At 45.9% G+C, this 72,089-nt stretch overlaps 1 protein-coding gene across 1 annotated transcript; it reads left to right on the top strand.

Moving 5' to 3' along the window:
* The first annotated feature begins 23,823 nt into the window (after positions 1-23,823).
* Positions 23,824-68,924, top strand: LOC146796945 (olfactory receptor 1L4-like). The gene is made up of 5 exons (XM_085631458.1): positions 23,824-24,004; positions 31,181-31,266; positions 31,357-32,274; positions 40,140-40,205; positions 68,802-68,924. Exons 1-5 carry the CDS (start codon positions 23,824-23,826, stop codon positions 68,922-68,924), a joined length of 1,374 nt encoding a protein of 457 aa, XP_085487584.1.
* The last annotated feature ends 3,165 nt before the right edge of the window (positions 68,925-72,089 follow it).

Raw genomic sequence — 72,089 nt, 5'->3', positions numbered from 1 at the left:
AAATAGAGAGGGTAGTTTGATGCCTTTACTTTGACAGCCCCTATTCCATCTGTCTGTTGGAGTATGCTTTCGGTTGACATGGCCATCTGGGGCTCCGACAACAGATGTCTCATGGTCCACCCATGTCTAAATGCGGCAAACATGGCAATCCGCTAAGGCCACAATGGAGTTTCCTGTCTGTCACCCTCTAAAACAGCTGTTGCATTTACAATAAAGTTCCCTGTCTGTCAAACTCTAAACCAGCCCCTAACTGTCTAATTAACAGGTAATTACCTCATTATCATAATAAAGTTTGAAAATAAAAGCTAACCTTCTACGGCAATGATTTAACCTTACCAAAGGCAGCCTTATCGAAGGCATACACAAGTGAAAAGTTAAGGGCTACTTAAATATCTGTTTACATTTGTAAAAAGTCAAAGGCATTAATGGCATGTAACATTTGTATTGGTTCTGACTGATCTTCAGTATTGAAAGATATTTACTCAGTTAAACAGTTCTACATTAAACAGACTGAATGTTTTACACTAAACCAATGACTGCATTATATTTCCTTAGCAACTAATATTGTTAGGTTGCGTACTTGTATGGGATGTCTCTGTCCATCCTACAGAGTATAAATGACAAAGTGGAGGAAGTTTAAAGTTAACATTTTGTAGATTTATATAGCACCATTTATCACCTGTGAGGGTATCCAGGCGCAGTCCATGAGCATGGGGAGACAAAGTGATTTGCCCAGAATCACAGGATGATGGACCAGCACCGAGATTTGAAGCCTGATTCACAGCTCCCGAGTTTGCAACTCTGGCTGCTGTGCCACATCCTCTCCCAAGGAACCATAATATATTGTAGTTGGACCTACCTCCACACAATCCAGGCCAAATTGCAGGACCTTGGAGTACACAAACACTGTTTAGTGTGTGAAATATTTACATTTCAATGTGCAGCTCACTCACCTCATGCATTAGCCATGAAAATGACACCCCTTGCTGCACAAACCCCGGATCACCACTCTGAGAGATTCATATTTTCCATCCAGATCTCTGAAAGCTGTTAGATAAGCTAAGTACCTGAGATAAAAGATTGATACAGAGTTGTAGTGGGGCATGGATAGAGAAAGGTCCACTGCATAGGGTTTTTGTGGCTCTCATGGGAACTTGTTATAACCAATTTCTGGGATTCTACTATAATTGCACAGGAGAAGTTTGATGCAAATTAAGGTGAATGTGTGTGGGCCCAAGTTCTGAAATATCCTAGAGCAGCAAAAGACAGGATTGAGCTATGCTCACAGAACTTTGTGTGGATAGCGGCTTTGGAATGGCATTGGCCGGTTAGGGATAAGGTACATTTAAAGAGCTGTGTGTTCCTAGGGCTTGAAAATGAGAAGCAGTGAAGAAAGAGGACTCCTGGCAGAGCTGCACAGTACCAGAATATGATATTGTAGGTGAATATGTGAGTGCATTATCAGACCTCTCCTTTGTTCTAAGTTCTGTGATGGCAAGTCGTAGAATGGAAAATAATATTCCACTCAAGAAACACTGGGTCCCAAGTTCATTGCTTTTGCCTGCCCCACAAGAAATTGAAAGATCAACGGTGCATGTGACAGGGTATTATTGATACGCTTTTCAAGATCTCCGTGCCAGTCTTTGGATTTAGAAACTAAGCTGTGTATATGGCCAAGTATGCAATAGCTTGAAGGGTGGCTTGAGATCAGCGGTGAGGTGGACTACCACAGATGTATGGATCTAACTCTGAAATAGTCAGGACGAATTCTGTCTATAAAAGTGGGGCAGCTGGGGGATAGTGCAGTGGGGCTGTGGGTTTCAGAAAAGAAACCAGCATCCATTATTTCTATAAAAAGAGTTGAGTGAGAGATTTAAACCATCTGCATAAAAGGATTACTTACTCTGTAAAAACATTATCAAAACTGGAGAAGTGATTTAAAAATCAAACAATGTTAGTGGAAAATAAGAATAGTCCATTGAAATCTGGTAGAAAATTAACATTCTCCTGTTTAATGTTGAATATGCCTCCCTACAACAGATGCCTTTCCCCCACAGGTTATTACAACGACTGTGTTGTAACAACACATACATTACCCCTCAAGTCACAACAACGACTTGCTCTGGGGTGGGGGGGTGCTGGATGTTGGAATAGTATAATTTACAATTCAAACTCCAGTCTGTGCAACAGTAAGGAAGGTGTTGGATTTTAAATCCAACACCTTCTGACCCCTACACAAGTTGTTGTTCTGGCTTGTAATGGCATGCGTTGTTACAACGCAGTCATTGTAACGACTGCGTTGTAATAGCCAGCAGGGAAAAGGATTTACCTTTTAATATGTGTGAGTATCCCTCTGGAAAGATTATACTGTGAATAACGTTTGTGTAAAAATAACTATTTTTGCAAAGCCATCCCCACTTTAAGTGTGCTGCTGCTGTGTTCTAAGCCTACACACTGGGGCATTGCTGTCCAGTCCCAAGTGTTTGTGTTCTGACCCAGAGAACATGACAGAATTGACTGACTCCTCTTTGGCAGATTTAACTTTCCCTCAACGCCATAGTATGTGGTTCAGGAAATACACTAGTGGAAGGGTTGTTAATGTCACCTATGTGCATTATTCTAGCCACCACAATCATAACTAAATTCTGGCTTCAGGCCTACATGACATGGTTTGACTAATACAGATTTTAAGCCTGTAGACATGTCTGCCAAAATGCCCCATTTCTAACAGAAGAGAAAGCTACTTTTAAATATTGAGTGAATCACCAGTAAAGTTAGAATGTCTGGTATTTAAAACTGTAACATGTAAGAATATATGATTCACATGTTCTCATACAAAAACAACAATTGATAGACAGAATGCAGAACAATGTCATACATTCACCCCAGTACAGAGATCTGGGCCTAAATCCATCGTGTTTTTGCTCACCATGCCATTCCAGTTTGAACCCAGCCATATGCAAATCAGTCCTGACCCTGTGCCCCATGGGAACAGTCCAGCCCGAACTGCCAAGCCAGGTCCTCCCTGGACTGGAAACAAGCATCCTAGGACCGGTTTCGGGCTTTCAGCCCTCGTCAGCCAGGATAGCTTGATTCCAGTGGCATGGAGAGCACGGGACTCACGTCTGAGCATACCCTTCCCACTCGGGGTGACAAATACAAAAACAACAATTGATGGACAGAATGCAGAACAATGTCATACATTCACCCCAGTACAGAGATCTGGGCCTAAATCCATCGTTTTTTTGCTCACCATGCCATTCCAGTTTGAACCCAGCCATATGCAAATCAGTCTTGACCCTGTGCCCCATGGGAACAGTCCAGCCCGAACTGCCAAGCCAGGTCCTCCCTGGACTGGAAACAAGCATCCTAGGACCGGTTTCGGGCTTTCAGCCCTCGTCAGCCAGGATAGCTTGATTCCAGTGGCATGGAGAGCACGGGACTCACGTCTGAGCATACCCTTCCTACTCGGGGTGACAAATACAAAAACAACAATTGATGGACAGAATGCAGAACAATGTCATACATTCACCCCAGTACAGATATCTGGGCCTAAATCCATCGTTTTTTTGCACACCATGCCATTCCAGTTTGAACCCAGCCATATGCAAATCAGTCTTGACCCTGTGCTCCATGGGAACAGTCCAGCCCGAACTGCCAAGCCAGGTCCTCCCTGGACTGGAACCAAGCATCCTAGGACCGGTTTCAGGCTTTCAGCCCTCGTCAGCCAGGATAGCTTGATTCCAGTGGCATGGAGAGCAAGGGACTCACGTCTGAGCATACCCTTCCCACTCGGGGTGACAAATACAAAAACAACAATTGATGGACAGAATGCAGAACAATGTCATACATTCACCCCAGTACAGAGATCTGGGCCTAAATCCATCGTTTTTTTGCTCACCATGCCATTCCAGTTTGAACCCAGCCATATGCAAATCAGTCTTGACCCTGTGCCCCATGGGAACAGTCCAGCCCGAACTGCCAAGCCAGGTCCTCCCTGGACTGGAAACAAGCATCCTAGGACCGGTTTCGGGCTTTTAGCCCTCGTCAGCCAGGATAGCTTGATTCCAGTGGCATGGAGAGCACGGGACTCACGTCTGAGCATACCCTTCCCACTCGGGGTGACAAATACAAAAACAACAATTGATGGACAGAATGCAGAACAATGTCATACATTCACCCCAGTACAGAGATCTGGGCCTAAATCCATTGTTTTTTTGCTCACCAGCCATTCCAGTTTGAACCCAGCCATGTGCAAATCAGTCTTGACCCTGTGCCCCATGGGAACAGTCCAGCCCGAACTGCCAAGAAAGGTCCTCCCTGGACTGGAAACAAGCAGCCTAGGACCGGTTTCGGGCTTTCAGCCCTCGTCAGCCAGGATAGCTTGATTCCAGTGGCATGGAGAGCACGGGACTCACGTCTGAGCATACCCTTCCCACTCGGGGTGACAAATACAAAAACAACAATTGATGGACAGAATGCAGAACAATGTCATACATTCACCCCATGCCAGAAACCGGTCCTAAGAAGCTTGTTTCCGGTCCAGAGAAGGCATGGCTTGGCAGTTCGGGCTGGACTTTTCCCATGAGGCACAGGGTCAGACTGATTTGCATATGGCCATGTCTGAACTGGGGTGGCAGAGTGGGCTAAAGAACGGTGATGGATCAAACCCAGATCTGTTGACTGGGTGTGAGTGTTTGATTGGTTCTGATGCTCCGTCCATCACCACCCCCTTTTGTCACATGTTCTCATAAGCACCCAAAAAAATAATATGTTGAATAGAAGCTGTGGCTTTCTCAATGAGAAAGCTGCATTGCATTTTTAAAGAGCTATTCTTATACCTTAGTTTTTCATATGCATTAAAAATCCACACCAATGGTGAGGTTGGATTTGTAATAAATATACAGGTAAAGGGACATTTAGAAAGGTAGACTGTTCCTGCCTGGAGCTTCAGTGGCTCTCCCTACCAGTGCTTTATCACCTGAGGAGGTGTGAACCATCTTCCACATCAAATACAATGACGTACCAGGATGGCCTGGGTGTGAGATATGATTCCCGGCTTATCTAAGGAAGGACCATTTTAGGGGATGCAGAAACTTCATTATCTTGAAATTGAACATTGTGAGGCCTGCCCATTCATAGCTAAGCTATACGTGGAACCTGTGGAAGAGAAAAGCATTTTATCCTAAGGTACTCTACATTACAGTCACCCTGACTCCATTCCCAGGATGTCAAATACCCAGACTGGTGTGGCGTTGTAAGGAGGTACTAATCATTAAAATGAACACAGACTCCTCCAAGGAAAGAAAAGTTTTATCTTGTTAATTTGTTCTGTGGATTGTGCGCTGCAGGGTAGTTGGTATTAAGGCAAACAGGATGTAGTGTAAAAAGTGAAGGGTTTACTATTGGGATATTTTTACCTATTGATCAGGATGTGTCCAGGAGCCTTCCCCACCAACTAGCCAGTGTACTATGCAAATGTAGCATTTGCATAGCAAATCATAACAAATGTAGTTTAGTCCGGAGAAGAAGCTCGAAGGCACTTTATAGATCAAGTCCGAATATTTTATGATTCATGAAATAAGACTTTAATAAATGTAGAACAGTTTGGAGAAAAAGCATAGTGGCACTTTATAAACTAACTGCAGTGAAGTGAAGTAATGATCTGTTTGCACGTAAAGTTTTTATCTGTGCATAGAGAAGCTGTGTTTAATAATGAAATAGAATCTTGAGAATACTCTATGTAATCCGCACAACTAAATGTTATTTTATTTATGGTTTCATTTGATATCAATGATCCAGTATGGCATGTTATCCCTAAATCACCTCAACATTTGTGATATGACTCTGATGATCATTTAATTAACCCTGCTAGTAAGATTAGTTTTATTCGTATTCTTTAAGAACCTATGCATTCTATATATTCCTTGATTTTAATGATTTTTATTAATCAGACACTAAAGACTTCATTAATTCATTCATTCATAACACATTTGGATATGTTGAGGAACTGACTAGGCAATGGGCATAAATGAGGCATCACCATTATCCTCCTCAGATTACCTCTGCACATGTGGAAGAACAGAAGAGGACTGGATCTGCTCTCTGTAATTGTTGAGCCTGCTCAGATTCTTGTACCTGGGACAGAGAAGTGGACTCCAAGTGTCATAATGCTGACCACCTGTTTGGGCTACAGGAACACAACAACCTTTAAGTGGCTTTATGTATGCATTTCCAGCTAACCCCTTTGAACTGGACCAGCTCTGGTCCCTCCTGCTGGCCTATGATGGAGTGCGTCTTGACCCCAAGTGCTGTCTCCAAGATCCTGGATATTTGGCTAGTGAAGTACTTCTCCAAAAGTTTCCTGAAACTTCGGGCATAAAACATTTTTGCTTACTTTTTGTCCTGAGAACCAGTGTGGTACAAGGACCTACCTGCCAAACCAATCTGCAGAGTACCTGCTACATTCTTCCTGCGGTACTGTTGTCAACCAGCATCCTCCAACGTTAAGAAATCCTTGGTCACAATCTGCAGCTTTTCCCTGCCAAGGAAATCCAAGTTCCATAAACGTTTCCAAGTCCAAATGTAGAAAGCTTCACCAGAACAGGCTGCTGCCTGTATCTGATCAACATTAAGGGCTGTTTGGGCACAAAACATAGATTTTTATCGCTTCCTGCTTTTCCAATTTTGTTGACAGCTTCACTGAGACCTCAGACTTTAGCTCCCCTTTGTCAACAAGCCCAACTTCAGCCACAGCCTGCTGTCTTGCCCCATTGAAAACATTTTGCTTCATACATTTTTCTAAATGTGAAGGGAATATTTTGACCTGGATGAATCTGGTCCCAGTGTCCGATCTGGACCCAATAGTGGTCATTCTTAAAACTTACTCTTGTCCTGATCAAGCATAGCCTGATAACCTGTGTAATGCTTTTTGACGCTATTTTTCAATTCAACGAATTCGAATTTCATAACTTTGGTACCACATATTGAATTTTTGTTGTGTTGGTGGCATTTTATTTATAAAAATGAACTTTATTTTGCTAATTTGGTTTGGTATTTTTCTTGGTTGTGTTTTAAATTTCTTATTATACATTACACATTACTTCAAAGTTAAGCCTGTCTACTCTGTGCCACAGTTTCCATGGGACTGAGCTCAAGCTAATTTAGTGACTTTAGTGGTTCATCCTGACAAGGATTGTGTTTATTATTTGAGATGGGTACTCAGCTCCTCAACTAATACCCCATATTGCTCAAAAACTGTAAATGCAGACAAAAATCCTTTTATGTCTTGATTATGCCTGGGTGACTGCCAAGCTTGCCCATGCCAAAGACAGGCTCTGCAGTCCCTGACCAAAGTCCAACAGAGTGGTGTCCCTGGCACAGAGGAACCTAAAAAGTAAAACTCTGTTAATCTGTGCTCGGGGCCGGCAGGACATGATTTTGACATGGACATGCTTGGCGGTCACCCAGGGAACCAAAATCTAGAGGGACGCATGGAAGTACATCAATTGTGTCTCTAAACGTGTAAGATGTTTTCACATAAAAGGGGAGGGGTGGTATATTTATTTTAAGGTATGGCACTATCTAAGCCAAGGGCAGTACTTGCTGGGGCAGGAAGGTTTACAATAGCCAAGACAACAACTGAGCTGGCATTAGAAATATCACAGTCCAACCTTCTTTGCACGAGTCTTTTGAGAGGACAAGATAATTAATTACGTTTGGGATGGAGTATACTTTCCATAAAAATACAAAGGGACGTCATAGGCTATACACAATATCTGCAACTTTTGTGACGGAGTATAACATCCAACAGAAATATAAAAACGAACAGAGTCATTATACAGCAGATAAATATTACTATTGATTATGTACAAGCAAATGAAAGAGTAATAATATTAAATAATTCCAGATTTGTACAGCATGACTTATCACACCTAAGGCTATCCAGGTGCTGGGGGCCGTTGGGGAGATTAAGTGAGCTAGAGTCACATGATGCTGAGCTGAGCTAGCCCAGACCGGCACCAGGGCTCAAACCGTGAGCCCTGTGCTCCGGAATCAACTGCTATGGCCACTGCGCCACACCTCTTTGCTTCTATGGTAGTTAATGTCATTACACAACAATCAGGGATGATCTTGGTAAAAAATTGAAAATCATTATATTAAACAATAACCAAAGATGTATGTTATGTGATATTCCCATAATATCTCTATAATTACATGTTTGTTAATTGCATTTTGTTAATTGTTCTTATCGCCCTCTGTGTAGGTCAGCTCTAGGGGTGGAATGGTTCATTCCGCCTGTGGAATTGGCAGAATTTGGTGAATCCGCGTTACTCTTGTAACACAGATTTCTAGCCAAATTCTGCCAGCCGCTGTGTGGCACAATTTCTTTACAGCAAGGTTCCAGATTAATGAGAGCTGGCAAAGGCAAGTGAAATTTGGCATCCCCCAAGAGCGTTGCTCTAATGCAGGAGGTCACAAGCAGTCGGAGCTATGCTTTTAGATTAGATTTCCTGCCGCTAGAGTAGATTTTCAAATTAAATTGATGGTGCCGTTTGCATTGTTTTTTCAGTGGTACTTGTGCTCAAGCAGCGCAACGTGCATAATTTGTATCCATTGGCGGAGCTCAGCGGAATCTCTGATAGTTTTTATGTAACTCCACAGAATTCTGTGGAGTGAAACTCCATGAGTTCTGTTTATCCCTAGTCAGATCCCCCAAAAAACAAGAAGCTCAGGTAGGCTGCTGCAAGGAATGTGTTCCAAGGATGGTCCACGGTTGCTGTAGCATCCACTGCAGAAAACTGTGTGAGGGCCTGCAGTGGTGGACTCATCGAATTTCATTACACCAACTGGGAAGTTTCTCTGAGCAGAAAAAAGCATGTGTAGCAGTCACTAACCCCCATGATGCTGCACATTCTTGTAGTGGCAAACCCCGACTTAGATGCAGAGCTGAAGGCTATTTAGCAGTGACAAGGCGGTCGGTTTCATCACCTTGGAAAACATTGATGCTGCATATGACCCTTCCTTATAGTTTGATGGATGGAATTCTGTATCACAAATGTCATCCATGTATTCACTTGGCCATCCATTAATTCACTCTGCCATTTATCTACTCTATTATTCATCCACTCTGTCATTCGCCCATCGTTCATCCATTCCACCATCCATTCACTCATCCATCCATCCATCACTTTACTCTGTCATCCTTTCACCTGTCCATCCACCTATCTATCAATCCCTCTACTCTGCCAACCTTTTGCCGGTCCATCCACGGTCCTTTTTTTTACTACATGGCCATAGGATATCAAGCACTTACATGTCAGCAGATGTGATATCCATCACATTTGTAAAAGAGTAAACTGTACACAAAAGTCTAAACTCCAAATCTGGCCCTATGTGTCTATGCAATGGGTTTTAGTATCAATGCTAGCAGTCCTTTGTTCATTTTGGGCTTGTAGAGTAGCATGATATTTTGTTTGTAAATTAATATGTGTACTAATATATGCACGCCTAGGATAAGTAACAAGCATGAATGTCAAAAAATATTGATTTTATTTATATTTTTGCAGCTAGTATACACCATCGCAAATAGGATAAACAATTACAAGTGCCAAAGGTAAATAAACACTCGTAATCTTGCAGATGGGATATCTGCCACATTAAACACAGAGTATCTTGTCCAACCAAAACCATGCACTCCAACAAGTGGTTTGGTAGGCTTACAATCCTGTGGTGGAGGTTTAGACATGTTCAGATCTCAACAAAACATGATGCATTATATCTAGAATGCAAAAGACAGTACTTTCTTACATGGACAGGATGCTTTGGCCAATATTTGAGGGCATTCTAGTTGTGGATTTGCAGGTCCTGGGCAAGTGCATGGCCAGACTATTGACACAAAGCAGGTTTGAGTATTCACAGGCAAGGGAGTAGCCAGAAAATTAAACTAGCCCCCACTTTGAACTAAAGCACTGATGCCACCTTGCAAGTAAAGCAATTGAGCTGAACACTGCCTAGAACAGCTTCCCTTTCTCTTCCATTTCTGTATCTATCCATTCATTGTTTTACCTTTCATCCACCTACTGATATCCACTATTTCCCCTTTATATCCTGTCATCCATTTTTTCATCCATCATGCAAACGTTTCCCTAATCCATCCATCTATCTATCCACCCAATTTGCCATTCATCGATCCTCCAATCCATCCACTCTGCCATCCATCCCTCATTCCAACCATCCACTAAGCTACACAATCCATCCACTCTGCTATTTATCCATCCACTCTTCAAGCTATCCATCTAGGCACTCTGCCATCTATCTATCCCTACAATCTGCTGCCATCCACTTATCCACTCTGCTATTCGTCCACCCATCCACTCTGTCATCCTTCTATCAATCCATCAACTCTGGCATACATCCATTCATCCACTTTGCCATCCATCAATCCACTCTGCAATCTATCCTGCCATCCATTCATCCATTCAATGACTATGCTATCCAAACATCCATGTATTCACTTTGTCATCCATTAATTCACTCCATTCATCTACTCTATTATTCATCCACTCTGTCATTCGCCCATCGTTCATCTATTCCACCATCCATTCACTCATCCATCCATCCATCCATCCATCCATCTATCCATCCATCCATCCATCCATCCATCACTTTACTCTGTCATCCTTTCACCTGTCCATCCACCTATCCATCAATCCCTGTACTCTGCCAACCTTTTGCCGGTCCATCCACCTATCCGTTCATTCACTCATCCACCCACCCATCCTTGCTTCTGCTGCTCCTCTGTTGACGCTGCATTCCATAATTAATCATGATCTTTTGACTACTGAGCTGCAGACAGAAGAGGCCCATCAAGAACACCATCCCCGCTGTAGCTGCTAAAGCGGGGAAGTCCATGACGCCCCTGTTCACAGGTTTGGTTTGATAGTTTTCCATATAGTCTATACAGTTTGATAGCAAATACTTACAATTGTGAGTGAATTACATGGGCTAAGACTCTACATCATTCAGGGAATGTTCCTGCCACTAAACTAAAAACTACTAATGTAACATTATGTCTTATATGCCAGAAATTGAGTTTGACAGATGAAATACGTAAATTTGGCAAATCTTCCATTCACTGTATTACAAGTGCTTTATTGTATGCATAGGACACTTGGATTTGTGATAGAGTATTCCATCTGTCAAACTATAAAGATGATCCACAGTGTTTTTGGTTCCAATACAATTCTACTTAAATTGTCAATGTTAGCTTGACTTCAAATCATTGAATTTACATTAGAGTCCTGATTTTGATCTTGGCGGCCTTCCCGCCGGACCGCAAGGGCCGTATTGTCATGCGTACGTGATACACAGAAGACCACGAAGCCAGTGGTCTTCTGTGCTGTCTCCATTACCAAGTTGAAGGGGGGGTACCGCTGAGCCAATTTAGATGTTCCCGTTGAGCTGGCAGCATCCTATTGGCGGAGTCTAGTTGGGGTGACCCGTGGTGGTGGGGAGACAAGTATGTCACATTTTATTTTAATGTATAACATTTATATGTAGGTCATGTGTTCATAAGTGTATGTAGGATATGTGTAGTGATGTGAAAATGTATGACCCATAAAGCCATACATTTCAGCACCCCAAGATACCTAGCACATAAGCTGGAACTATCTGGCGGATGTAGGACATCGCATATCAGCTGCTCCATGCAACTGAAACCACAGTGTTTCCGCAAGAAGAAAACATCCAACAGAGCTTTCTCAGGCATCACACCGAAAATCTAGAAACCTCTTCCAAAAGAAATTTGTTTGATTCACTATACTGCCTCCTTCAAATCAAAGGCAAAATCATTCCTAATGTCTAAATGGTTAGACTAATAGTCATCACTATACTATATATCTTTCAAACTTACCTGTTGAATTGTAAAGTGCTCTGTTATCCTCATGGGTCTTGTTCGCGCTATATAAAACTTTATAAATAAATAAATACATACTACTGTGCACACTACTGACATACACACACCATGCAATGTATTCACACAAACACAAACCAACGATTCCATCAAAAAGGGGTGCAGGTATATCGTGGTCAAGGTGCAGCAAAAGAGGGGGATATGGACATTAGTGAAGAGGATGAATCCGCATCCCGTACCCCCAGACAAGGTGAGTTAACACCTTTTTTCTTAGCTTTCTATCGACACAAAGTAGGAGGGATTCCTGCAGAATTCCTATTGAAATAATACAAATCCAATTCTGAAGGGTGTGATTCCTAGCTGGAACCCCTCCACTGCCTGCTGCAGACCATCTAGCTGTAGGGGTGGTGATCGAAGTCCTGGTGGAGTTAGTGAGACCATGGCGGTGTTCTCTCCTATTGCCGGCCAACATCTAAATAGGACAGGTAGACCACCAGATTGGTGGGTGGGAGGAACATCGAAAAAAGCCCACTCCATCACAGTCCTGCCAACAACTAAATCAGGCTCTTGTTTCAGAATATTCACACTGAGTTATTGAGCAAAGAATTCAGGACATCTTAGTTATGTGTACATTTTGATATTTCCCCCTGGGCTGAGTAACTGATGTGTGCACCTGTCTACTTTTAGCACCCTCCAGAACAGACCAGGCAGATGTTAGGCACACTTTGAGGGAACAATAGGATTGCCCAGAGGATGAAGACTTGAGTTGCCATTTTCTTTTCAAATGTGGAGAAAACAACCTTTTGTGTCTTTTTATTGAGATCTTAGGGGCATATTATCAACGGCCAGCGATAATTATCGCTGGCCGTTCATAGCGATAGAAAAATTATCACCAGCTATCGCTGAATATTATCGCCATGATAACGCTATATTTACAACGCATAGCGCTATGGCGATAATATTTCAGCGATAGCGGTGTTTTCAATGGAACATCGCTGGTTTTCCAGCGATGTTCCATTGAAAACAGCGATAACATTGCTGATAGGACCCTGTGGTCCTATCAGCATAATCCATATCCCAATAAAAGTATGCCTTAGTCAGGAATTTAACAGGTGTTAAATTCCTGAGTTAAGGCTGAGGTAGCGCGATTTTTTTTATCGCTGCACCTCCTTGTTAATATCGCGAAGCTGCCTTCACGATATTAACATGTGTTGTTTTCACAGCCACGCCTCTTTTGCATCTCATTAGCGATGCGAGGCGAGGCTGTGAAAAAACGCGCTAGCGTGTCCTTGATGATATTGCAATATAATTATCGCCGCTTTTCGCCCAAAAACGGACACTAAAGCGGCGATAATTATATCGCCAGCCCTTGCTAATATGCCCCTTAGTTGTTCATAAAAATGTTTAAAAACTTTCCATATGTCCCACGCATCCGCCGAACGAACACCGGTGGCAGATCATTCTCCCACCTCGACGCCAAGACATGGAACACCCTCCCCATCCACCTGCGTCAGACCCAGGATCTGCTGACTTTCAGGAGACTCCTCAAGACCTGGCTGTTCGATCAGTAGCTGCGACATCCCCTAACTCCTCCCGCGCCTTGAGACCCCCACAGGTGAGTAGCGCGCTCTACAAATGCTTGATTGATTGATTGATGTGATTGAATATTTCAATATATTGCTTCTGTTAACCATTTTATTCAATTTCCAGGTCTTGTGATTTTCTAGGTGATGTATTGTTGGAGATATAGTTCATTCCTTTCCCATGTCCATTAATTTAACTGGGAGTGGTGCTGTGAAGAGATAGTATGTATGGCATGATGAGTGGGAGTGTGTATCACTATGTTTTATGTTGTTACCTGAGGAACAAAATGCTAGAATAACTTCAGATGTTGGAATCACATAGAGTTCATGCCATACATTCACCTAGGTAGCCTAAATCAGTGCAGTGCCTGGTATCTGAATTTGAAAATATGTGTAAAATTTAACAATGTAACATAGCAGTGAGTGGGTTTAACATAAAACAATTTTGTTATTTGCTGTTTCATCATTTTGTGTAGAGTTAGGAAAGTGCGTACATTGGGTTCAATGGTAGTCTAATATTAAATACATTTTTAAATTAAATCATTTCTGTTGAGGGTCATTTCAAGTCTCAAATACTTCAATAAAAATATAAAAAAATTACTTATAGGTGTTTGCATATAGGTTTGGTTGCTTTAAAATGTACATATACTTACAGATTTGAGGTGGGATAGTTACATTGTGTTACCTGAGTATTTTATATGGGGAGGTAGTGTGAGGCATGTGGACAAATAATGAGACTGCCAAGATACTCTGATAATTGTGTGGGAGCAGACTGCGACCTCCCCTGTGGCAGAGTCGGTGGATAAATATAACACATAAACTGATTCAAAGTGTGGGAACGGGGTAGGAAAGGGACATGATGGAACTTATCCTAGAGGAGGCAGAAGTCTTCTAGATTTATGTGGATTTTTTTCGACAGAGCCTTCAAATCCAACCCTGTGTCAGGTATTGTAAAAATATCAAGGAGTAAAACTGTGAAGTTTAAACTCACACCTATGGGCCTGTACAAATATAAATACGTTTTAATTCCCTTAATCAGAAAATAACAATTCCTGTATTGGTGTGAAAGGCATTCAGAACAATGAAATAATTAACTTTCTACACACCTGGTAAACAACAGTAAGAAGCAAACAGACAGCATCCTTGATAGAGTTCTTGAATTAGCTTTAGAATCTTTCTGAAAACCCATTTTTTTATCTTTATCATACATGTTTTGCTGTGCTTCAATTTAAAATGGTGCTATGTGGTCTTTTTAGAAAGCTTTCTTCATTGCAAGTTTTTTTTACAAAGTACTCATTGTTAAAATTCTAGGTCTAACATCAGTCCCCATATTTTCTCTTGATTCTCTGCTCCAGTTCTCCACACAAATGAATTGTCAAAGAAATTTTCCAACAACTCATCTTGACCGACCTTAGGGTTTTTTGACTAAAAAACATTATTTTTGGAAACTGTGATAGTCACTAAAGAATGTCTCTAAACTAGCAAGACTTTTGGTAAGATCTCGCACTGCTGCTGCTTCCTAGGTTCTGCATTAACTGGTGGTTAGTCTTGGGACCCTTTTATAGAATCACCTCGCCCAGCCAGATCTAAGTCCTGCTTTACAGAACACGATCTAAAAGTCCCAAAAGTCCCACAGTCCAAAAGCAGGCTGTTTTACTAGCCAGTTCTTGGAAATCTGATGTGTTTGAGGCCACACAGTTTCCAGGCACAGTGCCAGTTTGGGAGGTGACACCCTTCTTGATCCTTTTGAGCCATCACTACAACTGGATGAGAACAGTACTGGGGAGGGCCACAGTCGGATACTGTCTTATCTAGTGCTGCAAGTGTCGTAGATCCATCGGTCCAGAAAAACCTACTGTTCCGGAACCTCCATTTCTGACAGAGACAGAGTTAATTGTCATAAGATATGATTTAGTGTATGATTCAGCTCAATAACTTTGATAGTTAACATAGAGCAATTAAAAGAGGTTAAAAAGATTGTACTAGCCTTCCAATTGGTTGTGTATTGTGTTGTGGTTGTATGAGGTGGTGAAGGGGGTTTCAATCAATCAATCAATCAGAAATTGTAAAGCACGCAAATCACCCTTGAGGGTCTCAAGGTGTGGGGGGTCAGCAGCTCCATTCAGTCAAACAGCCAGGTCTTGAGGGTCTTCCTGAAGATGTTTAGAGAGTGGGCCTGTCTGATGTTGATCGAGAGCTTGTTCCAGGTCTTGGCAAGATGTAGGAGAAAGCTCTTCCACCCATTCTGGGTCTGGGGATGTGTGGGATTTCGGCGAGGTCTGCAGATCGGAGGTTTCTTTTGGGTAAGTGTAGGGTGATCCTCTTGTTGAGGTATTTGGGTCTGGTGTTGTGGAGGCATTGGTAGGCGTGGGTGAATATCTTGAAGGTTACTCTCTTTTCGACGGGGAGCCAGTGAATGTCTTATCTTGCAGGTGTTGGGTGACGGGCTCTTGTCGAGGGATGCCGAGGACGAGTCTGGCTGCAGTATTCTGTATGGTTTGGAGTTTGCAGAGCAGAGACTTGTTGATTCTGGCATAGAGGGCGTTTCTGTAGTCCAGTCAGCTGGTTATGGGTGTGTGGGTGACGGTCTTTCTTGATTCAGGGCTTATCCATTTGAAGGTCTTGCGAAGGATGAAGAGAAAGTTAAAGCAGTTGGAGGCGACGGTGTTGACCTTTTGTGTCATGGAGAGGGAGGAGTCAAGTACGATGCCAAGGTCCCGGGCATGGTCTGTGGGGTTTGCGGGGTTTCCAAGGGCAGTTGGCCCCCTAGTGTTGTCCCAGGCGGTGGGAGAGGGTCCGAGGATGAGGACTTCTGTGTTCTCTGAGTTGAGCTTCAGGCAGCTGCTGCTCATCCAGAATGCAATGTCCTTCATTCCTTCCTGGAAACTGCATCTGGTGTTGACGGGATCTTTGGTGAGGGAGAGGATGAGCTAGGTGTCATGAGCCTAGGAGACTATGTTGAGTCTGTGCTGTCTGATGATGGTGGCCAGGAGGGCATGTAAATGTCGAAGAGTGTTGGGCTGAGTGACGATCCTTGAGGTACTCCGCAGTAGATCTCTGTGGGTTTGGAGAGGAAGGGTGGCACGCTGATTCTTTGGGTCCTGCTGGTGAGGAAGTAGCGGAGCCATTCGAGGATGGTCCTCTGTATGCCAGCGCTTTGGAGTCTGGCAGCAAGTGTGCAGTGGGAGACGGTGTCGAGGGCTGTGGAGAGGTCGAGTAGGATCAAGGCTGCGGTACGGCCTTGGTCATGGAGGGTGTGGATGTCATCTGTGGCGGCGAGTAGGGTGGTCTCGGTGCTGTGGAATCTGGATTAGGAAGGGTCAAGGATGCAGTTCTCTTAGTGGAATTTCATTAGTTGAGCGTTGACAGTCTTCTCGGTGACCTTGGCCGCAAAGGGGAGGAGGGAGATGGGGCGGTAGTTCTGAGGTCCAAAGGGTCTGCAGAGGGCTTCTTGAGCAGGGGCTTGACTTCTGCGAGTTCCAGTCCTCGGGGAAGGTGCCAGTATCGAAGGTGGTGTTGTTGCTGCATCGTAGTCCTGGTACGGTGGTGGTGGTAGCCCTGTGGAAGATGTGTGGAAGACAGGGGTCCTTGGGTGCTCCTGAGTGGATACTTTTCATGGTCGTTTTGTCTTCGGTGGTGGCTGGGGTCCAGGCAGAGATGGTGGGTTGGCTGGTGTTGCTGGAGGAGGGAGTGGTGTCAGAGTCTGGTGTCTGTTGGTTGAAGTTGTCATAGAGGGACTTGATTTTCAGGTGGAAGTAGGAGCTGAGCTTGTTGCAGAGGTCCTTGGAAGGGGTGGTGTCAGTTGCCTCGCTGGGAGGTTTTGTGAAGTCTTGGATGATGCTTATGACTTACTTCGAGTTGCTGGCGTTGGTGGTGATCTTGTTCTGGGTGAATATTAATTTGGTTGCTCTGATGAAATGGTGGTATTCTGTCATGGCGTTCTTGTATATGGTGCGGTCTTCCGACGTTTTACTGTTTCGCCAATTCTTCTCATGACGTCTGCAGGTGTGTCTGGATTCTTGAAGATCGGTGGTGAACGAGGTGGCCTTTCTGGGGCGTTGTCTGTCGGGTTGCAAAGGGGTACGAGTTCATCTGCACAGTTGAAGATCCATCTGTGTGGTACTGTGGGTGTGAGGTTGGCGTCGGTCGGCATGGGGGGCATGCGGTTGAGGGTGGAGTTGAGGTACTCCTCAGTGATCTTGCTCCTGTTCCTTCACGGTGGGCAGGGCGCAGGCTTGGGGGCAGCGGGTTTGTCAACTTGAAAGTTAACTCAGTGGTGGTCCGCCCAGAGGGGTTGTGTGGTCTGGCTAAAGTGGATGCTGTTTCCTCCTTCGAAGATGAGGTCATGGGTGTGTCCTGCATTGTGGTGGGGGTGGTGACACTGACAAATTGTTTCCGTCCGACGTAGGCGGGGTTTTCCAGGAGGGTGGAGGAGTTGGCGTCATTGAGTTTGGCTATTTATGCTCTATTTCCTCTATCACTGCTGTGGAGGATGAAGCATCATGTTGCAGTAGATGCAAAATATTCTCCAAACAAGTCAGAAAGAGTATTGACATTTCTATTGCCTGGTCTTCCCTGTTTAGGGTACACAACTATTGATGGAGTAAGGAAAATGAGATGGAGACAGCAGATGGATAACAGACATTTGTCTGTTAGATAACCTAACTTTAAATAGGATGAATGGACTTCTGTGATGGTGGCCAATTGAATAGCTAGTTTTTGACAACCAGATCACCTCCGCCAAACTCTTGATTAGGTTCTAAGTATGAAGGTAGACTTTTCACAGGGTTCTCCCACTGAGTTTAATCAGCATTAGAGGCTTTACTTTTGGTCTCAACTTGCATCTAGGATGTGTGCTACCACAACCCTGGATGCTATGCGTTCTTTTATGCTTTCTAGCATAATAATATTTTTTTTAATCATTTTTCTTGTTAACATTTTTTTAATTTTTAGAAATTGGCTGTGGGATTTGTATCGTGTTATGGTTTGACTTATCAATTGTTTTGGTACTGCTAAATACTTAACATTATTTCCAAAGTTAAACCTGTCTTCTTTGTGCCATAGTTACCATAGGTTTATTGATTGCACATATATGTTTACCTGACAGGACTGATATCATCCCCAACTAAAAACAAATTTTCTCAAAATGTCAGACTCTGTTTTTATGGAAATATAAGCTGCATGCTGGTTTTGAGAAAGTGCCTCTTTTTGATTGGTGACCCCCATTGTTTGTGGACTGATAGTGTTGCCTAGTGTTGGTTTTTTGACCTGTACCCAAATGCTAATTTCATGGTAGCAAGACTGGCTGGTCCAAAGTTAAACAATGAGAAACAGGATTAAACATTAATTCTGCTATCTCTGGATTGGGAGCAAGTTGGAGTCAGCTAATATTCATATTTATGAAAAGCTCATCTCACAGGTGAAGTAAGATTTTCACTAAATATTAGGGAAAATTAACATTATAAAGTGGCCTTTTCCCTGGGTGACACTTATGGGGGCTAATTTGCAATAACTCTCTAGCAGTGGCCCACTGCATTCTTAGCCCTGATGAGGTGTACAGACTGCTCACAGAGTTTGGAGGTGTTTTCCCTTCCCCAGGCAGGAAGATCAGTTGGGGTGTACCCAGGAACTTAACTTACTTAAGTGGGGCCTTCCCTGTCACAAATATTTTTTTTAAATGACACGTGGAAATGCCCCAGCTTTTGTCCTCCTAGTACGGCACACACATGACCTAGTGAGCTGCTCCCAGAACTGGTATGAGGTGACCAAGGAAGAAAGCACTGCTCATTACCCTGACCATGCCTCTGGGTGAGCACGCACAGCAGTAGGAGAGAAGGGTTTCCTCATCTTGGATTTTAGGAGTGAGGTGCATTTTGGTATTGTTTACAGTAGAGCAAACAGGAATTAATGGCAATGGGAATTTTACACAATTGGTTCGGGGGGCATAAATATTAAATTCCCAGATACCTTCTTTAGAATAATTTCTGGACCCGTTTAAGAACAGAATGAGACTGGTCTTGCTGTCTATGGCCTGAGAGGAGCCCCAAAGGACTGAACCTGCTCCCACTTGTATCCAAGACAAAGAAGTGGACTTCAAGGATCAGTTAGCTGACCTTGTGTGTGGCTATAGGGCCACCAAAAGCTGCAATAGATATTTTCCTGGAGTTCCTCACGGATCATTGCCACCTGTGCCAGATCTGGAACCTGATGGTTGATGCTGATGAAATGAGACTTGACACCCAAGTGCTGTTCCTGTGGTCCTGAGATCCATGGCTAGATGTACTTCTCCTACCACCTATTAAAACTGGGACTTGAAAAATGTTTGGACAAACCCCCCTTAGTTTATTCAACCAAGGAATGACCTCACTGGGCTTAAAAAATTAGGTTTCTCCTAGATCTGACCTTCTCCACATCAGCAAATATGCCCGCTGAAGCATTCTGAGCCTCCAAAAAAGAGACTAAGGGCCTGATTTATATGTTGGTGGTAAGCATACGCCATTACAATGGTGATGGAGTATGCTTATGCTACGAATACATCATCCTGCACTCTCAAGGCACACAGTCGCACACCGCACCATCCATGCCTTATGGCTGTGATGCCTCAAGACGTAAGTCTTGTGCCACCCAGATAAAGTGAGTCAGGACCACAGCTCCCTACTGCCCATGGAAGAAGATCCCAGAAAAGGGAACATCCCAGAATAAGAGCTCCAAGAAGGTCTCTGAGGAGGGAATGTGCAACATATAGCATGACACCACACCGACCCAGAGAAGAAGAGGGTCAGGCAGCAGGAAGACCCTTGAAGCAGAGGGAAACCCACACATATATACCCACGGAATAGGAGCTCCAAGTAAGTCTTTAAAAATGCAACATGTTGCAGGTTGCCACACTGCACTCAAGAAGAAGAGGAAAACCAGATCAGCGACTGACCTGATCATCACCTAGCCGTAGTCCAAAATCCAAGTCCGGTGACTGTATTACAGAGACAGTCGACCACTGGGAGGCACTGTTGGGTGGCCCTGAAGTAAATGCATGCCACTGCACCCAAAAGCAGAAGAGTTTCAAGCAACTAGAAGTCTCACTTGCACAGTCCCAAAAAAGCACCAAGGAGAAAGAGAAGAAGGAAATGTGAACTGCCATCTCAGGAATTGTGACCTGCTGGCCCCCACTGGGAAACCTGATGACAAACCAAACCCAGAAGGAGGGAAAATAAATAGTGGGCAGGACTGGAAGACGCGCTTGAGAGGAATCAAGCCATGAATGAAAGGCATCTATTCACATTAAGAAGCCAGTGAGGTGAAACAAGGCTGGCCTGTCAAACAGCACAAAGGGAGAATCAGGAGTAGGCCTCAAGGATGCTCAAGATGTACAATGTAGGGGTTATCAAAGAAGAAAGACGGCAAGGACGAGGAAGGAGAGTGGCCATGGCGAGGAGGAGGCAGCCACAGCAGGTAAGGGCCTTTTTGTTTTACATTGTAATTACTTTGGGAGGGGGAGGGAGCGGAGCGGAGTTTTTTTCCAACTCCCGTGGAACTCCGCCTAGAGGCACTACGCCTGCTCTGTCCACCCTTAAGTGCAAGCTGTCATAGGCACCCACATCACCACTAGGGAAGTGTCCTGCTTGCCAGAAATGCAGACGCTATATAAATTTATTATTCCCACTCCAGTCTGTGCAACAGTAATGAAAACGTTTGACTCAGTAAGGTTAAAATGTACTATTACTTCTTCAGTCTGTGCAACAGTAGGGGAAGCGTTGGACTCAGGAGGGTTAACATTTACTATTCCCACTCCAGTTGGTGCACAGTAGGGTAAGTGTTGGACTCAAGACGGGTAAAATGTGCTATTCCCACTTCATCTGTGCGACAGTAGGAAAAGCATTGCACTAAAGAGGGGTAAAATTACTATTCCAACTCCAGTCTGTGCAAAAGTAGGAAAAGTACTTCTGTTCAAACACAAACCATATTTTAATAACCTTATCAATTGAAGAAAAATATTAAACTCTTAATGTAACAATTATATGTATATACATTTAAAAAACTATTAAACAATTTACATAATTATAAAAACAGTTAATAATTAATATAAAAAATGGTATTCATGTATTATTATTCACTATGCTCCTACATAAGTAGCAGCCCACAGTTAACAATGATTAGAATAACAAGTATAGCACAACAAACATATTAAGTAATACATAAAATAATTTATAATGAAACACAACAACCCACACCTAATATATAACATAAAAATATATTAATTAAACATAAATCATTATAAATCTATTGCATATTTTAATTAAAATTAATAATTAATTGTCATTTAGCATTTATTTAATTAACTTCCTATCCTATATCTCTACAACCCAACAACTCACACCTAAAATATAACTTAGAAGGTTTATTAGTTACACAATTAATATAATTAATTACCAAACAAATAATTTATGACAAAAGAATAGTTAGTTCTTACTTAATTAACTTCCGACCCTGTACCCAAATAATATGCCCCTCAAATATACTAATTGCAAAATGTAAATAACTAATTAGCAATTAAATAATTAATAATTGATTAATTATTATTTATAGATTGATTATAACTTAATACCCTTCCAACTCTATACCCCTACCAACCCAACAACTCAAACCTATATTATAACTTAAAAAATATAATATTTACACGATGTACATAAATAACTATCAATTAAATAATTTCATAATTAATTATACTTAACTTCCCTCCCTGTACCCCTGCAAACCTCACAACAGGATATTACACTAGAATTTACAATTAACAATTGAATTAAAATGATAAATAACTGAAATTTACAAACAATAGGACGTGGCTAGCAACATGGCTGTGTAGTCGCAATCTCCGGAGGATCCGACAGCCCAACCCAAATCCGACTCTAAATCCTGTCCCTCGATCACTATCCTGACCGGCAACAGATATATTGGCACAGGGAAGCAGTGGAGAAATCAAAGATACCGGCAATATCCCTTTCGGACTGCCTAATAGCCTGGGGAAGAGGTCGGGACTGGGGCTGAAGCAAAGCAGCATCAGAGGGGAGCCCAAGCCACCCGAGATCAGTGATTGGATCTGAGGCCTGACAGAAGCCTGGGCGGAGACAGGGCAGACTCCGGCGAGAGGCGGACAGCCATCGGGTTAGCCAGTCCGAAGAACCCCTGGTAAATCCTGAGCCAGCATAGCACTGATGCCAGAGAGATGGGGTTGTCAGTGGCCTCCTATGGTGAGCAGCCTGAGAGCCTGAGTGAGAGTGTGGCCCCCCAGACGGAACAAGGCCGAGAAGGATAGTGAGCGATCCCAGACAGGATCAACATTAACAGGGCAGCGGTGCGCACAAACCGCCGGGACACTATGGGTCTCCCTCCTGAATAGGTGAAGTTTTCAAGTCCGGACCGGTGGAGGAGAGCCCAGGCAGACATGAAGTGGAGGCAACTGAGGCCTGAGAGACGCTGCCCCATTGAGAGCCAAGGCCGGTATGTGGCCCCTGATGGTTAGTGGCGTCATGCAGCCGCGGACTAAAACAGAAGGGACCGGCACCAAGAAAGCGATCCAGCAATCGGGCCAAATAAAACCACGACGAGACCTGACTGAAATGAGGGCTAGACCATCCTGATTAGCTTTGGGGATACTGGGCCCGGCTAAGGCCAAAGAGGAATAGTGTTCTTCTGTATACCCGGCCTCTCTGAAATTCAATTTAGAGGAGGACTGCCAGTGAGAGGCCGGCAGCTAGAAGGTGAGGTCACTCCATCACTCCTAAAAGACACACAGAGTCAGTGGTGCAGGCACAGGAGTGATCCACCGAGGGCATGTAGAAGCAGGCTCCTATGGCCAGGCGGTAAGTAATAAAGGATAGCAGTTGACAAAGACACCGGGACCTGAAACCCCAACTCACTGATAAGGGTAGCAAGCAGGAAGTAGTAAAGGCTCCAGGAGTAGGCATTAACTCTGAGTCCACCTTATAAGCCACCACAGATCCTTGCCAGAAGAGGGACATAGTGGAGAGGAGAGTTAGGGGGGCAACCCTGCCACACAGCAGCAGTGAGATTAAAGGCAAGGGTAAGCATCCAAGATACACCAGACATCATGCCAAAAGAATTGCCCCAACATCCGTGAGGAGGCCAATGAGTCAAGATGGCATAAGGTAAACTGAGCTAAGCGGTCAAGAGTGAGGAGGGTGGTTCCGCCAGTAACCAGGAACAAACCACCACCCAGCTAAAGGAGAACTGAACAGAGATGGACAGGACCTGACCTGATAGAAATAAAGGAGAGCAAGACGTCTTATCTTGAGCCGGTGAGGCGGAGAGATGGAGAACCAAAGCCAAGACATGGCTAGAGATAAAGAACCCAAACAGTCGAGGGAAAGCATACTGGACCACTACACAAAGGTAATGGGTCCACCAGCAGGAGCAGAAGGAGAAACACTGCCACCGCCAGATAACACGATCCTCCTGCAAGCGATACAGTCCTCCATGGAAGCAGTGGAAGGTACGATAGCAGAGGTGCGCTCCGAGGTTACCCTCCTGAGACAAGACCTATGAAACGTGTCGGAAAGATTGACACAGGCAGTGCAACGCATATCAGAAGTGGAAGACTCATCATACACACTCCATAAAGAAGTCACAAGTCTCACCACCACCCTGAAGGAAGTTGCCTGGAAGGTGGACGATGCCGAAAACAGGACACATAGGAACAACCTGTGCTTTTTGGATTTTCCAAATGGAGTAGAGGGAACAAAGGTACTTTTCTAGACTGATGGCTTGAGGACTCCCTCCCAACAGCACGGTTCTCATCCTGCTTTATTTTGGAAAGAGCACACAGACTGCCCACGAACAGACCACCAATAGGAGCTCCACCAAGACTCCTAATGGGCCGCCTCCTGAACTTTCAAGATTGTGACTTGATATTGAGGGAGATGAATAAGTGGGATGAAGTTTAGCATGAGAACACCAAGATTATGGTCTTCCCAGACTACTCAAGGGAAGTTCAGAAGTAGAGCCATAAGTTAGACTAAGTGAAAGCAAAATTGAGACAGCTCCAACTGCAGTACATGTTGCTCTTCCTGGCAAAACTTATAGCCCTATACCGGGGAAAGTGCCTATTCTTCCAGATGCCAGTAGAAGCCTGGTCCTGGGTGGAAGAGCACCCACCACCAAGACGCCAATGTGGACCTAGCGAAACCCCAAAGGAGAGACGTGAGGCACCATAGATCTAACTGGACAAGCATGTACATAGTCCACAGAAGACATACCCTCCACAGAATCAGAAGAAGAAAGCAGGAATAAATGGTTAAACAGAAACAATTCAGTACTGGTGGACACTCCACCCCAGACCTATCAGACAGTGATCGCACAATAGAAGCTGATAGTGACCACCCATTACTCCAGTAGATCGCACACATGGAAAAGCTGAAGCCAGTTGAGGCCGACCAACTACCCGAGCCGCAACAGATATAAGTGGGAGGTGAGGAAGGGTGAATCAACAGGGCTGAACGAAGACCAGAGGACAGTAAGCCAGCACTAAATGCCCGATACACATACATGTACAACAACTAGGGGGAATAGTGAGTAAAATAGGGCACTCATTCCCTTTCACTTTTTTGGAATTATAGAGTAGGGGATATACACAAGGGGTGAGTTAACAAGGGGCATAGACCTCTCAGTCTTCACCTACACCAGGGTTGTCCAGTTGACCCTTGGGGTTAGGGGCATGGGTAAGAGGAGAGAGTGGGGGGTCAAAGCAGGGGAGTTGAACTGCGAGTGGAAACAAAGACAGGGTTGTTTAGCTTTAAAAACTGGACAAAGAGAATATGGAGGAAGGGACGGTGAAGAATAGATGCAGACATTGACACAGGTTCCATCACAAGATTACTCATTGGGATGCAGGATTAGGGGGGCTACTCGGTTTTGACTTGGAATGTCAATGGGCTAGGAAATAACATTAAGAGAAGGCTGATGGCTAACAATTTTAGGAGATTGAAACTGGATATAATCCTACTTCAAGAAACACACCTCAGAGGCACCCAATGTGCGTTCCTCGGAAGAGGAGCATATACACAACTTCAGGTTCAAGAGGAGTAGCAATACTTATAAAAAGGAACCCCCATTTCAAAATAATAAAACATGGACAGGCCCCAACTGCACCTTTGTGGCGGGTCAGGGGATATGGGGACAAAAGGATCTCACTTTGGCAAGCCTATAATCTCCCCCCTACCCCCGGGATTGCAAAAAGACACTCTAGATAGGGTGGGGAAGATCCTAGTAGCCTCCAAATCCTTAATGCAAATAATAGGAGGAGACTTTAGTGATGTGGTGGAATCAGGCTTAGACCGCTCACGCACCACCAAGGGACATAAAAACCTGACATGACTAGCAGAACTGTTATAAACGATGGGCCTGATCGACATCTGGTGCAGACAATTCTGACAGATCGCACATATTCATTTTTCTCCGGGGCGCATAAGGTGTTCTCTATACTAGATTGCCTCCTTGTACCAGCAGGAGAGATAGGGTATGTCAAAAGGATAGAATACCTAGTGAGAGGGTTATCTGACCATTCACCCCTATGGATGACATTGAGTGGGAAAACCCAAGAATGTCGACCAGGATGGAGACCTCAGAGACCCCGTAGTGTCAAAGGAGATTAGAGTGGACATAGAACTGTAATTTAGTGAAACCAAGGGCTCAGTGTCAACAGACATAGTTTTTTGGGAGGCATTCAAAACGGTCTCCGGGACAGGTGCAAAATATTATTGCACAAAAGAAAAAGAAAGACTAGAGGGGTCAAAGCATTGGAATGTAACCTCATAGCTCTGGAGAAGCAGGCGCTCACAGACAATGACCCGCAGAAACTTCGTCAGATAACAGTCACCAGTAGGGAATACCAGGCGTTACCCAGGCAAGAAGCCGAGTCACAACTGATGGCGATGCACCATTGCCTGAATGAAACAAGAGACAGAGCAGGGAGGTTACTAGCATGGTTGGGCAAAAAAGAGAGAGACTCCAGATGTGTAACAGCAATCCAGGAAGAGGGTGTGATGTACACGGAAGCCCAGAGCATAGCAGTTGCCTTTGCATGTTACTAGGCAGAATTCTACAAAGCCATGGCACGAGGAGACACATCTCAAATTGATAAATATTGGAGTAGACTGAATATACCTACCCTAGGCAGAGAAGGCCACCCTGCTCTCGAAGGTGAGTTAACTCTAGAAGAAGTACTGACAGCCATAGCAAAGCAAAAATCAGAGTAGACCCTGGGTCCAGACAGTATATCGGCAGAATTTTTTAAAAACATATGGTAGTCTTCTGGGCCCAGAAATCCTTAAGTTGTTCCTGGCGGCTCAAACTGAGGGATCCCTGCCACTAGATCTCTGTAGTGCCACTGTGGTGGTTTTTCACAAGCCAGGGAAGCCAGCGCTAGACCGCGGGTCATATGACCCTATTTCCCTACTGAATATAGAAACCAAAATACTAGCCATGATCCTAGCCACAAGACTGTTGTCAGTGATCACTACTCCTATACATAGTGATCAATCTGGCTTCATGCCCAAGAGGGCAACAAGATTTAAACTACGCAGACTCACCAACTGGTCCCTTAGATCAAAATGGGAAAAGATCACAGGTTGGATGGAGGACATAGACTGGGAAGCGACACTAATGCACCCATGGGAGGTAGCCTTAAAATTAAGGCCATGCTTAATACAATTTAAAGTCTTACATAGGGCTTATTTTGATAGGGTGCATTTACATAGAATAGGAGGTGCTGAGTCACCAGAATGTATCCGTTGCAGAACACAAAGTGGGACATTTATCCGTACATTATGGTAATGTCACTTCATCAAGGCATACTGTAGCCAAATAAAAGACGAGATGGGTAGGGTAGTGGAGTCACAGCTACCAGTGGATCCCAAATACACTCTGCTAGGTATCCCCACAGAAGTGGATCTCTCTCGCTATAAACTATTGTTGTGCAACTTGGGACTTATGGTAGCCAAGAGAGACATCGCCAAATGCTGGGGGGGTCACAAACCTTCCACATTGGCAGAGTAGAGAAAAGATATGGACCTATACATGGGGGCAGAAAAGGTGATATACCAGGCAAGAGGGGGCCCAAAGAAGTTTAGAAAGATCTGGGGTCCCTAGATATGATATTATGGGTTGGAAATGGTAAGTAAAACAGAATATCTTAGACTAGAACCGTGGACACTGGGAGAATAAGATACAAGCCCCCCTCTACCCCACAACATATGTAATAAACCAGAATGCATTTGCACTCAATGTCTTGACTGTATATCATGTTGGATAGGAACTTTGTTACTACTGCTGCATGTCAGATGTAACCTCTCAAAAATTATGTTGCTCATCGTCCAAATTATAAGAACGTATTTATGTAATATTTTTATAAAAAAGGTATCAACAAAAATATATATTTTTAAAGATTGCAGACTATATTTAAAAACATCAGCAACAATTATACAAAAAATATGTAACATATACAATTAAAGTATGAATTAAAACACAAAAAGATAAAAAAAAAACTATATTTTTTACAACTAGAGCATTAAAGCAGTTATTAACAATATTGATATTTTCGAAAACTATATTTCTTACCTATAAAACATCGATATTTTTGTCAATTATATTTCAGCATCATGATATTCATGGGCATTAAAAACTTGATATTAATGTAGCTCGTTATTTCGTATTCGATATTTTGTCCAAATACCCAGCAACACAGAGTATGCAGATTGAAGATTACTGCTGTTGCCACAAAGAAAGTACCTAAGCACCTCGTCACCATCACTCCAAGCTGATGACGCGCCACAAAATAATGCCCATAACCATCACTGAAAATCATTGCCACCTGTCATACAGGTTCAACAACTGACTGGAAACCCCATCATGCCAGTCCCTCTCTAGTTAGTTAACACTGTTGTACCTGGCACATTGAATATCTTGAGTGCAGTCCAAGACTGCTATCAGAACTACAGACAAGAAGCATCAGTGATACTCAGAACAGTCAAACATCCAGCCAGAGACTACCAGCTCACCCTGACAGCATCCTGATCCCAGTGGTAAGAGCGAGTCTTGACCAAGACCTACCTACTCCTGCATTTGCATGAGCGACTTGGCAGTTCTCCTTGGCATTGTTGCAGAGCCACACATACACAGCCTCAGTGCAACCCACATTCAGTCCCATGGCAACCCACCTAGGTGCCTCCACAAGCAGCAGAGAAGGACTCGCCAATGCCCCACCGTCGGATACCAGGAGGTGATATGGCCTTGCAGCATTGTCCGCAACAGGTTGCAGATGTGTGTTCAACAAGCCAAGCAACATCACCAAAGCATGCTTCATGATGGATGCTTTGTGGTGGCCTCCGACAAAGCTCCTGAGACACCCTGTTCTTGAACTGTTGACACTAATCAAGAATCATCTTTAGCATCATTACAGTGGGCCAACTCCACAAAAGGGACCTGACTTCAACCAGTATGCAGCCAGAAGGTCCTCAATGTCTCTGAGCCAGTGTTCATGTCCTAAACCACCCAGGTTAAATTATGAATGTGAGCAGAGATGTCCTGTTGCAGCTCGTGTCATCAGCCCATATGTCCACTGCTGTCCTGCTGATTAACTCTAGCGACTGATAGACCACGTGGTATCCAATTTATTAATGTTTTGTTTCCACAAGTTGAACTTTGTTGTCTTTTGGATGTTGGGAGGAATGTGGTGTCTTGCAGAAAAGGTCATGCTGTAGCCCCTCCTTAGGGGCAGTGTCCCGACCCACCCCACACCCATCCAACATATGCATTACTAATCAAGTGACCCTGTAAATAAAAGGGGTCAGGTGTACATGCTCTGGGCTAGTTACATCCACCATAACTGTGTGTCTATGTCATCATTTTATTTACTTTGTGGGGCTCCGTTCCACTGCTGCATTACCGTCACGCTTTTAAAGATAATGAAATTAGGGCTGTGGGCAATTGTCAGGCACCCACATGATGGGGACCTCAAGCCAATTTTACTGTTCATGAGTTTTGAGCAAACTTTTCATCAAAAGCAGATGGCTCACATTCCTCCTTTCATAAAAAAAATGTCCTTGGCATGTTATACTATTGTCTGGCACAGATCTGTTGCGTACAACACTAGTACTGTGACTGTGCTCCCCGTTTATCTATGGAGCAGAGCGGGTTGCCTATGAATTTTGTTTGGGACCCACCAGCCAAACAGAATGATCCAAGCACAGGGATCTATTCTGATGGTTGAAGAGTGGCAAGGAAAATGGGTGAAACACCATTTAGAAAAGAGTTTCCTAAACGGTTTCTTGTAGTGACCAGTTCAGGCTTAATGGTTTATGGCTCATCATCTTGTATTTTTAAAGTTACTAATTTGGTAAGGATAACTTAACCAATGACCTAGGTAACCGGTTAACCTAATTCCTGATTTCTGATTCCTCAGCCAAGTCCTCTAGGGCCAGGGAGAGTGAGATTATTATATAACATAATTTAACAAATGTACGCAATGCATATAAAAATCTTTTGTAAAGAATAAACAGAGAGACACAAGAACATGGGACATTGGAAGAGAGAGGCTCTTTGACACATAGGTCCCGATTACAATGGCAGACCGCCCAATAAGCCGGCAAACTGTCAGCTGTCCGACCACCCCAGTACGATCTGACCCCCAGGCTGGCTGTTGCAAAGTGCTCCTTTACACAGCAGCTTGTGGTGTGGCCCTTGAAAGGGGCTGAGAACATGCCACAATATAAAGGAGCTCTTTGTGCACATCCATGCACTGTGTGCCATGCACCACTTAGTGCATAGGACATGGTGCATGGATGTGCATGGGAGCACCACATGTGCCCCCTGGGTCACTTTATGGTGACCCACAACAGGCGAAGGCCCTGTAGAGAGCTCCTAAAGTATGTTTCTGACAGCTTTTTCATGGTGGTTTGTCTAACATGAAAAGGCTGTACGAAGGGGCTTTGTGATCCCGACAGCAGTGCCTGCCTCGGCACCGTCTTCATTCAGGATTGTGATTTCGACCATCACCCAGTCAGGATCAGATGATCCTGTTGGAGGCAGTGGCCTGTCTGCCAACAGAATAGGGTTTGACTGCCTGCATCATAATATGGCAGTCAGACTAAAGCCCTCTTGGTGATTGGACCGCCACTGATGGCCTGTCGGTGTGCAGTCCAACGGCCATCGTAATCAGGGCCATAGTGGCATCAGGTCGGGAGATAAAAGAAAGAAGGACACAGGGACTATGATCTAAAGAACAAAATAAGTAGGGCAAAAAAGGACAGATCCGTTGCAAGTAGAGACAGGAAAGCAAGACTTCAAAGCTCTAGCTGACTCATTATTACATAGCTAAGGAATAAAACACCACTTACATGAAACTGAAGTGTCACTTGGAAGGCCACAATGCCTGTCACCAGTAAATACATCCTCTGTGATTCTACAATATCACCAAATACTACCACATCTGCTGTTGCTGAGGTGGAGGACAACAGGTCCAGACCCCACCACATAACCCCTTGCAGAGTTAGCCCATGTCATATTTCTCTCTTACACAAGTTAGGTTGAAGTGCAACAAGATCCACCTCTAGAAACCATCTCTGAGGGAATGTCTTCATTTCATTCAAGAATCACATCACCCACTTTATCTTAGGACAGGGGAAAGCTGAAGGTACATCCACAACTATCCATGAAGAATCTCCATCTGGCAAACTAGCAACAGCAGAAAGTGGCACAAGTGTGAGGAATTGCTTAAAGCTGAAACAGCATTGTAACACAACATAAACCTCTATGCATGTTTGTAATAAAATTATGTTCTCCCCTCCACAGAGATTCATGAATAACTCCAGGCATGGGGTTCAACCAAGTGAGTTTATTCTCTTGGGCCTGTCAGATGTCCCAGAGGTCCAAACATTCCTTTTTGTGATCTTCCTGCTGTTCTACATGACAACCCTTTTGGGTGATACCTACATATTGACCCTGGTAGCATTGGATCCTAGACTCCACAACCCCATGTATTTTTTTCTAGTCAACTTCTCATGTGTCAACATCTCCCTGACAACTGTCATTATCCCTCAGTTTTTGATCAACCTCTGCTCTGGAAAAAAAACTATTACCACCATTGGATGTTTTACCCAGTTGTTCTTTTTCATAATAACTTCAAATATGGAATGTCTCCTCCTGGCTGTGATGTCCTATGACCGGTATGTGGCAATTTGCAACCCTATGCACTACACACTGGTGATAACCAGTAAAGTCTGCTCCAAGCTGGTAATTGCTTCCTGGGTGATCGCTGTTCTCCATGCATTGCTGTTCACATTGCTTACAACACAGATGTCTTTTTGTGCCTCAAACCAGATTCACCATTTCTTCTGTGACATTCCACCGCTGCTTGAACTCTCCTGCTCTGACACTTCCACCTTTGAATTGTGTGAATACACAGAGGGAGCAGCAATGGTTGCTTGTCCCTTACTATTCATTATTGTATCCTACTTTCACGTTATCACAACTATCTTGAAGATCAGGTCTGTTGAGGGCCAGCGCAAAGCCTTCTCCACCTGCTCTTCCCACCTTACTCTGGTCACTTTGTTCTACTGCAGCATTTTCTTTATGTATTTTAGGCCCCCGGCAAGTTTTGCTTTGGATTATGCCAGGGTGCTGAGTGTGGTCTACACAATCATCATTCCGATGCTCAACCCTTTTATTTACAGTCTACGGAACAAGGATATGAAGAGGGCTCTTAAGAAGGTCCTAGGACTGCTCAACACTGAGATTAGCAAAATTCGCAGCCATAGTAACCAATTACTATGAAGAATAAAGAAAGGATTAAAAAAAAAAGCAGCAACGTAGAACATTCTAAAGAGTATAGGCCTGATTCACTAGAGCAAACTTACACTTGTGTGTAAGTTTATGTTTTTTTGTATTCACAAACTATGAGTTACTAACAATTTCATGACTGTGGCACCTCCGCAGTCGTGGCAAAGAACTCCATGCAAACACACAGATAGGACAGGTTTTTGTGAATCAGGCCCGATGATTAAATCACAGGAAGTAGCGGAGAATCTTTTACCATGGTTACATAATTGAGAGGTAATTACCCATGATTAAAGTTTAAAATGCAAAATATGAATCATTATTCAGAGCAATATTAATACATATGTAGGCTACATATTTACAAATTAATAATCTAATTAATATTAGCAATAACGGTCTGCTTTTGGAGATGTGGCCATCCCCAGGAAAGGAGCCTGGCAAGAGAATGTGGTATGCTTCTGCAATCGAAAGCCATTTTTATAATAATTGACGTTTTAATATGGTTTTAAAAGCAAGTGCTAATTACATATTAATGTATTATCAATTCTTATGTTTTCAGTGTAAGTTTGTAAGTAGTACGTATGCCAACTTGTTTGAGAAATGAACTTTTAAGATGTAAATAAATAAAACAGACTACATTAATACAAATAAAAGATATTATTTCCATGATGATGATTGTGATATTATTTATCTTGTTGTTATTGTAATACTAGTTGTAGTAGCAACCACAGAAATAGTAGTAATAATAATTATAAGACTATAGTAATTAAAATAACAAAATAAAAAAATAAAAACATTAATCCATATAAAAAAATATATAACATTGTAAAATCAACTAATTCATCTTCAATATGAGGAAAAAAGAAAGGGAGAAATAATAAGGATTTTGAAAAATATCAGTTCAAAATAAATTAATTTGCAAAAGTGTGTTTAGGTTGACATTAAAGGTGATTCAACTGGTCTCCTCCAGGAAAAATGGACGAAATTAGGGAGAAAAATACATAATGAAAATTTTAAAAAACTGCAAAGAGCTTTGTTTCTATGGTATGCTGTACTTTATTTTGGTGTTTTTGGTTTAGAAATTCATATAATGAAGTTACAATATGTACTAGGTCGCTCAATAAGATGAATGGATAACTATTAAAAACATTAAGCAAGTAAATGCACATTTACTACTCAATAAAACAAAATCTTTGAATAAGCAGAAAAGGGTCAGTACTCAATTGGTACAAAAGAAAAGCCATCTAAAAAACATTTTGGATAGCAGTGTCTCACGAGACGGCTTTCAAGACAATGAGGCAAAGCCTAGGTTAATAAATGATCACCATGTTGTAGAACACTAGAGTGCACTTTCCACGAAGGCATAGAGAGCAAATGCTTTGAAACACTTAATAATTGCTAGAATGGTAGAAAATCAGGAATTATTAGTGACCAGTAGGAACTGGCTTTCTGCAGTGAGTTAAATATCCTGGTCGTTCACAAGTTGCGAACATGCTTTGGTCCTAAACGGTATTAATCCTTGCTTCTCTTCATGGAGCAGAGTCTAACTTAGGAAAAATAAAAAACTCTTGATGAGTTTCACTAATGGTCATGTACTTAAAAGGGGGACTCCAGCATTCTTTTGGTTATACTTAGTGAGTAAAAAAAATCTATTGCTTAAAACATAACTCACAAACCTATGACTCCATAACAAGTAGACCTGATTCCTTATTAACCATTCCACTGCCTTTGTCTTTTCAAAGTGAAATTTGATGAAACAATGACACACCAGAATGTTGCCCACTTCACTGTGGGTCTAGAGGTCTGGAAGCAGGCTTTAATGAAAGTGGTAGACACGCTTTAAAGACATTGTTTATATATTTAGGAGGAATCCAGCTATGATATAACCGAGAGTGGTTAAGGTTTTCTTAGAGACCATACATTTACTGCTGGAGTTAGTACAACAAAGGAGGCCAAAGAGTTTGCTGATTGACACCTTCATTTTTTAACTTGTTTACACATAAATATATTATTTAACTATTCTCTGTAATATGCTGGAATTGCAAGATAGGAAACGGTCATATTTCAACCCTCCTTTACACTGACGATAAGGTTTTTTCACTTTATGTTGGGATAATGTTGACGGATAAGGATAATTTGTTATGAGAAACCTAACTTTAACAATCAGAATAATGCTTGGCGCTACATTCACTACTGAAATGTGGTGGCTTAATGGGTGCACTTTGGAGGCATATATATTGTTACTTTGGATTGTCAATGGCCAATAGGTAATAATTTGACATGCTACACTGGATGATAAAGCGTGTACTGGTAAAACTACCATGAACATTTTATCTAAATATAACAATACCAACGCAAATGTATCAACTTTCACTTTAATAAAAGCATAAACTACAAAAAGAGTCCCTTTAGGTATCTACGGACACACCCTTAATTTGGATTCTTTTGAGGGTGGCTGATTGAAAAGCAACCACATTCATTGTCCACTTAATTAGAAAAAAAAATGCAATTTCTCATGTGCATATGTGAAATGAGGTTATGCATGTTTATGATTGGTTCAGGAATTCCCATATTTGTTAGGCAAAAAGTGGTTTAACTGTGAACATCCAAAAACCACATTTGGTGACCAGCCGCATGACTTCAGAAAATTACCCTCCACCCAGGACCAATGACTACCTGAATTGTTATGGGTCTGTGAGCAGAGCTAGAGTTATAAACCATGTAGGTTGTGCCATTTACAAGGACAAAGACAACCTGGAGCAGAAACACCATTTTGCACTGAATTCACTGTGTCCTAAGCTGACATCTTGGGGCGAGGCTTGGGTGGGTTGCCTTACCCCTGTTGATCAACAATTGAGAATGTTGGTGCTGTAGTCAAACACTAATGGCAGGTATCTTCTTGGGACATTTCATCGAAGATCTGAACTTTGACCAGATGTATACAAATGTCCAGAACAGGTGAATTAAGCCACCAGGCTACCTTACTACACACATCCTCATCAATTCACGTTCTCTCACCTTCTTTATTGTGCAGTAAACTCCAACTAAGCATAAACATTACAAAGGAGAGTTACAGACACTTCTGTGCATCCATAACCGGCAGCTGTTTTGCCCACAGAAAATCTGCTGATGGTATTTTCCTGCCAGTGGACAACCTCACTCTCTGGGGATGCATTGTCACTTCAGCTAGGGCAGGGGAAGTATGAATTCCATGCACCTCAAACACACTGTCTAGAAACTTCTCCCACCTTCCAGAACCAGGATACCGGTGTATAAAAGAACAACCTCAGACACCACCCCTTAAGTACACTTCTGGACCTGTGGATACTCTGCCAGGAAGAAAGACTTCTGTGCTGCTTAAAGGACTGCCACTCTGCTGGACAGCTACTGTAAAGGAGTTGCTGCCTTGCTGTGCTGACCTGCTGCCCTCTTGGCTGGAAGAGGGAGAACTGGACCTGGAATTTATAGTCTGGTTCTACTATTTGAATTTTTGTTGTTTTGGGCTTTTTTATTTATTAAATTATGCTCTATGTTTCTTAATGGCGATTTCACTGTTTTACGATTTGAAGTGTTGCACAAATACTTTACACATTGCCTCTAAGTTAAGCCTGACTGTTCTTTGCCAAGCTACCATGGGGTTGAGCACAGGGTAATTTGGGGTTTGCTTATGTCTTACCCTGACTATGATTGTGATTGCTGCTTGACCAGGGCTCCCACCCCGGTCAACCAGTAACTCAATTTCCAACAGGGATAAATTAAGTAATACACATTAGGAGACCAACCTACGTTAGTAAACTGCTTTCCCATCTTTGTAATTTCAACACTAGCCTTAGTAGTGTTATGGTCCTCCCACTTGTGTTTTACTATAAACCAATTGCAAACCCTCGCTATCCCAATTTAAATGCTGTGCCAATTGTATCTGCAGGCCACTGGTGGTACAATTATGCTCCACAATCAATTTTTAACTACAAACTCCTACTGACAATAGAGCCATTTAATTGCTGAATCCCCTGCTAATTCAAGCAAGATACATCTTAAAAATGCAGAAAACATTTATAGGGATGCTCTGGCTTTATAAAGTGCTTATGAAAGAGCATCAGTGAATGTTATAAGCTGAAATGTTACAGGCCTTGCCTTGAAATTGAACTCAGGAAAACGGGCATCTTTGCAAATTAAATAATTGGTGGTAAAAATATTTGAAAAAGTTTGTATTTATGAGTAAAATATTGACAAATTTGTTACATAGAATTTTGTGATAGGGCACAATGTGTTCAAGTCCAGTTACTTGACCTTCTAGACTTAAGTATGTATACCGATGATTTAGATAATTTGATTGTAAGCATATTAACTAACATAATTTCACTCTCCAATCTGAGAGCTGGGTAATAATATCCTAGGCAGGAACCATGTAAATATTCACGGACAATACTGGTTCACATAATTCTCTCACAGTTTATATCACATTACCAGTTGTTCAGTCCATTGGTCAGGATCTAGAACCAATGTTTGCACCAAAGATGTGAACTTGTGATTGGTTGAAGACTACCTAACCCTTGCCAGTTTTTAGAATCCTTTTTTTAAGTGCAACATAACAGTAAGTGATATGTGCCTTTGTAACAAAATTAGACAGTAATCACTTCAGTAGTGGTTTTGTGATTTTATTAGTCCAGTTCTTGTTAGTTTTCCTTAAATAATATCACTTACTGTGACAACTTTATTTTATCATGAGGTCATCTGGGTCAAAACTAATGTGATGTTACTTACTGTCATATGATTCAGAAGTGATATCCCTACCACTATCCCCGGCATTTTGGTGCATCAACGTCCATAATCACGAATGGAAGTTGCACTCAGGGCAACTTCCCACAATGCTGAAAGTCCTAAATGAATCTTTTTGCCACCAGCAAGAATGTGCAGTATTTCAATTTTTACATATTGGATTTCCCAAGAAAACTCTCTAAGAGACACACTCATGCTAGGGTGAATCACTAGGCTCTTTCCACCACTGCCCTCATGCCTAGTGTTCTAAAGAAGATCAGGAATTACCTGGCCTAAGCCATCCTAGTGGCTCTGGATTGGGCTATCAGAATGTGGTACTAGGAGCTTCCGGGCATAAGCATCTGTCCTTTGATCTGTCTACTGCTTTCAGAGGATCTTCTGTCACATTAGCAGAACAGGGTTCTGAAACCAAACCTGTGCAATCTACACCTCCGTATATGGGGACTAAGCAGCAGCAGTTGACTGTGTTTGATCTACCAGCTGAGGTTGTAGATATCATTTTTGCTACTAGGTGTCTATCTATAAAGTTCATTTCTGCTAGGCTGTGGGGCAAATTTGTGGCCTAATAAGGAGATCTCTATATAGACCCCTTACAAGCCAAACTGTAGGATATTTAGTTGTTCACTTTATCTTTGATGCTGCAAGGGGGAAACATCCTTTACATCGCTTGTGGTACATAGCATGTCATTACAACGCAGTCATTACAACGATCGCGTTGTTACATTGCAAAACATTATAACGCAAGTCGTTACAACAACTTGCTGTAGGGGGCAGAATTTGTCGGATTTAAAATCCAACACCTTCCCTACTGTTGCACAGACTGGAGTTGGAATAGTAAATTATACTATTCCAACATCCAGCGCCCCCTACAGCAAGTTGTTGTAACGACTAGCGTTGTAATGGTATGCGATGTAACAACGCGGTCATTATAACAACCGCGTTGTAATGGCATGCAATGTATCCCATGCGTTGTAACATGGCCTATTCGCTGCAAAGTCTTGTTGTGAGCAATAAAAATGGTTATTTAGCTGCTCTACTGACCTTTCTGATTTTACTGGACCAACAATTCTTGTTTAAAAGACTTGTAATGATGTGGTTTAATAAAAGTATAATCCACATTCCCTCCCTAATTGTTGTGATTCCACAGTATAACCTAAATTTAGTTCTGAAATTTCTCATTTGTTCTCCCTTTTAGCCAATGCACAGCTGGCCATTGCATCTTTTGACTCTAAAGACTGTCTTCCTCATCCAAATCAATCAAAAATAGCTTTATTCGACAGATATGTCATAAAAGCAAAACACATACGTTACAACATGTATATTAAGATAATAAATATTCTGAATCTAAAACATTTAAGAACGGATTAATCAAGAAATACTGCTGAGTAAATTAATTCTGGAAATAAAATACATACATACTCAATTTATCCCAGGCAGTTCATACTATGATACAGCCTATCTTTGGAACTGAGGGCATTTAAGTCAATTAGCCTGGAGCAACACCCTGGATCGGATGGACCAGGCCCAGCCTAAAAACGTAGCCATTGCGATTGCTATTGGCAGCAATGGGTCCGTTGTAAGGATTCTTAGGGCCTCGTCATGCTTTCTGAAGCCTAGAAGTTTGCAAATAGGTATAACCCACATAGCCCGAGGTTTTTTATACAGTAGGCAGAAGAACAACAGGTGACTAACCGTTTCTTATATCTAAGCATTTTGGACAGGCTTTCATCATAATAACCCCAACCCAGTTGCCAGTAAATGACCTAACAGGTAGGGTACCAACCCTCAATTGGAAGTATAACTTCCTGTCTAAAGGTTTCTCAATAGAGTCCCAATAATGTTCTAATACAGGCTTTATCTTCAATTCAAGGAACCGTCCTGTCAGATGTTTTACTGCACCCTTCGCTCGTGCTGACGCCATTACCATATCCCAATACTTCTCCTTCAATATCTTATTTGATGGAAAAGGAGCATTTTGGGGATCATCCCAAAGTTCTCTCAGACCTATATTCACCAACAACATCCTTATCTCCCCTAGCCATTTAATCCTATGGAAACAATCTGTGTCCATTACATCTTTGATCCCTCTTGCATAATGCGAAAGTTCAGTCGTGCACCACAATCTTCGCCAATATAAAAGAGGGCGAAGTTTCGCCAAATCCCTTACTGCTTTCCTTCCCAAGTCAAGCAGTAATGGACACATGGGTGTACTTATTGGGACGCTGGTGACCTTACGCAAAAAATGAATTTTCAGCAGCAGTTATGGTAGATAAATTCTCAAACCCCCATACGGAGTGGAGCTTAGGACTTACATACCATAAATCTCCATCAATGGGCTAATTGGTTTGGAGAAAGAGGTTTTAAAATTAACTGCAAGAATCCCAGCCTGTTGTTTGTGCTTTAGGGTAGCTACATTAATTTGGTTAGACCAACTCATGTCTGACTGTAGCGTAACCCCCAAATAAGTGAAGGCGTCAACTTTGTCAAGAGGTACATTATTCATGTATACCTTGCCCCAGAAGGATTTGTGCTCATTAAATGACATACATTTTGTCTTTTCTGCATTGATTACAAGGCCCGGAGTTGTGCAAAAGTCCTCAAATCTACTAAGGGCTTTTTGCAAGCCACTGGGGGTCTTGGAAATTATCAGAGTATTGTCCGCGAACATGAGGATAGGTATATGTTCTTTCGCCAGCACAGGGGCGTCGGTGGGGGTTTCCAAGAGGAAATCGGCCACCCCATTAACGAAGAGCGAAAACAGGGTAGGCGCAAGCACGCAACCCTGGCGCACTCCCCTGTCAACAGGAAATGACTCTGTGACCTCACCCCTGGCCCCCCACCGGACCCGCGCATGATTATCCTCATGTAAGCGGACGATCAAAGATAACAATTCAGCAGACATCGCCATCTCACTTAAGACACCTCTCAGCCTACGTCGTGACACCAAATCGAAGGCTGCTTTCAGATCAACAAATACCGCGTACAGGGCCCCTTTCCCCAATACGACTGTCTTTCAATAGATGTTAATAAAACGGAAGACATGGTCGATAGTGCTTGTAAGGGGACTAAAACCCGCCTGCAGTGGGGTAAGGATTTGTTCATCATCCATCCAGGACTGCAGCTTTTGGTCTATAGTTAGCTGCAACGGATTTGTCCCCCTTCTTAAAAACCGGTATTATGTCGGCCCCTTTCCAGGAGGCCGGGATTGGAGCCCCACAGGCAATAGCATTTGCTAAATATCTGATATACAGGCGCCATGAGGATTTATAATTTAAAAACACATCTCCAGGGATATTATCCATTCCGGGGGCACGGCTAGGGATAATAGTATCTAAAGCCCTATCTACTTCCACTAACGTGAACACCTCACCAGAGAAAAAAATTAGTTCGATAGGACCCATAGTCTGATCATCCTCCAAGGAAGCGTACTGGGGTTTAAAATATTTCACCCATAGATGGTGGGCAACATTGTTCTGCGGGGGGCCCGGGATCCCCCCCTATCCCACTTAAACGTATCCCAAAATACTTTAGGATTTCGTGACACGCATGCTTCTTTAAGCTCCATCCATCTTGCCTGGTCCCATAGATTTTTTGCTGCTTTAACTGCTCTTCTATAGGAGTCCCGTGCCAACCTTACTTTTGCTGGGTCTCCTTCACCTAAAGCTAGCCCCAATTTCCTCCGCATCTGTCGACAATTATCAGTAAACCATCCAACAATTTTCTTCTTCTTACCCTGACTACTCTTAGCAAGTTTACAAAAGAACAGTTTTAATTGTTCAAACAGTGCTGTGTGCATCTCGGTAATATGGGTCAGGGGAGTCTGGCTTCTCTCACTAGATCCCCAGACTTCTAATACCCTATCCTCCTCATTATTCATCGCTGCCAGCGATGCCTGGGAACTTGAAACGTTTTTCCATCTCAAGTATCGTGTATCGTTGGTCAATACCAAGTCACTGCCCCCTGCCACTGACCTAATTGGTATGGCTTCATCTAGCAACCCGGCCATTGTGACAATGAGTGGGTCATGGTCACTTTCCACTCGAGTAACAACGGCCATGTCTCTAACTTAATGCCACAAAGACAGGCTTACTAGAACATAATCAATACGGCTCGCCCTACGCCCATTATTAAAAGTATTAGCCCCCTTCTTATCAGACAACGTTCACCCATTTGCGGCCCTCAACTGATGCCCAATGCACAACCCTTTCATTTGTATGGCCGCCTCTGTCCATTTTTTAATTGGCTCAGCCTCAAGTGTAGGTATACCCCATTTTGCATCCTCATCCTCCTTTATGCATTGGTCCTTTGGCCCTAGGGGTTCAAACGTGGTGTTGAAATCCCCCACGACCATCGGACTAGTTTCCCTTGGTATATCATCCAGCAACCTTTCCAGGTCAGCTACAACGTAAGAACGTCGCCCACCAGCCAGACCTCTTGCATAAACATACAAAATATATAGGCTAGGACTTTGTTCTGGTGTGATTTTTATCCCGAGGATATCAATACTATTTGTGGGTATTTGTGAAATTTTGCACCTCAATGCCTGCCGTACCCAAATAACCAAACCCCCCATTGGGCGGCCCTTCTCTTGTCTTACCGCTGGAACCTGGAAGGTAAGATACTCCAAACGAAACACGGGCGCTATTGCCCAAGATTCTTGAAAAAAACATAATCCTTGAGTTTCAATAAAATCTGACCATTCAGGAAGTGCTAATTTAGAGCCCAACCCAGCGATATTCAAAGATAGTAACTTTAAAACTGTAGGTCTATAGGTACAAGAATCCTTTAGCATTGGACAACCATCCTGGGTAGGGGGAGAACCATGGCTCGTGGTCAACCCCATCGTCGGTGCAGACTCATTAACTAGGGGTGGGCGGAATTTGCAAAATCCACTTTCGCAAATTATCGCGAAAATGTTTAAAATTATCGCAAACAAGCGGAAATATCGCGAAGATGCGGAATTTTTTTTTCCCGCATGTTCGCGAGATTTTCTGCATGGTTGCGGGTCGCCAACTTACCCAAGTGGTTGCTCGCGGGCGCAGCCATCTTGTTTTGAGTTGTCTCGCGGTGCATGATCGCGAGAAGAAAAACGTGATCGCGCGACGCATGACGTCACTGCGGGCGCGAACTGTCGCGAGACAGTGCAAATGGCTAAAAACAATCCAACATCTCATGGAGAACGCGACCGGATCAAGAAAACTTGTCGGCGAACGCAGGGATTCAGGTAAGGCGATCGCGCGCGGGCGAGAATGTATTATTTTACAGCGCGAGCAAGAAACAAATTATCGCCAAGCTGCGGAAAGCGGAAATTTTGACATTTTCGCGCTCTCCGCGGAACGCGAACATGTCAAATTATCGCAATTTCCGCGAACGGAACAAAAGTTTCACCCAGGCCTATCATTAACCCCATTTTCCCCATGGAATTTTAAACTATCATCAGAAGGGAGTTTATTTACTATAATCCTATCTAGAGGGTGATTAGGTACATTTAAATTCTCATAAACCAAGTCGACCATCTTCAGACCTAGATCAGGATGGTTAATACCTTTGGGAATACATACTGAGGTATGGTGATTAGGAGTGATTTGTTGTCAATCACACTCCTCTAGGCCAGATAAAACATCAAACCTATTTCCTGTCAGGACTCCAAACTCCCCCCTAGGCCCCCGTACGGGACCACCCCTACCTACCCTAGCTTTCAAAGGACCTAAAGAGGAGGCTGGGTAAAAGAATGTTAAAGGAAGAGGTTTTATCCTAGAATCCATACCTTGATATCGCCAACCACAAATGTACTCCACAGCACTAGTATCCCCAAAGTTAATGATGATACAATCACCCTCAATCGTTTTGTGTCTTGGCCCAACCCAATCCACCCTTCTTGCAAAAAGAATTTTAGCCGAAACACCAGGAGGTAAAGTTCGGTTCATGTTAAGCCAGTGAATACACTTATTTTTTAAATCAGTGTAATCCTCACGTTGACCTGGTCTCAGTGGGGGAGCCCCCGTCAAGATGCACACATAAGGAGTAGATGCAGGGGGAAGGTCTATACATGGAAGACTAGCTAAAGATATATCATTTGGCACCCTACTGCCCCTGCCTGGGTCAAGGGGGATTAGGTTAGAATCACCCAGCCCTGCTCCCACCCTACGTAGGTCATGGGCTCCATTTGTAGCATGCAAAGAATTCCGGAGGATAGAAGCACTCGCGGTCACAGTAGAGTTACTTTTAGATACCACTATCTGTGGAGACTGGACTGGAGGGTTTAAACTTGAAATAATCTCAGTAGTCCCCAACATACGTTGCCCACTACTAGCACTACTAGACTGTCCACAGACCCCGCACTAATAGTAGCTTTAGCTTCTACACCTTCAAAAGCTTCAAGTCTTTTTTCGATGGAGTTTAGTCTTTTGTAAATAGGGATACAAGTTCTGTTAAATAGCTGTTCAATTTTATCCCATGTTGCCTGTGTCCATTCTGACGGGGTATCTATCCCAAATAGCGTCGCTTGATCTATCCCAGCCATCGTTGGAGACAGGACCTCAACACTATTATCTAGAGGCATCGATATACCTCCAGAAGATTCGGCTAAAGCATTTGGCTTCTTAATTTTTGCCTTCCTGCCCTTCTGGCCCTTGTTCCCACGCTTCCTCTTAGATACTGGTATTGGGTGCGCGGATTTTACACCACGAGTATAACGGGTCCTAACGTTACTCTCCGCTGGGTCAAGCGAGATGCTACTAACTAGAGAGCCTATTTGTCCCTCAGGTGTAGATACAGGTGTAGATACAGACTCCGACCCCCGATGGGGTTCACTAGGGGCTGGATGTACTAGGGCGGTGTGTACACCCTGGTCCACCCCAACACGCTCACCTGGCTGGACAACTGGGCCAGGGATGATGGTAGGGATGATGGTAGTGGAAGTGGGAGACACCGCCCCGGCTAGGAGACCCATTGAGGACCTTCTATTGGCCGCAATATCCAGTGACAGTCTTTTTTCAGTGCGATCAATTTCGTAGGCCAGGATTGAAGAGGCACGTACAATAAATTGGTCCAATGTTCCCATAACTGAACCTGTAGGGACCACCTTCCCACCCTTGCCCGATTTGCCCGACTTAGGGGCCGATTCCGATCCTGGAAAAAATGTCCCCGTACGAATCGTATCCGGTATTTTTACCGTACAAATCGTAGCGTACAAACTGCCAAGTACGATTCGTATGGGAAAAAGTCCATACGAATCGCATTGGGAAAATTTCCCCACACGTCCTCGGGTCGGAAAATGTGTCCGACACATCCCCGGACGATTTACCCTACGAATGAAGTCTGCCCGCGCAAGTACGATCCGTCCCGTCCTTCCGATTTTACAACCGTATGTAAAAAACACCGTACGGACCGAACCCCTATAGCAACCATCGAGACGTGCCCACATACGCGCCGAACACCCCCCCAGCCCCCGTATGTATGCGCCAAACGCCCCCCCTGGCCGCGGATGTACGCGCCGAACCCCCACCCATGTATGTACGGAGCGTACCCCCACCCATGTATGAAAGGAGCGTACCAACACCCCACCAGTGTATGTACGGCGCGTACCAACACCCCACCAGTGCATGTACGCGCCGAACCCCCACCCGTGTATGTACGGAGCGTACACCCACCCGTGTATGTACAGAGCACACCCCCACCCGTGTATGAATGGAGCGTACCAACACCCCACCAGTGTATGTACGGTGCGTACCAACACCCCACCAGTGTATGTACGGCACGTACCAACACCCCACCAGTGCATGTACGCGCCGAACCCCCACCCATGTATGCATGGAGCGTACCCCCACCCGTGTATGAATGGAGCGTACCAACACCCCACCAGTGTATGTACGGCACGTACCAACACCCCACCAGTGTATGTACGGCACGTACCAACACCCCACCAGTGCATGTACGCGCCGAACCCCCACCCGTGTATGCATGGAGCGTACCCCCACCCGTGTATGAATGGAGCGTACCAACACCCTACCCGTGTATGTACGGCGCGTACCAACACCCCACCAGTGCATGTACGTGCCGAACCCCCACCCGTGTATGCATGGAGCGTACCCCCACTTGTGTATGAATGGAGCGTACCAACACCCTACCCGTGTATGTACGGCACGTACCAACACTCCACCGGTGCATGTATGCGCCGAACCCCCACCCGTGTATGTACGGAGCGTACCCCCACCCGTGTATGAATGGAGCATACCAACACCCCACCAGTGTATGTACGTCGCGTACCAACACCCCACCCGTGCATGTACACGCCAAACCCCCACCCGTGTATGTACGGAGTGTACCCCCACCCGTGTATGCATGAAGCGTACCCCCACCCGTGTATGAATGGAGCGTACCAACACCCTACCCGTGTATGTACGGCGCATTCCAACACCCCACCAGTGCATGTATGCGCCGAACCCCCACCTGTGTATGTACGGAGCGTACCCCCACCCGTGTATGAATGGAGCGTACCAACACCCCACCAGTGTATGTACGGCGCGTACCAACACCCCACCAGTGCATGTACGTGCCGAACCCCCACCCGTGTATGTACGGAGCGTACCCCCACCCGTGTATGCATGGAGCGTACCCCCACCCGTGTATGAATGGAGCGTACCAACACCCTACCCATGTATGTACGGCGCATACCAACACCCCACCAGTGCATGTACGTGCCGAACCCCCACCCGTGTATGTACGGAGCGTACCCCCACCCGTGTATGCATGGAGCGTACCCCCACCCATGTATGCATGGAGCATACCCCCACCCGTGTATGAATGGAGCATACCAACACCCCACCAGTGCATGTACGCACCGTACAGACGCCAAAAACACACGTACTGAACTAGGACAACCCAAAACAACACAAGGAGAGTCAATTCGATTCACACAACACCTAAAAACATGTCCAACAAGCCCAAATACACCCCATACACTGACCTGCAACTGCCAAACAGCTAAACAGAGGCCCAAAACACAACAACTCCTTATAACACACCCACCCAAAGTTCAAACACAGCCACACCCACAAATGGACCAATAAAAAGGCCCAACACACACAAACCATGATCCTTTGCAACAGATCCACCACTGCCAGACCACAGAGACAACGCACTGCACCATACTACAGCCATCAATACACCTTACACTTGCACTCCTTCACACAACCACCATCACAAACACCCCCTCATCACATCCACACACACACACCTTCACGCGCAAGTACGATCCGTCCCGTCCTTCCGATTTTACAACCGTATGTAAAAAACACCGTACGGACCGAACCCCTATAGCAACCATCGAGACATGTGCCCACATACGCGCCGAACACCCCCCCAGCCCCCGTATGTATGCGCCAAACGCCCCCCCTGGCCACGGATGTACGCGCCGAACCCCCACCCATGTATGAAAGGAGCGTACCAACACCCCACCAGTGTATGTACGGCGCGTACCAACACCCCACCAGTGCATGTACGCGCCGAACCCCCACCCGTGTATGTACGGAGCGTACACCCACCCGTGTATGTACAGAGCATACCCCCACCCGTGTATGAATGGAGCGTACCAACACCCCACCAGTGTATGTACGGTGCGTACCAACACCCCACCAGTGTATGTACGGCACGTACCAACACCCCACCAGTGCATGTACGCGCCGAACCCCCACCCATGTATGCATGGAGCGTACCCCCACCCGTGTATGAATGGAGCGTACCAACACCCCACCAGTGTATGTACGGCACGTACCAACACCCCACCAGTGTATGTACGGCACGTACCAACACCCCACCAGTGCATGTACGCGCCGAACCCCCACCCGTGTATGCATGGAGCGTACCCCCACCCGTGTATGAATGGAGCGTACCAACACCCTACCCGTGTATGTACGGCGCGTACCAACACCCCACCAGTGCATGTACGTGCCGAACCCCCACCCGTGTATGCATGGAGCGTACCCCCACTTGTGTATGAATGGAGCGTACCAACACCCTACCCGTGTATGTACGGCACGTACCAACACCCCACCGGTGCATGTATGCGCCGAACCCCCACCCGTGTATGTACGGAGCGTACCCCCACCCGTGTATGAATGGAGCATACCAACACCCCACCAGTGTATGTACGTCGCGTACCAACACCCCACCCGTGCATGTACACGCCAAACCCCCACCCGTGTATGTACGGAGTGTACCCCCACCCGTGTATGCATGGAGCGTACCCCCACCCGTGTATGAATGGAGCGTACCAACACCCTACCCGTGTATGTACGGCGCATACCAACACCCCACCAGTGCATGTATGCGCCGAACCCCCACCTGTGTATGTACGGAGCGTACCCCCACCCGTGTATGAATGGAGCGTACCAACACCCCACCAGTGTATGTACGGCGCGTACCAACACCCCACCAGTGCATGTACATGCCGAACCCCCACCCGTGTATGTACGGAGCGTACCCCCACCCGTGTATGCATGGAGCGTACCCCCACCCGTGTATGAATGGAGCGTACCAACACCCTACCCATGTATGTACGGCGCGTACCAACACCCCACCAGTGCATGTACGTGCCGAACCCCCACCCGTGTATGTACGGAGCGTACCCCCACCCGTGTATGCATGGAGCGTACCCCCACCCATGTATGCATGGAGCATACCCCCACCCGTGTATGAATGGAGCATACCAACACCCCACCAGTGCATGTACGCACCGTACAGACGCCAAAAACACACGTACTGAACTAGGACAACCCAAAACAACACAAGGAGAGTCAATTCGATTCACACAACACCTAAAAACATGTCCAACAAGCCCAAATACACCCCATACACTGACCTGCAACTGCCAAACAGCTAAACAGAGGCCCAAAACACAACAACTCCTTATAACACACCCACCCAAAGTTCAAACACAGCCACACCCACAAATGGACCAATAAAAAGGCCCAACACACACAAACCATGATCCTTTGCAACAGATCCACCACTGCCAGACCACAGAGACAACGCACTGCACCATACTACAGCCATCAATACACCTTACACTTGCACTCCTTCACACAACCACCATCACAAACACCCCCTCATCACATCCACACACACACACCTTCACAAGCACACTCACACACCCACAACCATCCACACCCACACCCCCACAACCATCCACACCCACACCCCACACCGTGCCCACTAACAAGAATCCAAAGTTCACAAAGGATGAGCTGGAGGTCCTTGTCGACGAAATCATCAGAGTCGAGCCACAGCTCTTTGGAACATTGGTCAGACGGACCAGCATATCCGAAAAATCAGCCATGTGGCAGAGGATTGTCGATGCTGTGAATGCTGTTGGGGCCACCAGAAGGACCAGGCATGAGTGCCAAGCCATGTGGTACGATCTGCGGAGGACGGTCCGCCGCAAAATGACGGACGATCACAACCAGGGGAACATCACTGGAGGAGGGCCGCCCCGCAGACTGGTACACTACCATCCCTGGGAGGAGAAGGTGATTGCCACACTGCCGCCAGTGGGAGTAGACGGAGTACAAGGAGTCCCAGACCCTGGTGAGTACACAAACAACTCACCTCACATGGGGGGAATGCCATACACAACCAAAATCCCAATCATGCACGCAACCCCCCCAAAGCCAGCACCGGACACAACCATACTCCAAAAACACACACATGCCACTAGCGCCTCCATGCCCCATGCACCAAGCAAGGCCATGCCAAGTCACAGGCCACACAAAACACCAACACAAGACAGGATGTCCCCGATGCCGGGAGGGTGGGCCCCAAAACTAACATAGAGCAACTCTGAAGCACACAACAATGCCCTCAGCCCATATGGCCTAGGGCACAGCCATACAAACAGTGTGTCCCCACACAGTACTGTGTTGCCTGCAAATGGTGGCCGCGTTGCCGGATGACATGGGTATGAAGGCACAATTTGCACATAACAGCAGCCAATGAAGACGCATCACTCTGGAAGAGTGTCAGCACACACCGCCACAGCAGCAGCGCAGACTCAGACACTCCGCCCAATGGGTGCCCGGAGACTACAAACAAACCCACATGAACAAGCCAATGGCCTTTGAAAGAGCTGCAGACTGTGTGTCCCCAGGAAGCTGGGCTGAGGTGACAGAGGGTGACACACAGAGGGAGTGAGGAGGCTGACAGAGCGAGGGAGAAAGGGAGACAGAGGGACACGGACAGAGGGAGGAGGCTGACCGAGGGAGGGAGAAAGGGAGACAGAGGGAGACGGACAGAGGCAGGAGGCTGACAGAGGGAGGGAGAAAGGGAGACAGAGGGAGACGGACAGAGGGAGGAGGCTGACAGAGGGAGACGGACAGAGGGAGGAGGGTGACAGAGGGAGACGGACAGAGGGAGGGAGAAAGGGAGACAGAGGGAGACGGACAGAGGGAGGAGGCTGACAGAGGGAGGGAGAAAGGGAGACAGAGGGAGACAAAATCACCCTTGGGTGGTGTGGCCATGTCCGCTCGTCAGCAGGTGGACTGTGTGCATGTAGACAAGGTTTGGCAGTGCCTGAACCCCCCCTTTTTCCTGTGATAAACACCAGGACATGTGTCAATCTGTGCACAAGTACATCCGTGCTGCAGGCACAAACCTAACCTTACACCCAGTAAACCTACCCACTGTGTTTGGTAGAACCCTGTCACAAATGCTCAAGTTACCTACCTGCATTCTCAAATAGCATGGTGAAAACACCATTTGGCAAAGTACAGTGCAACACGTAAGGCGGCTCTGCATGGCTTGCTATGCCCGCTCACTACACTGCTGACTGCGTTCCAAAAAGATGCATCAACTAAGAGTGTGTCACACATAGGTAAAGTGTCGAAAGCTGTGGCCAAGGGACATACCCATGCACAAGTGCACTGCGAGAGGAATGCAAGACATATCCAACCACCCAGAGGAACTGTGCCAACTCAAAAATGAATGAAACATGGATGTCGCATGTAACACAATTAACATAGTCTCTCTCACACACAGGTCAACGTCGTCGATCTCCCCCCAACACTGGGGGGGAAGACTCACAGGACCAGGCTCTGCGTGAAGAGGACCCCACCGGCAGCGACAAATCTCACCACTCCGTGGACGACCTAGACCAACCTGGCCCCTCTGGTGTCCAACCACCTGCAGCACCTGCGTCAGGTACAACTGTGCCAACCACCACCCCCATTCCTGCCACATCCCAGGAGACACCCAGGAGCCCTGCCCGCACACAACAACACAGCCAGTCTGTCCAGGAGGGACAAGGTTCTCCGGGCACCCAGGAGGAGGCAGGCGACACCACAAATGCCATCCCTCAGGGGTCCCGGAGACCCGATGTGCCCACAACGGCAGGCCAGGTGCAAGTGGGCAGGGCTGGTGTGAGTGGAGGACGGCGGAGGCGCGAACCTGACCAGTTGGCTCAGGAACCGGTAATGTCACACGTCAGCAACATCCTCGACTCATACCGGCGTGACACCAGGGGCCTCAGCCAGGTAGTGGAGACCCTCAGAGAGATCAAGAACATGCAGGCCGAACAATATGCCAGTCAACAGCTACACCAAGGACGGATGGAGGCAAGACAGGCTGAGCTTGTGGCGGTGCAAACGGAAATGACCCGTGTACTCCGTCAGATTGCCGACAACATGGGCAACCCTCCCTGTGCCACCAGGCGAAGAACATCACCACCCACAGGGAGGGATAAGGAGGAGGAGGATTCATCCAACGGAGCATCCCAAGCATCGTCACGGCCTGCATCTGAGGGTCCCCGCAGGAAGGTGGGTCGTCCACGCAAAAGACTGTGAGAGTCAGCGGAACATCACCATCTCCCAGGTCACCTGGACTGGCACCTGGCCCTCTGGCCCAACAGCAGCACTACAGCAAATGACATTCTCTGCCACATGGACTTGCTGGTCACTGTCTGACCAATGTTGACAAAGACTGTGGCTAAGACTCTGATGACTTCCATTGGCAAGGATACCAACTCCCCCAGTGAACTTTGGATTCTACACTCCCGCCAAGCACCTCTTGTCATCCCCCCAAACACGTACCCCACCACAAATAAATATCTTCACAATCACGAGATGATGCCGTCATTTTGCATTATTCTACTACATGTGTGTGTTGTAAAGTCAAACCATGACTGAGTTTTGAATTAACTCCAACCATGCATACCCTGGGGTCTGAGTCTGGCACAGGAGACACATGGGTCACAATGTATCATCCAGTACAGACATGGAGCACCATACTCACTTGTGATAGGCCCAACCAGCTGAGGGGGTGCCCGCACAACTGTGCCCACAGACCTATTTAGAAGAGCAACAGTCATGCGCAGAGGTCAGGGATCATGTGGAGTGTCCTGGGGTGCTACTCCCAGGTATGTGTAGACAGGTGGCAGAACCATGGCCTGCATGCTTGAGTCTGGTGGATGTGGAGAATGGTGGGCCGGCCAAGGTTGGATGCCTGGAGATGGCACAATGGGGTCTTGGATCACAGTGCCACAAGGTTGTGTTGTGGGCTGCATCCTGAGTGTGTGCGTGGATTGAGAAGGTCATCCTGCAGCTGGCAGTGATCCATTCCCCCCATCGTTGTTGGACGTTGATGTGGCCTGGTCGTCGGATGTAGAAGCAGAGCTGTGCAGATGCACCCTGGATGTGGACAAGTATCATGGGAGTTGTAACACACATGTCCGTAGAGTGCAGGGTAGGATTAGACACGGATGTCGTAGTTGACCTGGGGGATGGTCTCTCTTGCCTTGAGGTGGAAGGAACTGGGGAACTTGTGCATAATGCAGAGTGTGCTGCATCATGAGGCACAGATGCTGCTGATCAGGATAGCACATGTCAGCAAGCAATCCATGATGAACACCAGCTCGTTTCCGTTGACACTGGGTGCCCCTGCTGCAGGCCCTGCAGCAGCATGCGCCATGTCAAGAAAACAATGCCCCAAGTTGCACACAAAGACAAGGATCTCAGGAAGGAACCATGCAAAAGGTGTATGTCAAGGAAGGAATGTCTAGTTCAACATGCCACACACACACACAATGGATGCACATGCAGCACAGTGGCCGTCGTGGAGACTGACATGCCACAATACCTATACAGCCATGGACATCATGCACAATACCGATTCTAATCCCTGACAAACAGCTTGCATCTTGCTACTCTACACATAGACTCATATGCACCATCTCTGATAACTATGCCAGACATGCCACATGCACAGTGGCAACAGACCACCATTGACAGAGATGAGGCACCTTGGAGGCAGAGGGACACCTTTATTAGTCATGTGTGTCGGAATGCTAATGCAACTCTGTCAACACATACACAGGTCATGTGGATGAACATGTGGGACCGACACTGGCACCCCCCTTTGCACCACATATGCTGGAAATCCATAGAACTGGCACACAAGTGATGGGTTACAGCTAAACACCCCCTGCTGCTCACGGAGAAGCTGCCATACACCATTGAGCCTCCAATGGGGAATTCACACACCATGTCAACCCGGTGCAACCCGTATGTTTCCGAGGGTAGTGTTACACACATTGATGGCTCCATCACAATCCACAATCCCATTACAGATGACTGTCAGCAAGTCTGACCATCAATTCAGGTGAATTCAGCTCCATGTCATGTGCCCCATGGTGAATCTACATGTATGCTAAGTATCCAAACAGGAACAGGAGCAGTGCACACACAATCAAAACAAATACCGCACCCAAAAAGCCGTGCTGCATCCCTTACCCTAAGGAGATTTTCAAACGTGTCCGTGCATGTAACGCTGATTCAGCACATGTTGCTGTGTTCATGAGGAATAGCAGGAGCACAACAATGCCACCAGCAGACAGCATGCGCAAGTCCCTGTGGATGAGAGACACACCAGAAGCCAGCCATTAGAAGCACATCCACATGCATGTGCATGTACTCGACACCTATAAGGTTGTCAACATGCTAGGTGACAATGATGACTCTGGAAAAACATTCATCTATTGCACCATCACTCGAGTGACACATCCAAACACACCTCTGACTCACCTGGCAGACATGCAGATGGACACACACATTGCAACACATGCCACACACGGCCCAATGCGTGCACACTCAGACACTGGAACTCACCACTAAGCAAAGAAGTTGCGTATGAGCCGACTCCGGATGTCCTCTTCCGCCTCCTCCTCCTCCACATCACTTGCCTCATGACCAAGCCCTTCATCCTCCAAGGGTGGATGGTCCTGCTCATCCGGATCCAGGATGAGTGGCACAGCTTTCTCCACTGCCATGTTATGCAGCATGCAGCACACGAGGAAGATCTTGCATACCTTCACCGGTGCATATGGGAGTGCGCCACCGGTCTTGTGGAGGCAACGGAATTGGCTCTTCAGGAGGCCAAACGTCCTCTCTATCATTCGCCTGGTCCGCCCATGGGCGTTGTTGTAGCGGTGCTCGAAAAGCCGTGCTGGGGTTGCCGAGAGGCGTGATCAGCCATGGCATGTTGGGATAGCCAGCGTCCCCTACATGGAAACATCATGGACAAAAGTGGGTCAGGAGAAGCAGTAAGACAGGAAGATGACGCTAAATACAGGACTGTCAGAGTATACCCACCAACAAGATATGCCCGTTTGTTGCGCAGCGGCAGCATCATTTCAGGCACCCTGCTACGCCTCATGATGTAGGCATTGTGTGCTGATCCTGGAAAACGAGCACAGACATGTGAAATCACAATGTTGGCAAGACACACCACAAGGGCATTAATGGAGTGGTAATGCTTGCGGTTCCTATACGCTACCTCCTGTGCCTGTGGTGGTACCAAAGCCACATGTGTTCCATCTATGGACCCAATGACATGGGGCATCCCTCCCAGGGCATAGAACTCACGCTTGACACCTGTCAACTGCTCAGGAGTTGGGAATTGAATGAACTCATCTAGGTGAACCAACATGGCCTCTAAAAAATCATGCAGCACACGGCTGAACATGGTTTGGGACATGCCACCAACGTGAGCAATGGTATGTTGAAAGGTACCCATGGCAAAGAAATGTAGGGCTGCCATCACCTTCATCTTGGGTGTCAGTGCACCAGGATACCTGTGTAGCGGTTGGAGGTGTGCTGCCAGCCGTGTCGTCAAGTCCTCAATCAAACGTTGGGGGAAGCGGTAGCGGCGTATACAGTCATGTTCCCTCAGGTCAGCCAAGTCCGGAATTGGTCGAGGGAGAGGCGGAGCCCTGCAGTGAATTTGAAGGGACAACGAAGAGTGAGTACAGTACACCACCAATGTCAATGTACTGAGCACATGTTCAACAGGCAATACACATATGCTACATACAGAGTCAGGTCTGTGCAATGAGCCCTGGACACGTATGCAAGGCAGGGGACACTCCTACCAAGAGTATCAGCTACAAACGTCGATTCTCAACCTCAATATGCCATGCCATGAAACTAGCTGTCGGCCAGTGTAAGTGAACAGGCAGACGCATTACAGGAGTTACAGACATCCACACATGTGCAGAAGAAGGATGTTTATTGCACAGACAGGTTGCGGAACACTAGATGCACAGGTCACATGTCATAGAAAAAGGACAGACCACACACCTTGCCATGAGGGAGTACATGTCAAGACTGATCACACATACATTGAGAGTATGCAGATATGTCCTTGTTATGAAACTCCGCGTCCATGCATACATACCTTACGTAGGATTACACATGTGGGCTGGTGTGCGTAACAGTGTGCCATGCCCATCTACACACAGACACATGTTGGTTGCAGCAACTGCAGATGCATTTGACCAAACACCTACAGCAAACCTATGGGAACACATGACACACACATGACATAGTTACAGCATGCAACGCGGGCATTCACATCTCAGGGGTAATATTCTGTGTACCTGGCATCAGGGGACAGTTGCGGGTGTCGGTGACTGTGCCATGCCAGTGACGCATGGCTCAACAAGTCTGTACTACATGCACACATGTCAATGGAGTGAAGGGGATATGTGGCACATAGTGCACCATCACCCATGACATGTGTACACAGCTCATCATACTTAAATTAGCTTCACACCTCAGGAGTAATGTGCCACATCACAGCCTGACACACCTGTGCCCGACACACATAGTACTGCACAGACAATGCCTTGATCTCCAGCCTTGGCCAAGTATGACAGCTCTATTCCTGTCTGTGTGCCGCCTGTCACCACTGTCAGGTGTGACACGCACCGTACATACGCTCTGAGGGCGTGTGTAGGGTCCCTATCCCTATGGGAGTGCTGGCGTATGCGTACGCCATAGTGATACGGACCGTACACGCGTGTGTAGGGTACCTATCACTATGGGAGTGCTGGCGTATGCGTACACCATAGTAATACGGACCGTACACGCGTGTGTAGGGTCCCTATCACTATGGGAGTGCTGGCGTACGCCATAGTAATACGGACCGTACATACGGACCGTACATGCGCATGTACGGTCCGTATTACTATGGCGTACGCATACGCCAGCACTCCCATAGTGATAGGAACCCTAAACACGCGTGTACGGTCGGTATTACTATGGCGTACGCATACGCCAGCACTCCCATAGTGATAGGGACCCTACACACGCGTGTACGGTCTGTATCACTGCATTTAGGGTGCCCTAGGGCTGTGTAATGCACCGTACCTGTGTGAAAATGTTGAAATTACATAGGGGACACATGAGGGACAAGTATAATGGCCTAAATGCATGCTGGTTGTCATGGAGACCGAGTTTACAGTTTGAATTTTAGCATCAGGTGGCCAGCAGAAGTCGGTTGGAAACAATATACTTTGTTGCCAAGTGGTTGTTGACTTGACATCATGCTCAATTTTCAAACCATGCAAAGCCCCTCACTGGGGTAGGTTTAAAGGGATTGGAGGAAACGTAGGATTCTAATGTGACTGACCAATCTCTCTGTACTTCTGTAAATGTAACAGGCCAGCAAGGCAGATATAAGGCAGCCAGGTTCCAAGAGAGAGCACTTGCCTGCACATCCTTTCATTCCACTACACTGTTGCTGCTCCTGATTCCTCTGGCACCATGTCCAGGTCTGTGGAGAGGGCCCAGCCATTCACACAGGAGGAGAACCTTGCCCTGCTGGATGTGATACTCCCACAGTACACCATGCCGTATGGTCGACCAGGGGAGCAGGTGACGGCTGACTCCACTAGCTTAGACTGTGCCCCTTTTTTGTGACTGTGACTTCTGGCATTGTGTCCCTGTGTGACAGAGATGCAATGTTGCTTGGAGTGGGTCAAAGGGTGGGGGAAGGCCTCATGTCTCCCATGCAGCGCATGCTGTAGTTCCTGTGTGCACTCCTCACTTGCATGGTGCTTACTGTGACAATCAATGCATGGTGCATGCCACATACTGCCTGGCTACTCCCACTGGGAATGTTGTTGCTACAGTCCTGATGTGATTCTGTGTTCCCCCCAGTGTGACAGCTGACAGTACCCATAGATGTGTGTTTGTTTAGTGTACCTGTGCTGTGAGTGTCCAAATGATGTGTTTGTCCCCTGGACATTGGTGTGTGTGTGTAAGTCCCCTGTCATGTGGGTGAGTGCATATGGGGAGTGTTGCACACCAGCTGCATGAGGGATGGATATACCCTGGCCATGTGATGTGAGCAGGGAGCAGTGCTGTGTGACTGCCGTGGTGAGCCAGCCTCACACCTGTGACACCCCCCAGTCTAGTGGCACATGGGCAGAGTGAGGTTTGGATCCGCAGTTGGCAATGGCAGGTGATTGTCCTGTACCTGTGTGTGTCTGTGTACTCTGCTGAGGTTGCGTCAGTGGGCTGGGGCATGTGACTGCTTTGAGGTGCTGTACATAATCCTGGTGTAGCTTGTGATGCACAGTGTGATCCAGGATCATTAATTGTGTGGTACCCCTCATGCCACCTGTGTACTTTCACTGTCACGTAGTGCATTTAGCCTTCCCCAGAGGATAATGTCCCTATGACAAAGGTGCAATGAGTTTTCTGCATACCATGGCCTGTTCAAACAAGACAAATTATTAATATGTGTGTCTCTGTGTCATTGCTCAGGTGTATTAAAGTATTCTCACTTTTGCATCCTCACAGGTAGGCGTCCATGCCAAGGGGGAGATATGGAGGTGAAAAGTCAGTGCCATGAGGAAGACGGAGGGTCGGAAGCGGCGCCTAGCCCAGGTGAGGATACGCTGGCAGGATATCCGGTGCTGGACGAGGAGCATTGCACGGGTCCTGCTGGGGGACTCACCTGAGAGCAACAAGAACCGTGGGTGCCGGCGTCTGACCCACATCCATAAGTGTGTGCTGGCGGTGGTCTTCCCCAGCTTGGATAGGCGCTTACAGGAGAAGCAGCAGCAGGAAGGGGGTAGGTACATGTGTGTTTGTTGTGTTTCCCCAGCTTTTGGAAGTGCACAGTTGCATGTATACACTGCCAGGGTTAAAATGTGCAGTGCATGACCAGTTCCCCAAAGTAAACCCCTGCTGTTCTTCCTCCTTTCCCCTCCTTGCCATGTGTTCCCGGGTCTGTGGGTAGTCACTCTTGCACAAGGTAATCTAGGCTGCCAGTTAATCCAAGTGCCCAATGCTTGCAGCATCATGTGTGGGGGTGGTGTGTAACAGGTTTTGGGACCTTGCCTGTGCCCTGGCCAGGTAAGTCATTGTGGGGTCCATGTCAGTTGGCACTGATGCTGAGTCCCGACATAGGAGTGTGTCTTAAAAGTGTACTACCTTACAGCATGCATGTCCAATGTTGTGCCCCCTGACATGATGTGCATGAGTGGGAGTAATGCATAGTGCAGGGACGGTTGCTTCAGTTGCAGTCATATCCATCCAGGACCATGGAAGAGTGTGGCCACTACCGTGCCCTGGGGCACCTTTTCCTAGGTATCATTTGTGTCATCCAACAATGTGGACATTCTCTGTGTCTTCGGCATAGGTTGGGCTCTGTGGCATTGTACCCTGGCCTCATCTGTATTGACGTAAACTGTGCTTCATGTGTCCACTGTACAGTGTGACCCAATTTTGCTTGTGCACACTCACAGTGAGCAGTGCCTGTGTGTCTTGGTACAACAATCTGATGATGGTTGATTGTCAATGATATATGTGGACAGGCGCACCAGGGGTAGTTTGTGTACAGTCAGGATTTAGTGCAGGCCATGTGTTTTTATCCCAGAGTAAGAGGTGTAAGTACTTCCTCTGTCTCAATCACATTGTCTCAGGTAGGGGGTGGTTTGTGCGGGCAAGGACTACATTTCCAAATCTGTAGTCTCCTTGCTAGGTCTGGCCTGTGTGTGATGTTTGTCTGGACATACACTCAAGGTGCAGTGACCCAGTCATGTTGGGCATGTTTCAATGCGTTAGCTTTGCAGCATGTGCAAAAAGTTAATAGACATGGTTCCTGCTCATCCCTTTTTTGGCAACGCTGTATGGTACAGATGCAGTGCACGATTGTCCCCAGAGCCTGGCTCCTCTGTCCAATTTGATATCAAGTAATTTGCTGTTGTGTCATGCACTCCATTGTTTCTCAGTGGCATGGTGGGTCGACCAGCCTTGTGTTGCAGGGCCTACATATGTACCTTGTATTGTAGATGTTGCTCATGTTGCTTTTCATGCTATGCACTGTGACCTATGTAGATCTGACTCATGTGACATATGTATACAGGTGTCTGATTATTTCCTGTCTCTTCACCTTGCCCACAGCATCGTCGGGGGACTCCGAGGGAGACACTGGCACGGACCGTGAGGAGGGACCAAGCACCAGTGGCAGCAGTGCTATCTTGTCTGGCACATCGAGTGGCACGGAGGCCGAGGGGATGAGGCGGAGGACCTGTCCAGTCTCACCACCGACTATGACGCTGACGGGTCCGAGGCTGAGCTCCCAGAGGGGGCGGAGGCTGCTCCCACAGCTGAAAGCAGCACACAATCTCTACCCGCCCCCTCCGTTCCCATCACCGGCCTCCCACTTGCTCTGGTCCCTTCCCGCCGTGCTAGGTCACCACGTGTCTCCTTCTTGCCAGGCACCGCGCCCCCTGCCCCTGTCTCCACTGCTGCCGCGAATGCCGAGTCTGTGGACATCTTGCGCCAGTTGCAGGTTGGTCAGACTGCGATGCTGAATGTCCTCCATGGCCACACATGAGTGCTCACCCAGATGGAGGCATACATGGAGGGCATCTCAGCTGCGCAGTCTGACCAACACCAGTTGCTGAGGTCCATAGACTCGACACTGACTGCAGCAGTGGGTCTCCTGCAGCGCTACGTCCCCCCCACTACCCCTACACCATCCACACTTCCCACTCCCATGCCTGTCCCAAGCACACCCAGACGTACCCATGCACGCACCCCACCAGACACAGGCACCACACCACCAGGGAAGCCCAAGCGCACACCTCCTGTCACGCACACACAGGGTGAAGTAGGCACACCTACTGGGTCGGTAAGACACGCAGCCACAGTGGGAGTCCACATTCTTCACAACCCCCTGCCTCCAAATTCAGTCCCCTCAGCTCTCCTGGCCAAGATTCCACCAAGGAATCCTTCCTGGCCGCTCTGTCCCTGAGCCCCAAGGTGACACCACCTCGCAAGCGGTCAAAGGAGTCCCCAGTCAGGGTGGTTGAGTCCCCCCCCTGTCCACACCCTCCCCCAGTAGCACTGCGACCCATCCCTCCGCCCCCCCGCCCTCCTTGGGGCCTGTGTTTCCTTCGGGTGCATGGGAGATGCTGGAGGACCTTGCAACCGTGTGCAGCGCCATTCTCACCTCCACCTTTGGCGCTGCCCCACCCCCTGTGGTGGAGTCCTCCGTCCCTGCACCCACAACACCTACCCTTGCCCCTCCTGTCCCTGCGGTGCCTGGTCCTTCCCCCCCACATGATGCCCCTACCCCTGTGGAAGACAAGGAGCTATGAACTGTGCAGGCAAGCCAGGGGACACGTGTCCCAATGTGTCCCCCACCAGGGATGGAAATATGGACTACCCTATGGGGCTTGTTAATAGCATACACATGACAACCTCTTTGATTTCCCTGCTGAATAAAGCATTTATTTTCTTTTGCACACTTTTGCTTTTCTGGTATTGCTGTTGGTGGTGCTGCTCCATGATTTGGGGTGTGGATAATGTGTTAGGTGTCTGGGAAATGTAGTAGTGTGCTGCTCATGGGTTGGACCCTGGTATCTGTGTGCCATCACAAGGTATTTGCAAAAAAACTTTGTTCATGTAAGCTCTTACTGCATGGTGACATTGTCCCAAGGTGTGTTCCTTCCTCTGTGGACCCTGACATCTTCCCTGCAGGGTGTTGCCTAAATGTTGTACTGAGCTGTGTCTACATATCCTTGGTGGGTGATGGATCCATTCAACTTTGCCCATGCATGCTGGGCAATGTCTCCACATGCATCCTTCGTGGCATCCTGGGTGGTCACTGTACTTGACTTTCGAGTATGTTGACGTGACTTCATGTGGACATGTTCCCTTTTACACACTATGCATGTGTGTACTCTCAGCCTCGCACACATGTGTACCGTGTTCTGCAGGGTCTTTGTGCACCTGACTGACAATTGTGGGCACTGCACACTTTTCTTTCCATTAGCACTGCTGGGGGGACTCTGCACCCACCCCTCCTATGTCTGGGCACTGCTGGGAGGACTCTGCACCCACCCCTCCTGTGTCTGGGCACTGCTGGGGGGACTCTACACCCACCCCTCCTATGTCTGGGCACTGCTGGGAGGACTCTACACCCACCCCTCCTATGTCTGGGCACTGCTGGGGGGACTCTGCACCCACCCCTCCTGTGTCGGGCACTGCTGGGAGTGATAGGCACCCACCCCTCCTGTGTCTGGCCATGTACGCTCGGGACATACACCGGTGGGGGTACGCTCCCTACATGCACTGGTGGGGTGTGGGTACGCTCCATTCATACATGGGTGGGGGTACGCACCGTACCTACACGGGTGGGGTGTGGGTACGCGCCGTACATACATGGGTGGGGGTACGCTCCATTCATACACAGGTGGGGGTACGCGCCGTACATCCACTGGTGGGGTGTGGGTACGCTCCATTCATACACGGGTGGGGATACGCGCCGTACATACACTGGTGGGGTGTGGGTACGCTCCATTCATACACGGGTGGGGATACGCGCCGTACATACACTGGTGGGGTGTGGGTACGCTCTATTCATACACGGGTGGGGATACGCGCCGTACATACACGGGTGGGGTGTGGGTACGCGCCGTACATACATGGGTGGGGGTACGCTCCATTCATACACAGGTGGGGGTACGCGCCGTACATCCACTGGTGGGGTGTGGGTACGCTCCATTCATACACGGGTGGGGATACGCGCCGTACATACACTGGTGGGGTGTGGGTACGCTCCATTCATACACGGGTGGGGATACGCGCCGTACATACACTGGTGGGGTGTGGGTACGCTCTATTCATACACGGGTGGGGATACGCGCCGTACATACACTGGTGGGGTGTGGGTACACTCCATTCATACACGGGTGGGGGTACGCGCCGTACATACACTGGTGGGGTGTGGGTACGCTCCGTTCATACATGGGTGGGGGTACGCGCCATACATACACGGGTGGGGTGTGGGTACACACCGTACATACACGGGTGGGGGTACGCTCCGTACATACCCGTACCCACGCTCTGCAGGCCTGGGTATGACCCGTACCCACACCTTTGGAATGTGGTTACAGTGCGTACCCCCATTGTTGGGGTGCTGTGGGGGTACGTACCATACCCAGGCCTTCAGAGTGTGGGTACGAGTCGTACCACGCGTACCCCTACGTCACCCCAACAATGCTGGTACGGCCCGTACCCAGGCCTTTAGAACGTGGGTACAGGCCGTACCGCCATTGTTGGGGTGATGTAGGGGTGGGCGTGGTACGACTCGTACCCACGCTCTTAAGGCGTGGGTACGGTACGTACCGGACTTGTTGTGTTGCTGGTTCGCGTCATCACCCACTTCCGTTGTGGCAGACGCATGCGTTGCTGGACACACCCCCACCCCCTCGAAGTGACCAGGCCCTGAAGGTCAGGTATGTCCAGGGCATGTATGATTTGTGACTTGGGTGGGGGTCGTGTGTCCTGCCCCTGCCCCCCCCTTTGCCCCTGGGTGTTGTTCTGACCTTCTGCGGCATCTGCGTCGGTTCCTGTAGAGCAGCTATGAGGGCTGGGATGACATGTAGGTTCGGGTCCATGGCTGTCCGTCGCGTACAGGTGCTCCTTGTGCGCGTCGTCCTGATTTCCCGGCAGTTTTTGGCAGTCGGAAAATATAATCCGTGCGGTGTGACGTCGGTGCGGATCGTACTTCCTGGTTCGCGAAACGCTGCCTGAATGCGTCCCGACGTCACGTCGGCGCTTTCCCGGATCAAATTTGTAAGGATATTTTCGTCGGTCGGTGTTTTGTACGATTCGTAGGGAACTTGTGGTTCCATACGAATCGTACTTGCATATTTGTAATGTTTTTTAACCGGGTACGAGTCGGACGGAGAAAATGCTCCGTCCGACGGTTCGTACCCGGTTTCTCCAGGATCGGAATCGGCACCTTAGTTGCCATTTTTACCGCTGAGTTTTTGATTCCCAGTGAGATAATGATTCGGTGCCGTAGCTCTCTGCAGTCCGTATACAACTCACAAGACTATAGAGTGTTTTTCTAGATTTCAAATGAGTACTAACCTTAAAGAGACACTCAAAGAGGGTGACCCACCTCAAGCCGTTATCAAATGGGCCCACCCTTGACCCGCAAGACGGGAAACCAGGCATGCCTTTATGCGCCTCCAGGTACGTTGAAATAATGCATCCTGTCCCTGGAGATCCAGGAGATCCTGGGACTTGTGGACAGGAAGAGGAAAAGACCGGTGGAGCCAAACCCGGCCGGTCGTTGACCCCCGGAGATGCAAGGGGCGGAGCCCCGCCGGGAGAAGGCGGCAGTGATAGTGGTGAGTGGCGGGCAATTTGCAAGCTAATTGCGTTTTGCCGTGATGGCTACAGGTGTCAGATTTTGGCTGCTGCTGTTACCGCCACAATCGATGTCCACACGCACTCACCAGGGCTCTACAACCCCCCTCCTTCCACGCAGCCTTGATTCCCGGACTCCCAAGCTGGTGTTTTCGGCGATTTTCGGTCGCGGTGCCTGCTCTTCCTGCTTCCTGCTCTGCTCCGCTCCTGCTGCTTGATGCTGGCTGCCGGTCGAACGTGGTCGAAAACCTGGACTGGACTTCCTCTCGAAAACATGGACTGGACTTCCTCTCGAAAACCTGGACTGGACTTCCTCCCAATCACTTTAGCTCATTGCATGAGTAAACCTCAGGCTCTTCTGGTGCAACTGCCCTATACGACCTTTTCGCTGGACAAACTGGTGCTGAGGTGAAAATACTGCAGTTCGGTAGAGCAGTGGTTAACTTGTGGTCTGGGGACCCATAGGGGTCTGCAAAGCCTACTCAAGGGGTTGGTGACTGCTTAGAAAATTAAAAATTAGTAACAGATTAATAAAGTGTATATAAATGAAGAAGCAAAATTTAAAGTAGAACATTTTCTGTAAATGTGAAGAAATTTGAAACTGAAGGCTATAAATGAGGTTAGTATCCTCAGATTGCTATGTAGGAGCAGTGCATGTGCATGAACCAAACTCAAACTTGCCCGCTAAAATTAAAATTGGAGATTTGTTTTATATTTGTTTGTGAATAAAATAACATATTTCATCTTGTATGTATTGGTTTGATGAATGTTTGTTTTTGTAGGTTTTGTGTATTCTTTTGTGTTTCAAATCACCTAAAATGTTCCTGTCAGGGTCCCCAGCTTCCAGTAATGACTCAGATTCCAAAACCAGTTCAGTGGGAGTCCCTGGGTTCCAGTAATGATTAAGTGGGGGTCCACAGAAGTCAAATGTTTACAAACCGCTGAGACAGAGTATTCACCAGAAAGACTTTTGGTGTTTACTTGTAACAGCCACAACATCCCTACCGATGTTATCTATAATGCAGTGGAAAGTAAAGTCTCATACAAATTTGTAGAGAAGCTGCTCCTTGTCTATCTATATTTGGATGAATACATGGGAAGGGCCACACATTGCTGCCAGCTCCATTTGCCCTGTTGACCAGGGGTTACCCCTGCTGCTTTAACAAACCTTTGACCGTGACATCCTTCTCAAAGGTCACCCTTCTTTTGGTGAGCTGCAGGGTTCCACCTATGACCGGCATTCCATCTCCATAGTAGACATCAAAGTGATTTCTGACCCTGGTAACTATTTATAATTTTCTGATAAGTGTGTGATCATATGTATGTAGCCATGTTGTAAGTATGTGCATGTATGTGTAGGTGTGTGAGTGTTTGTCTGTGTGTGTGCATGCATCTCTCTGGGCATGTTTGTTTGTGACGTGAGTGTGTCCCATCCTTTGTGTCTGTGCATCTGTATATTTTTCTTTAAATGGGTATTCTTCTGCATTTGTGTGTGTGGGTGCATGTGTGTGAGTGTGCATCCCTGAGTGGCTTTATGTGGGCGTTTATCTGTGTGTCGATGTTTGCTTTCCTTTGTGTCTCTAAGTAGTAGTTTTAGAGTTAGTATGCATGTGTGTGTCTTTATGTGCGGTGCATGTTTGTGTGGGTATATGCTTACCTGCGTTTGTGCACCAGTGTGTTTCTTTGTGTGTGTGTGTTTGTCTGGATTCATAAACACAGTATGTCGGCATGTTTGGCTCCCTATCCTTCCTCTCAATGCAAATGAATAGTCTAGTGTGAAAACAAGGTGTGCTGCTCCCTCGTGTCCTATTCCTCAAGGACAGCTTCCCTGAGGCTCATGAAGCCTTTATCTGCTGCAATGGAATCACAGCTCCATCCATTCTGAGCTCAGGTCCTCCCTCCCCTGCATCAGCACCCAAGATGCCTCTCAGAGGGGAGTTGACACAATCTCACTGATGCCTACAGCTTGGGTAACAGGGCTGCGAGGACAGAGTTTACCAATTGTGTCGAGTCTTGGTGGGAGTGGGGGGTGTAGATAAGAAATCTTATGTTGTGGATCTTTGCCTTTTTACCAGCTAAGTGGCCGAAGCAGCCGGTGGTGTTCCATCTATATATTTTAATTAGGAAAAACGTAAGTCTAAGCGCATTCAACTGCTGGATTGTTAATAGTCGATCTCGTATCTGCTGATGGTGTAAGTGGGTTTCTCCTGTCAGTTTGGAAATGTTTAGTTAGAGATGTGAGCTTTAAGGGGGTTCCTTCCAGACTTTAGTGTTTGTGTGCTCTGGAGAGTGTAGCAGCACAGCTGGTACAGCACTGCCCAAACTTTTTTTTTTTTTAATATATATTTTTTTACTTTTATTGAGCAGGGCAAAATCGGCATAACAGAAACAGATGTCAACAGGATATTGGCTGACACTTTTCAATCCAACAAACCATTTTCTTTACAGTTATAAAAACCAACATGGATCAAATAACGAGACATAAAAAAAAGCATATTGCAGCCGTGATCTGGCCGCATCTTTAACCGTTTACAAGCAAGAGTACCTTACTTGTTAAAATGCTATGGTGCTAAAGTGCCACAGTACCCAAAGACAATCACATTAACCTGTTCAAGGACCTGTACATTTTGTATAAAACCAGCATGAATAATCAGATGGAGAAAGGCATGTTGCAACTATAAATCAACTACATCCTTAAGTTTGGGACAGTACTTAAAGCAATGTCAGAACCATTGTTCAAATGTACACATTTTACAGGCATACGTGCTAGAGTGCTAAAGTGCTTAAGTGCCTTCTCGGTGTGTATATGAGCACACCAAAAGTACAACCTACAGAACCACCAAAGTGCTGAAGTGCAAAATCTATAAAATCTCTATTCCGACCATGGTTTCAAGATTCACAAAATACTTCCAGACGGTAGTGAATTTTCTTGTAGCGCCTACCCTCCTAGCATATACTTCTTTAAACATCTTAGTTTGTTTCATTTTGTGTATCCACTTTAAATAAGAGGGTGCGTCTTCAGACCTCCAGTTCTGAAGGATTAAAGAGCGAGCAACAAGAGAACAAATCACTATAAAGGTCTCCTCAGCTTTTGTCAGGTCTCCCCTTATTCTGGAAATGCCGAAGAGAGCTACCTCGGCCTCTGGATCTGGCCTCTTTTGGAGTGCCTGGCTTATAGCCGAGAAGATCTCAACACAGAAAGACTCTAGTTTTGGACACATGAAAAATGTGTGGAGCCAATCCCCTTTCCCTTCTGCATGGCATCGGAAACATCTATTCTCTGCTTCCGGATATCTTATGCTAAGATTTTTTGGAGTATAGTATGCCAGCCACCACAACAGAAAGGCCATCCTTTTAAAATTGGCAGCTCTTAGTGCCTTGCTGCCTAACTGGGATATTAACTGCCACTCCTGGCTAGACAATATGCAATTAGTTTCACGCGTTACTCTTTCTAAGAATTTCTCAACCAGGGGGTTATTCGTTAAGTTTCCTCAGCTGAGAATACCAGTTGCCCACCCCACTAAGTTTTTCTCAATAGAAAACGCACACCTGCTTTATAGGTGCACCACTTAATGTAAGATTATATCTACTTATCAAATTTAAGATCTGTAGATACACGAAGAAGCCAAGTTTGTTATGTTCGCCGTATCTATTATGAACTTCTTGCCAGGTAATTATTTTACTATTCGTAATAATGTGCCCCAACTCTTCTAAGCCATGATCCTTCCAGTTTTTAAGACGACTAGAATGGATTTGAAGACCAAAACTGCCTCGTAATAAGTTTGAAAATTTGGCAGTGCTAACCCACACTGGTTGATTCCTAACTGTAATGTTGCAAGCTTAACCCTAGACGCCTTTAGTCCCTAAATATTGACTCTAACTCTTTAAAAAAATTACTGTTGATTTTCAAAGGTAGGTTAATAAAAAGAAATACTAATAGGGGAGGTATGGACATTTTTATTAGGGTCACACGACCTATTAAAGTTAAAGGTAAAAATGACCAATTATCAATCAATACTTTGATTTTATTCCGCATTTCTTGATAGTTTAAGCTAAAAAGCTGCTCATAGTGATTAGAGACGAAAAATCCAGATAGTGTATTGGACCCGCTTTCAAAGCCTGAGATTTATGGGCGAAAATCACAATAAATATATAAAGTTAAAATCTCTGTTTTATTTTGATTTATTTTGTAACCTCCAATCAATTAAATTCTGAGAGTACCTGGTCCAGATTCAGGCTCTCAGGACTTAAATATAATACAATATCATCTGTGAACAGCTTTAATTTCGCCATACCCGTTATAGGAGGTCTAATTTCCAAATTGTCGCAAATTCTTGTGGCCAGTGGCTCGATAAAGAAGGTAAAAAGTAAGGGGGACATGGGGCACCCTTGTTCAGTCCCACGATTGAGCTTAACTGTCCCTATTTGATCTACTTTTATCACCACCTGGGCCTGGGCACCCTGATAGATGTTCTCCAACATATCTATTACCTGGGCAGGGACATCAAATTTACCCAATCTAAAAAAAGTGCGTCCCCGTTCACCAGATCAAATGCTTTCTCAGCATCCAGCATCCACCATCCTTATGAGCATTGGGGTTTCATTATTTTTAAAAAAGTCGAAAGCCTGAATTGGAAACCCAGTATTTGAGGACATTGGCCTTCCGACAACAAATCCAGACTGGTCTCTATGAATCAGTTCCTGGGCTAGGGGAGTACAACGTTGGGCCCAAACTTTCATTAGAACTTCATAATCGGTGTTTAAAAGACTTATCGGTCTGTAAGAGTTAACATCTTTATGGTCTTTGCCCTTCTTCACAAAGTTTATGATTATAGATTATTTAAGACTTGCGGGTATGCCGCCCCCCTCCTTTATATTGTTGAACAGCTTCGTCAAGAAGGGAATCAGTTCCTTAGAAAAAGTTTTATAAAATTCTATAGGCAGCCCATCGTCACCACAGGCTTTTGCCCCTGCAATAGATTTCAGAACAGTTAAAATTTCTGCTTCTGATATGTCCAGTTGGATTCAAAATATTCCTGGATGAATTCTGCGCTGACCTCATATCTGGTGGCGTAGAGCTGTTGATAATGATCCATAAAGACTTGAGCTATGCTATCCTTATCTGTTATCATGTCCCTAGTCTTAGGATCTATGATCTCGGAAAATAGAGCTGCTTCCTGTTTGGTCTTAGTTAACCCGGCTAGCAACTTCCAGACTATTTGGCTGTCTTCATGTACACGTTGTTGATATGTCCTGGAGCTATATATTTCTTCAATAAAAAATGTTTCCCTAAGTGCCTGTTTTGCCTTTTCCACCTGACACCCTACTCCCCCCCCCCTTGTACCGGGGTATTTTTCATGATTATGGAACTATCCACAGCCTGCTGAAGTTTGGCAATTTTGTTGCGTCTTTTTCTTGACAGGGCAGCTGAAAAAGCAATCATTCGCCCACGCAAGGCTGCCTTAACCACCCCAGACTAATAATAAATCTGCCGTTCCTTCATTTATCCTAAAGTATTCCAAAATCCATTCTCCTATATCGGCTACCCATTGAGGGTCCTGAAGGAGGAGACGATCCATCTGCCACCTAGATCTTGTCCTCCTTCCCTCCTCAATTTTACAAAGGAATGATCAGAGAATGAAGTAGCCCCTATATCAGTATCTTTATGATTCAAAGATCGTGATAGCAGAACGACATCAATACGAGAAGCAGTTTGAAATTGGCTGGATAACCATGTATATTTACTCTTTGTCTGGTTCATTTGGTGCCAGGGATCTACCAGATAATACTCCTGTTTAATGGCTTCTAGGACTTTTTTTAGTTTTTGGCTTCAATTGCTTGTTGTTTTTATTGTAGGTATCTTTCCTCAGATCTTTAATAAAATTGAAGTCCCCTCCTAAAATGATCGTCCCTGGTCCCTCCCTGAGTAGCTGACTGATTTTCACTAATGATCATCTATTACTGGACCATAATAGTTAAGTGTCATCACATTTAATTTTACCTCAACCCCTATCCATCTTTCAAGGGGATCTCTCCGGACTTGACCAAATTCCCAAGGCAAACCTCTACAAAAGTAAATAGCTACACCTCTTTTGGCCAGCCCAACGTATGCATAAAAAACATGGGAAAATACTTCTGGGAATTGGTTTTCAAATGGGTTTCTTGAAGAAATAACATTTGCGGCGCAAAAGAAGCCAGCCACCTTATATGCCCCCCATACATTTGTTTGTTAAGCATTCCATTCACATTTACTAAGATGATACAGCACTTACTGGTCATTTCTAAAGTATTTCAGACTCCAAAAAAAGGATCTCACAATCCTGTTTTCCTTGCTCCATTTGCTACTGCTCTTTTTACTTCTATACCCACCCCCAAATCAACCCCCCGCCCAACAAGAAATATGGACAACCACACTAACTAACCACATCTCAGCCCCCCTACTTCTCTGTTGGGTGTCATGGAATTACACCCTGTGAGACTCCAGGAATAGAGAGCTTTAACGATATACTATCTGTCATTTCATTTTGAAGCAGAGATCTGCTTCAGCAGACCCAAAGCATCTTGTAAATTCGGAAACATATGAAATTTCCCCCTCACTGGAGCATGCAGCTTAGATTGCTGAGCTATTGATGCCTGTGCACCTTGAGCTTTAAAGAGGTAAAGAAGTTTGACCAACTCTTTGCGCCTGCGTGCAGCTACAGCTGCCATGTCTGAAAATATACGACATTTCAAAATGTCATTAATGGGAAATTGCCTCTGCTGTATAGCCTTAGTCAAGATCCTTTCTTTAATTCGATAGTCTGCAAAGTTGACCAAGATGGTGCGTGGAATCTTAGAGTTAGGCAGCGGGTGGGAGGGAACTCTCGGGCGTCGTCTTGCAATGCTCTCAAGATAGCCATTTTGAAATCATTGTCATGTACAGTGTTGCCAGATTGGGCTATTTCCCACACAAATGAGTGACATTTGTCCCATTTGTGTGGGGAAAACCCACAACTGGCAGGTGGCTACAGGCATCCCCAGGCCCCTCTAGGGTAACGTAGTAGGTTTGGCAGGGCCATCAATCATTGGTAGCATGAAAGGCATGCTTCATCCTGCTGGCCCGCCCACAGAGTGACTTCTGGACCAATGTGTTCATGAGGAGCAGGCCAAATAGTGATTTTTTGCTGTTGAGATTGGCCCAGCCGTAGCCTGGGCAGAGTGCGACGCACTTTCACTTTGCGCGGGATCGATTCAAGTGGAAGTGAAACTGAAGTGGAAAGCTAAAGCGGACCTGGGCAATTCTGCTGCTGCCTGCCATATTTTGGCTATCCTCCCTGACCTCAACACACGTGCAGCTGCTCTGTCATTTGTATTTATGGGGCGCGGCGGCTGGAGTCATTTGCTGTCTGGTGACGGTGAGAGCTGAGCTGCTGAGAGTCTTTAAAAGGCACAAGGCATAGTTCTAAAATCACAACAGTGGTACCACCACTAAATTCACTGTAGACTTAATCGTGATGTCCACAGCAACTGTCTGCAGCCACTGTGGATGACAGACACTTCAGGGCAGCCCGAGGCATCAGGCTGCTTCAGAACAGAGTTGTAAGACTCTGAGGCGCACAGGTAAGTCAAATAATGCACTGCTGATAATGTTCCTGCTGACAGGGCTTGGTTTTCGTTTCTACCAGCAGTTTTGACTCATCAACTTGACTAGTAGCGCTGATGTTAATTATCCTGCAGCAACGAATGTGTACCACTCATTTTTATAACAAACTTTTTATCAGGATTACAGCAATGGGTTACTGCTTTAGTCATGAAGATCCTTTTGTTACTTGTGGAACTTCTGCCGTACCACGGCACCTAACGCTGAGTTGGGGGATAGGGGAGGGTCAAGCGCTGTGTATTCAGAAATCAAATCGTTTGCTGCAGAATTTTCCTTGTGTGTCCAGCTCTTCTCAGGAAACAGCTAAAATGGCAAGCTAACACAACTGAATAATGTTCCTGCTTGAGTGAGATCAGCGTTTTGTCTAGTGGCAGAGGTTCATTGTGCCAGCTGCAAAGAACGTGTACCATGCTGTTCACTAAACTACATTTTATGTGGCAATCTCAGTGAGTTGTTGCATTTTGCCACAGACCTCATTTGGTTACTTGCAGTTCATAAGTTACAATCCTAATAGCACAATTACATATGAACTCCCATCAAGGAGCTGCATCCAAACTGCATGGTATATGTGACAAATTTATTTTTCCTACCAGTCTTTGATTATCCTAATGTTGCTAAAGGGGTTTGTTTGGGTAGAAAAACATTATTTTTTATAGTGCAGCCAACCCCTGTGGTACGTTTCAAATCTTGAGTTTGCACTTCTCAGGATCAAACACTTTAAAAATATACCACCTACTAGTATGGATGGCATGGGATTCCTACAACTTGTAATTCTCACTGTCATATGTAACATTTCCTATAGACTGATTTACACACATATGATTCGTTGTGTCTGCATAATGGATGTCTGAAGTAAAGTGCTCTGACACCCTACACTGGTATGAGGAGCTCTATAAAAGAGAGGTTAGTGCCCTTCCATTTCAGATGCTTTGCAACAGTTTCAAGAGCTTCTTACATTTTCTCGTTGCTCTTATGTGTCTTACTTCTGATATTTATCTTACTCCGTGGATTTCATTACTTGATTTTACTCGAAAGAAAGTGTCACTGTTAAGTGTCACACATTTGGTTGGTGACTGGCACTCATAAGTACACTAAAACTATAAAAACATCACACATAAGTAATTTCAAACCTTGGCAGTTATGCCCGATATAGCATGTATTACTAACCTTTAAGGTCAAGAATCATTTGAGTGGATTGCACACCTTTCAGAAGCAACCCTATGTCACAGCTGCATTAAAGCCCATGCCTCATTTTCTAACAAGATGTTGGGTGCTTTTAAGACACTCATGTATAAGCAATTACACTTTCGAGTATGGATGCTTGT

Source organism: Triturus cristatus, chromosome 10, assembly GCF_964204655.1.
Source record: "Triturus cristatus chromosome 10, aTriCri1.1, whole genome shotgun sequence".
Classification (NCBI taxonomy): domain Eukaryota; kingdom Metazoa; phylum Chordata; class Amphibia; order Caudata; family Salamandridae; genus Triturus; species Triturus cristatus.
The sequence above is the reverse complement of the archived record's forward strand: the minus strand, read 5'-3'. Positions and strand labels throughout refer to the sequence as shown.

Excerpts from the sequence above, each read along its gene's own strand:
- LOC146796945 (XM_085631458.1), top strand. The coding sequence starts at position 23,824 with ATGGAGAACCAAAGCCAAGACATGGCTAGAGATAAAGAACCCAAACAG. Across the intron at positions 31,267-31,356 it reads CAGCAGAAAGTGGCACAAGT|AGATTCATGAATAACTCCAG; the intron begins GTGAGGAATTGC and ends TCCCCTCCACAG. Across the intron at positions 32,275-40,139 it reads TGAAGAGGGCTCTTAAGAAG|ATGTTAATAAAACGGAAGAC; the intron begins GTCCTAGGACTG and ends GTCTTTCAATAG.